General features: G+C 56.5%; 2 pseudogenes; one reads left to right on the top strand and one right to left on the bottom strand.

The window, feature by feature from the left end:
• Positions 1-31276: 31276 nt before the first annotated feature.
• On the top strand, positions 31277-52668 carry LOC133759287 (uncharacterized; annotated as a pseudogene).
• A 1408-nt stretch (positions 52669-54076) lies between these two features.
• On the bottom strand, positions 54077-54163 carry LOC133761234 (small nucleolar RNA U3; annotated as a pseudogene).
• Positions 54164-70501: the final 16338 nt, after the last annotated feature.

The raw sequence follows: 70501 nt of genomic DNA, 5'->3' as shown, positions 1-70501 counted from the left end.
TGCCAAGTGGCCACCCATCTGCCCCGACTGTGATCCTCCAGGCCCCAGGGGCCCCGGATCAGTAGAGTCAGCACCAAGCTGCTGATGGCGTGCCCATCCAGGTGCTGCAGTGCCAGAGCTGGGCAGGGACTGGTGTCTCTAGCCGTCCTGGGCAGGACCAGCTCACTAAACTCTGCCCCCAGAGCTGGGGGGGGGGGGTTCTGTCCAGATGAGAAGTGGGGCACGAGGAGGCATAGCCACTGAAAGGTCCTGTGGCCCCTCGGGTCCACCCACCCTCACTGGAGCCTGTCTCCAAGCCCTCGGCTGTCCATTATCTTGTCCCTTGTCCCCGAACGCCCCTACCCCCACACCGCCATCCTTTAACACTCTGGATTTAATAAATTCATATGGGTGTTTAACTTAAGTTCAGCCCCTCCCCTCCAGTGCTTTGTGCTGGGCAGGAGCCCTGCAGTGGGCCGGGCCCCTGTGCCAAGCCGGGCCCTTCTCTACTTCCACCACTTCCAGCCCTCCAGGGCCCTTTCGTCCCAGTCCCTAGTTCACAGATGCCCCCGAGCTGCTTGCCGTGAGCTTCCGGCTCGCGCTCAGCCGGGGTCCAGTTCAGAGCAGTGCATGTGCCCACCGCATGGCCCAGCCCTGCACTCCAGCAGGGCTGGGAGCATGGTGGGCAGCCAGGTCTGCAGCACCTGTGAGGTGTGGGCACCCCTGGACTGGGACCTGGCCCCCTGGGGCACATGTGCCTGGCCACGCCACTACCACCACCCCACCCCACCCCTGCTTCACAGCTGAGTGCCCTGGCCTGCACTCTGAGAGCAGGGGCCCTGCAGCCATGGAAGGAGGCTTTTGGGCTGAGGCCCCCCAGGCTCCTGTAGGGTCCCAGTGGAGCCAGGCAGGGAGCCCACAGGCTGGTGGAGGGGCAGAGCGGCCGCCTCCCTCCTGCTGGCCCCCTCGCAGGTGCTGTGTCGCCCCCGGCCCCTGAGTGCCCTCAGAGATCGCTGCCCTGGGCTCTTGGGCCACTGCACCTCACCAGCTGCATTGCCCCGGCTCCTCCCCCACAGCCCTGGGCCCAAGCTTTCCAAGCTTTTTGTTTGTTTAGTTTTAATCTCATCTGCTTGAAAGGCAGAGTGACAGAAGGATCTCCTTCCACCTATGGCTCACGCCCCAGATGCCTGCAACGGCCAGGGCTGGGCCAGGCCAAAGCCAGGAGCCAGGAGCTCCATCCAAGTCTCCATGGGGGCGGCAGGGGCCCAAGCGCTCGAGCCATCTGTGCCATCCCCAGGAGTGCATCCGCAGGAAATCACGCTGGAAGTGGCGCATCTGGGACTCCAGCGCGCTCCGGTGCGGGGTGTGGGCCTCGCAGGCAGCCCCTTCCCTCAGCACCCAGGAGTTTGGCAAGGCCCCTGGTTTGCCCCGCACCTCTGCCAGGCCTCTCCCCATCTCCTGCTGGCACTGGCCATCTGTCCAGCTGCTGGAGGGCACTTTGTAAAGCTTGGGCACAGCCTGGCCAGCCCCTGCTCTGACCCCACCATGGCCCCTGGGATCCTCATGAGAGCTCTGGCTTCTAACCCTTGAGCGACCTTAGGGGAGGGGAGTGGGGCTTCTTAACCACACCCACCCAGCCTTGGCATTTTTCACCTCCAAATGCTCCCTGCACCTCGAACTCGCCCCAGGCTCACCACTCCACACCCGCGCACACTCCAGGTTGCAGTTCCAGTGCCGCCTCTTACAGGAAGCCTTCCCTGACCTTCAAGCTGAGTCAGGTACTCCTGTGTGAGCTCCCCCACTGAGGGTCATTGCTGTGTGTGGGTCAGCCTGCACAGGACAGACCTGTGAGGATGTGGCCGAGCTGCCTCCAGGGCCAGGTGCACGGGGCTCTGGCAGGCGAGTGGAAGACGCCTCCCCAGACCTGCGGAAGCACAGGCCCTGGCAGTGGAGACGCCATGTGGACTTGGTGCTCTTGGGCTGTGGGTTCTGTGTCCACAGCCCAGCAGAAATCCTGAGCGCTGAGCATGTCAACCTGTTCTCTCCAGGGGCCCGACATGTGCGTGGGCCAGAGGGGACCTGTGGGGGCGCCTGGGTCTGTCATCATGGGAGCCCCCTTCGTGGCTCCTTACCAAGAGCCAGGCTGTAGACTAAGCACATTAATGGTTTGCTTTCTCCAGCACACTTGACGTTACTCTGTGTGGGGTTAAAAACAACTCATAGCCAACATTGTCTGCTGCTGGTGCTGTGGTGTAGCGGGCTAAGCCTCCATCTGCGGCTCCGGCATCCCATGTGGGTGCCAGTTCAAGTCCCGGCTGCTCCACTTCCCATCCACTTTCTGCTATGGCCTGGGAAAGCAGTAGAAGTTGGCCCAAGTCCTTGGGCCCCTGCACCCACGTGGGAGACCGGAAGAAGCTCCTGGCTCCTGGCTTCAGATCAGCACAGCTACAACCATTGCAGACATCTGGAGAGTGAACCAGCAGATGGAAGACCTCTCTCTCTCTCTCTCTTTTTTTTTTTATTTTTTATTTTTGGCAGGCAGAGTGGACAGTGAGAGAGAGACAGAGAAAAAGGTCTTCCTTTTGCCATTGGTTCACCCTCCAATGGCCGCTGCGGTAGGCGCGCTGCGGCTGGCGCACCGCGCTGATCCGATGGCAGGAGCCAGGTACTTATCCTGGTCTCCCATGGGGTGCAGGGCCCAAGGACTTGGGCCATCCTCCACTGCACTCCCAGGCCACAGCAGAGGGCTGGCCTGGAAGAGGGGCAACCGGGACAGGATGGGTGCTCCGACCGGGACTAGAACCCAGTGTGCCGGCGCCGCAAGGCGGAGGATTAGCCTAGTGAGCCGCAGCGCCGGCCTCTCTCTCTCTCTCTGCCTCTGCCTCTGCCTCTCTGTAACTTTGCCTTTCAAATAAATAAATATTTAAAAAAATATACTGTCTCATGTGTAAAAAAGACATTTCAAAATGTATATCCAGTTATAAGGGAGACGACAGAACCAGCGAGCTACCTGCTGGTTCACTCCCCAGATGCCTGCAACAGCCAGGGCGGGGCCCCAGCCAGGAGACTAAAACCCAGTGCCCGTCTCCCCTGTACTTGAGCCATTGCCGCTCCTCCCAGGGCGCACCTTAGCAGGAGCCTGGAATCCAAAGCAGAGCCAGGACTGGACCCCAGGCCCTCCAGTGTGCAATGGGGGTGTCCCAGTGTCCCCATAAAAACAAAAAAAGAAAAGGTCTTACAGGAGCACAGCCACGCTGGTCATTGTGCCCCGGCTTTGGCTGTTCCTGGGCAGCAGAGTGAGAGCACCCGGCCGGCCAGGGCCTGAGCCTGGCGTGGCCACTGTCCGGGCCTTTGCAGGCAGTGGCCGCTCTGTACCTCTCTCCGGGGCTCAGTCCACTGCCGGGGCCAGGCCCGGCCTGGGGAGTGCTGTGCCCAGGGTCCAGGGCAGGCGGCGGCTCACACGGGGCTCGGTCAGCCTAGGCTGGGTCACTCTGCCTGGACAACGCAGTGAAGAGCTGGAACTCCCAAACACCGCCCACGGGCCACGCGGGATGCGGGCGCTTGCCCTATGTGCGGGCCCCTGGGAGCCCCCGTGCTCAGAGGCTGGGCGCACGGTTCCCAGATGTCACTGATGTCTCTGTGCTCCCGGGGGCGCGTCCACGGCCGTCCACAGCGGTCCAGGCACTGGAGACCACCAGGGGCGGGGCGCAAGTCCCAGAGCCCTTGCCTACGCTGGGACCACCATGGACAGCGGCTGCGAAGCCCCGGGCCCGAGAAGCGCCAGGCTCCCGTCTCACACGGAGACCCGGCTCGCGGCCTCAGTGGTCTCTGTGGGTGACGCCGCCTCAGGCCCCTCCACAGCGCCCAGCGTCCCCTTCCCGGCCGGCCCCGCCCCCGGGTCACGTGTCGCGCGGGGGTTTTCCCCGTTCCCCCGCCGTGATGTCACCGCGGCGAGCGGGCCAATGGGCGCCCAGGCCGGCGGCGCCAAGGAATTCTACCGCCCCGCCCCCGCCCACCACCTGCCGGCCCCGCCCCTGGCCTCGCCCGCCGGCCCCGCCCCGCGCCCCCTCAGCCCCGGGCGCCGCGCGTCCTGCCCCGCCTGCGGCCCCAGCCCCTGCGCCGCTCGTCCGGACCACGATCGCCGCGGGACTGCTCGCGTGAGCTCTTGGGTCTGGGCCGGGCTCTGAGCCGCGCGTCCCCGCTGGCCGGGCCATGCCGAGTCCCCCGGTCGCCAGACAGCCCGCTGCGCCGGAGCCGGGGGACCTGGGTAAGCGGAGCCCGGGCTGGGAGAGGGCTGGGGGGCTCCGGGCTCCCGCGGGACGCTGGGGGCGGTGCGGAGACGCTGCGCTCAGGGGAGAAATACGCAGAATAGGGAGAAGGGTCCGGCCCCAGGTGCGGGCGAGGCGTCCCAGCGGGGAGTGAGAAGGGGGCGGGGCCGTCCCCTGACGCAGACGAGGGGCGGGGCTCCGGTCCGCGAGGGGGAGGGACCTGACCCGCGGGGGCGGGACCTGCGCGAGAGGACTGGACTGGGCCCAGCGCAAAGGAAGCTCGGCGCAGTGGGAGGGCCGAGTGAGCAGGGCCGGCCGCAGGGAACGCCCCGCTGTGAGGGTGGGGCCTGCCGCCGGGAACGACCCGCTGTGAGGGTGGGGCCTGCCGCCGGGAACGCCCCGCGGGTGGGGGCGAGGCCTGTCCCTGAAGCAGAGAAGGAGGCGGGGCTCCGCTGGGCGAGCGTGAAGGGGCGGGGCCTGCCCCCGAGGACGGGACAGGAGTGGGGCCAAGAAGGAAGCGGGGCTCAGTCAGAGGGACGAGGGGGCGGGGCCTGGGCCAGACGAGTCGGGGCGGGGCCTGAAGCCGAGAACGCCCCGCGGTGAGGCCCGCCTCCCTGACTAAGGGCCTTGTGTGACCCTGGGAGCAGGAAGGGGCCGGGGACCCTGTAATGAGGGTAGGGGGCTTCCAGGCCCGACCTTAGCGGGGCGATGGAGGGGGCCTGAACACGAGGGAGGCCGGGGTGCGTGACAGGAGCTGAGGAGCGGGCTCCGGCCGCGAGTCAGGGAAGAAGACGGGCGGGGGGTGGGGGTTGTGCCCGAAGAGCAGGGCGGGCCTTGATACCGAGGGGCGGGTCTTGGGCCTGAGAGGCGGGGCTTAGACCGGGGTAGGGCGGGGCTTGGAGCCGAGGGGCGGGGCGTGGGATGCTCGGGTCCCGGGGCCGCGTGGCATCTTCCCCTGAGCCCAGCCTCCTCTCTGCAGGGTCCGCTGACCTCTCCTCGCTCGCGCTCACCGTCTCCAGGACCACAGCAGCGCTCCACGGTCCCCGCGCGCCCAGGATGTCGGGTGTGCGAGTGGGGCTGGGGGAGGCCGGGCGGCTCCGTTTAGCGGGGATTCTCGCCTGAGGGGCGGTGGAGGTGGGCCCCGAGGGTCCCCCGACAGGAAAACCAGTCGCCTGCTCCAGCAGTCTCTCTTGGGCCGGCGCAGTGTCTCACTTGGTTAATCCTCTGCCTGAGGCGCCAGCATCCCACATGGACACCAGTTCTAGTCCCGGTTCCCCCTCTTCCAGGCCAGCTCTCTGCTGTGGCCCGGGAGTGCAGTGGAGGATGGCCCAAGTGCTTGGGTCCCTGCACCTCATGGGAGACCAGGAGGAAGCACCTGGCTCCTGGCTTCGATCAGCGCAGTGTAGGCCGTAGTGGATATTTTGAGGGGTGAACCAATGGAAGGAAGACCGTTCTCTCTCTCTCTCTCTCTCTGTCTATAACTCTACCTGTTAAAAAAAAAGAAAAGAAAAATAAGTCTCAAAAAATAGGCAGAAAGCAGATCATGGAGGATCTCATATGCATACTTTGCAGTTTAATACTTTTGGGCTAGTCAATGGGAAATTGGGAGAGGTTTTCAACAAAGAAGAAATGAAAATATCGTTTACAAATAACATTATGTGATTGGTATGGAAGATGGATTGGGAGGCAGAGACGTGAATTAGAAGCCTACAGCAATGGTGCAAGGTGACTGAGCTAAAGCATTGAAGTGGGAATAAACATGACAGTCTTTGGGAGGTTTCTGAGACAAATATTATTCTTTGGCTTCATGTGAACATAAAAGGAAATGAAAGACTTGATTTCTATGTTTGGTGACCATATTTACAATGGTATCATATTTCAAAACAGTAAGTAAAAGAGGAAAAACAAAATTTTGAAGCAAGTGAAGTGATTCAGGACATCAAGGTATGTGTCAAATGTGCCGCTGATTGCATGAGATGAACAGTTTGGCAGTCAGCTTCGGTAAATCAAGGAAGAGGTTCTGGGTGGAGATAAGAGACTTGAGGTCAAGGAATTATAGATGGTAATTAATGCCAGAGGAGTGGGTGATTCATGCAGACAAAAACAAGTGGAATTCAAAAGAAATCAAGAACTGTAAGCAAAAGGAGTTTGAAAAGTACATTCAATAATTTGAAGCGCAGTCAATAACTAATAAAACATATTTCTGGCTATTGCAAAATCAACATAAGTTTATTGAGGAAATTGATAAGGGAGACTGTGATTGGACAGAGTTCTCCATCCTGAGATGCTGTGAGGAGTGATGAGAGTTGTCTGTGGTAGTGTCAGGCTAGGTTGGAAAGGAAGGCCAACAAGGTTGGAGGTCAAAGGAAAGGAGAATTTGTAGAAAATGTAGAATTGGTGGGACTTGAGTTTACAATGAGATTAAAAGAGGAGATGGTGGAAAGAGTAAAATATTGTGGAACTTAATGCTTTATAGAATGTTTCTTATAACATATTTCATTCTTATGAAAAGAAATGGAATTGGTATAGTCCCAAACTTACATGTTCATTTTATTTTTGTTAAAATAGCTTATGCAATCCAATTCAAAGAAAAAGAAAATGATTTTAATAAATGATGGTCTTGTGTGAAGAAAATGAACCCTAGGAGCAAAAAATGCTGAAAATAGGAAAAGAGCTTCAGTAATTCAGGAGAAAACTTGGAGTTTGCATTTTATTTATTATCTTTGCATTTTTATCTTTGCATTTATTGCTCAGTTTGCTCAGCCGCCCCCCTCCAACACCTTGGAAGTCCAGGGGGCTTGCAGGGAGCTGGATCCAAGCCTGGCTCACCCAGAGCAGGTGGGACCCCAGGAGGGACTGGCCAGCATCCCCGGCCAACATGGGCCAGTGCCAGGACACGCACTGACTGCCCTCATCTCTGTTCCCTGTCGCGTCCTTGGCAGCCTGGGCCCTCAACATCACTGCCTCACCGAAACCTCCCCACAACCTCATATACCCAGAAGGCCATGGGAGAGCCACGCGGCAACCCCTGGAATGTCAGTGTGTGAGGGCACCAATGGGGAGCTGCTGACCATGGGGCAGTGGACAGACACTGGCGGGCGACTGTGTGAGTGCATTGGACATCTGCAGTGGGCAGTAGGTGCTGAGGGGTGGGTGCTGTGGGTGGGCAACGGCCATGAGCAGATCACAGTACAGAGGGTGGATTTTTGATGCAGGCAGCAGCACGGACACACATAGGGTAACTGCACCAGGAGAAGGACGCCAGAGTGCGGAGAAGCCTGAGTGCCCCGTGCAGCTCTCAAGAAATCAAAACCCATCCCCAGGGCTGGTGCTGTGGCGTAGCCTGGAAAGCCGCCATCTGCAGTGCCGGCATCCCAGATGGGCACCGGTTCAAGTCCCGGCTGCTTCACTTCTGATCCAGCTCTCTGCTACGGCCTGGGAAAGCAGTGGAAGATGGCCCAAATCCTTGGGCCCCTGCACCCACGTGGGAGACCTGGAAGAGGCTCCTGGCTCCTGGTTTTGGTTCGGCACAGCTCTGGCCACTGCGGCCATTTGGGAAATGAACCAGCGCATTCTCCATTCTCTCTCTGCCTCTGCTTCTCTGCACTCTGCCTTTCCAATAAAAATAAACAAATCCTTCAAAAAACCCCCAGGGACAGGGCGCGGCTCTTCCTCCTGGGATCTGGGGGTGGGTGGGGGGAGGCATTGCAGCCCAGTGGGAAAGAGCATCCTGCGACCAGGATGGCGAGACGCCGTCATCTGCCTGGGGTGGGTGGGTGTCACATGGTGTAGACAGCCATCAAAGCCCGTTCAGCTGAACTTTACCTGGGTGTGTTTTCTATTTATGGTAAAACACAGGAAAGTTGCCATTTCGGTCATTTTAACCATGCAGTGCATCCACCACCACCGGGTCCAGAATTTCTCCCCATCCCACAGGGACCCCAGCCCCCGGCTCCACCACCCCCTGCCCTCCAGGACAGCGACTCCTGCCAGGCACCACTGGTCCTGCCCGCTCAGCAGCGTCCTCTGGGTGCATCGGTGCCGTGTCACCAGCCGGAGCCGCCTCGCCCACCTCCTGCACCTCTGCTTCCTCAAGTTCACGGGAGATGGAATCGAAACATAAACCTGTCCTGGTGCAAACAGATTGAAAAAGTCCACAGAAACTGCGTGGATTTCTGGGGAAATATTTTAAAACCCCAGTGATGGGCCAGCACTCTGGTGCAGTGGGTGAGGCCCCCACCTGTGGCTCCAGTATCCCATAAGGGTGCCGGATCAAGTCCTGGCTGCTCCACTTCCAATCCAGCTCCCTGTTAATGCACCTGGGAAAGCAATGGGAGATGGCCCAAGTCCTTGGGCCCCTGCACCCACTTGGGAGACCTGAACGAAGCTCCTGGCTCCTGGCTTCATCTTGGCCCAGCTCTGGCCGTTGCAGTCATCTGGGAGGTGAACCAGTGGATGGAAGACCTCTGTGTGTGTCTGTCTCTCCCCCTCTAACTTTTTCAAATAAATAAATAAATAACATGCTCAGAACACTTACGTCAGCCTACAGTTGGGCAAAATCATCTAGCACAAAACCTATTATTTTAAAAACCGTGAAAATGTCTCTACAACCCAAAGCAATGCACAGAGCCAGTGACTTCCTCAGCAAATCCCAACGAAATGGGAAAAACCCCATGCTTCACATGGAGCCGCAGAACATTTCAAGGAGCCAGTGCAGCCCTGAGGAGAGAGAAGCTGCAGGCGCCTCCTGACTGCAGGGAGCCAGAGGGGCTGGTGCCTGCAGGGGAGCAGCCCCGGAGCAGCGAGCAGAAGTGACTGGGTGGGGAGCAGACCAGACGTCCACTCGCATGGACGCTGGACCCTGGCCTCCCAGCACACAGGAACCGCCTCCAGGTGAACCCAAGGGAGACGGGAGCTCCAGGACACAGGACCCCAAAACACAGGCAACAAACAGAAAAAACTGGACAATGGGGTCGGGAGGAAGAGCGTGAGGGGCCAGACACAGACCAAGAGGAAGAGCGTGAGGGGCCAGACACGGACCAGGAGGAAGAGCATGAAGGGCCGGACACGGACCGGGAGGAAAGCTGGCAGACGCCTGTGCAGTCAGGGACCCGCGACAAACAGGGCTCAAAGCACGACCAAGAAAACAAACTGTCTAAAAGCAGGCCAAAGACCCACGGAGACATGTCTCAAAAGCCACACCAGTGCACACTAGATACTTTATTATTTTAAGATTTATTTATCTATTTGAGAGGCAGAGTTACACAGACAGAATATTCCATCCACTGGTTCACTCCCCAGATGGCTGCAATGGCTGGAGCTGCACTGATCCGAAGCCAGGAGCCAGGAGCTTCTTCCAGGTCTCTCATGGAGGTGCAGTGACCCAAGCACTGGGCCATCTTCTACTGCCTTCCCAGGCCACAGCAGGGAGCTGGATCAGAAGTGGAGCAGGAGAAGATTAGAACCGACACCCATATGGAATGCTAGTGTGGTAGGCAGAGCCTTTACCTGCTATGTCACAGCTCATGCCCCAATAGATTCTAAAAATGCTCACTGTCACTTATCAAGGAAATGCAAATCAAAACCACATGAGCTGCCCCTCACTCCTGTTAGATTGGCTGTGATCAAAAAGATGAAAGCCAGAGCTGGGGAGGGTGTGGAGGGAAGGGAACCCCTCAGACTGCTGTGCGTGTGAGCCATGCGTGAGCCAGGTGTGAACCAAGCATGAACCAGGCATGAGCCACATGTGAGCCACATGTGAACCAGGCATGAGGCACCCTTGAGCTATGTGTGAGCCACATGTGAACCAGGCACGAGCCACTCTTTAGTTATGTGTGTCAGGTGTGAACCAGGCATGAGCCATGTGTGACCCAGGTGTGAACCAGGCATGAGCCATGTGTGAACCACGCATGAGCCAGGCATTAGCCATGTATGAACCACACATGAGCCATGCATGAACCACACATGAGCCAGGTGGCCATAGTGGGAAGCCATGTGGAGCTCCTCAGAAAACTCAAAACTGGGGCTGACAGAGGGATTAAAGCCCCCACCTGAAATGCCAGACACCCATACAGGCACCAGTTCGAGTCCCAGCTGCTCCACTTCTGATCCAGCTCCCGCCTAATGCACCTGAGAAAGCAGCAGAGGACGGCCCAAGTGCTTGGGCCCCTGTATCCTTGAGGGAGACTCAGAATTCTGGGCTCAGCCTGGCCATTTTGGTCATTTGGGGAGTGAATCAGTCGATAGATGATTTTTCTCTCTGTTTGTAACTCTTCCTTTCAAATAAATATTTATTTTTAAAGATTTTTTTTAACATCCTGGGAGCCTGCAGCGTGGTCTTGTGTGACAGGTGTCCGTGAGGTTGATGAGTGAAGGGTGGAAGAGGAGGAGCTTGGGTGGGTCGCCCAGCTGGGCCCCAGATGCAGCCCCAGGCAAGAAAGAGGGCGGCTGCGCTGAGAAGCCCCGAGAGCCAGGCACAGGGGACGGGTGGCCCCAGGTGCGGGGGACCTCAGGAAGGAAGCCAGGCACAAAAGGACAGGTTCCGTGCTCCATCACTGCAGAGCCCAGACCCCGGAGGGTGGGAACGTCCTGAAATCCCAGGGCCTGACTGCAGTGCAACCCTGCAGCTGCCCCAAGACTCCCTGACTGCACATGCAGAGCCCTGACTGTATCTCAAAAAAGCCTGTCTATGAAGGCCTGGAAAGCAGGTGCAGACAGATAAAACCTGAGAGGAGGCGGTGTGCACACACATGTGCATATACACACATACGTGTGCACACACATGAGCTCACACATGTGAATGCACACAGAGAAACTCAGGAGATGGTGCACAGAAGGGGCAGCCAGCTGAGTGAGAGCCCAGGAACCTGACCGCACATGCACACACACAGACATGCACACACGTGTGTGCACACACACACTGGGACCTGACCACACAGCCTGAATGACAACATCTCCCAGGGGCACACAGGTCAGAGAGAAAGGACTCAGAATAAATCACAGATGTGTGTCCTCACTTTTTAAGTAAAGATCAATAGATATGTGATATTATGTGATTCTAATGCGATTCTGTGTGATATTATGTGATTCTAATACATATATGCACACAACAAGGTAGCAGAGACGCAGGGAATTACAGGAGGGAAATCAGGAAGGAGACAGAGAGCAATGGCCTGAAAGAAAGAATAATGGGTGATGGAAAATTCAAATCCAAGAGTGAGAGTGACTACATTCAATGTAAAAGAAATGCGATTCCAGCAGAAAGATGAAGATCGCCGGCCGCAGCACTTTAAACACCAATTACATGTTGCTTACAGTCAGCTTCAATTTTAAAGATGTGCAAAGCTGAAAGAGGAACCCTCGGCCCCCTGTGACCCTGGGCAAGAGGGAGCCGGCAGCCGAGCCTGTGCCCAAGGAACACGCACATATATCAGCTAAGCCACAATGCCAGTCTCCCGCCAGCCTGGCTGTCACATCTGGCCTGGCAGTGGCCCTGCGTGAAGGGGGTGTGCGAGCCCAGGGCGGGATGCAGCAGAGACATGGGAGGGGCTGGGCTCACCCCTCTGTAAAATCCCCCCGGAACCTCAGTGACTCGGGAGCCTAGCACCAGTCTTCCCGAGAGGCGGTCATGACCCCTGCCCTGCTGCCTTGAGCCCTGGCTGCCAGCACACCCACAGCGTGACACCCTGGCGGGGACAGAGGGGGGAATTTATGCATTTACGTGTTATCATTTTGTTGAAAAGGCAGAGAGAAAACCAAAGATGGACACAGAGAGAGATCTTCCATCTGCAGGGTCACTCACCAAATGCCTACGACAGCAATGCCAGGACCCCAGGACTCCCCCAGGGCTCCCCCATGGGCCAAGCACAATGCTAGGACCCTAGGACTTCCCCCAGGGTGCCCCCATGGGCCGGGCACTTGAGTACTCGAGCCATCGCCTGCTGCCTCCCAGGGAGCTGAGACCCGGAGCAGAGCTCAGACTGTCACGTGTTACACACGAGCACATGGATACAGGCACCCCTGCTGTGTCCGCACTGCTGCACTGCACGCCTGCCTCCGGGGTCCCTGTCTTCTCACCTGCCTCATGGCCTCACGACCTCCCACCCCCACCACACACAGGCGAGGGTTTCCATGGGCAAACTTGCAGGGGTGAGGACAGGACACCCGCCCACCGCACAGATCCCGACCCAAGGTTGCACACTTTCTCCACTAACGTTTAAAGGCCAAGTCAGGGCTGGGGCCAAACCCAGGGAGGCTCCAAGGCCTGGGAGGAGGCCCCCAGGTTCACACAGCGCAGTCAGCAGAAGACTGGGGGCCTCCCAGCTGGGCTGACCCCAGGTCCCTCCCTCCAGTGGGAAAGAGCTCAGGGGTGGAGACGCCCAGGACAGCAACACAGACGTGCGAGTCGTGCACAGAAAGGAGCCAGAAACGGAAATTGGCCCCGACAAAAAAACTGGACCCTGAGCAGAAACACCCAACAGAGAACCCCGTCTACCGCGGGAAACAGAAACCCAGCCAGGCAAAGCCCCTCACCAAGGCCAGGCCCTCTTTATACCCTGCAGAGGCACGGGGTTATGGTGGGGGCGGGGCCAATAGACTATTCAGAAGGGAGGGTGTTAGAGGCGGGGCCCCAGTATGGGTCAGGTGCATGATGGGAGGTGGGTCATTTTATTACAATGAATGACATTACAATGACCTGAAGGTCGTGGTGGGGGTCGTCCTGGGGGCAGCCATGTTGGACATTTCCAGCCCAAGCCGGTTGCCAGTTGGCAGAAAGGAGTGGGGCTTGCTGGCGCCTGCCCAGGGCTAGGGGTGTGGATGGTGCACAGAACTGGAAGCCTCAGGCAAGCAGGCCAGGCCATGCTCCAGCCCAACCACAGCCAGCCAGCGTCCAGTGGCAGCACAGCCACGGCCAAAACCCGCCCGCTGCCTGCAGCTGTGGATCCCGCTCTTGCCCGGTCAGCAAGGAGCTGTCCAGTAGGGTGTGGCTGGAGCCACCAGACCTCAGCTCCTGTCAGATCCTCAGGCTGCCGCTGCACAGCCCATGTAGCCGAGCTGCAGGGCCCAGGGAGGCGGGGCCAGCTCCCCAGGGCTGGGAGAGGGACAAGGTGCCTGCTCCCCCAGCTCTGCACTAAGCCCCGGGAGTTTAGGGGTGGGGGAGGCAGCAGGGCAGGGGGGAGGGGTGTTTTCCTGGAAAGGAAGGCGGGGACCTGTCTTTAGTCTCAGATGGCTGAGGGTGCAGATGACAGGGCTCCAGGGACCCACGGATAAAGTATTCGAAGGGACATGGCCACAGGGTACAAAGTCAATATATTAGAACCAACCACGTTTCTACGGTCTGGTGCTGGGGTCACCCCACAAGAAGCAGAGCAGACCCCCACCATCTAGAGCCTGGTGGACGCCCGCGCTGGCGCTGCAGCCCCAGGGCCGGGAGGGATGAAGCCCTCTGGGGATGGCCGGGCTCACTCCAGAGCTCCCAGGAAAATAGAAGGGGCTGACTCAGCTGTTCTCTGATCTTTAATGTTTACTGATTCATTTGAGAGGCAGAGAGACCAAGGGCTGGCATCCGCTGGTTCACTACCCAAATGCCTGGGGCTGGACTGGGGCCAAAGCCAGGATCTGGGAACTTAACCCAGGTCTCCCGTGTGGGTGGCGGCCCCCATCCTCCCTCCCATGGTGCCCATCAGCAGGAGCCACGGCCAGGCACCCAGATGTGGGGCACAGACCCCTGCTCAGGCCACTGAGCTTTACCCTTTGAAAGACACAGAGGCCCCATAGCTCCTGGCTGTGTTTGATGATTTTGGGGCAGACAAGGTCCTGGGGGTGGGGAGAAGGATCTGGGCCCGGAGTGCTGGTGCATGATGGGATTTTGTGGGGCTCAAGCTGATGGTCAGCTCCCCGCCTGTGGGTGTTTGGGGACCAAGCAGATTCTGAGGACCCTGGTCCTTCCAGGGACCCCGGCCAGGGGCCAGCACAGACCAGAGGCCATGGGCGTTTGGTGTGAAGGGCCCAGAGCGGCAGAAGTGCAGGGCATGGGGTAGAGGAGGGGTCACCTCGCCAGATGTGGGATCACCCATGGGCCTCTCTATTGGTGCTTTAAACCCCCGGGAGCCACTGAGAGGCCTGGGGCAGGCAGAGCCCCCTCAGTGGGCACAGACGACCTGACAGGTTCTGGGGTGTGGGAGCACCGGCTCGGGTTCCTAGCAATGCCTCAGGGCTGCATCCCGGCATGCCTTCTGCCCTCCACCCACGCCCACCAGCCAGACAAGCAACCCAGGACACAGCCTTGGAACCCGGACACCAAATCCACCAGCTCGGAATTGAGCTCCCCTGGGCCTTGTGCCCCAACCACCTGGCCGAGCTCTAGAAGCTTCTGGAAGGCAGAGTATCTGGCTCAGGCTGGGGCTCAGAGCACTCACCCTCCTCGCCTGCTGCCCTCCTCCAGGAACTGCTGGGCCCATCTGGTTCACCCAGGTCCCGCTTGGACCCCTCACCTGGCCCTGAGGCTTCCTGGCACCCAGGCCCTACCAAGCTCCAGCCCTGTGAGGCCCTCAAAGCCTCTAACCCCTGAGGGTGTGGGCAGCTGCAGCCCCCACTCCGCTCTTTCCCCCAGGCCCACTGCCAGCCTGCAGACCCCTTAGGGTCTCAGCCCTCCCACTCCCACTCTGCACCCACACATGCACCCCAAACACCCCCTGTGCCCACAGCAGCCAGCGTCTGGGGCAGGACAGCCAAACCAGACCAGTGCAAACCCCGGCCCATCATATATGGCTGTCCTCCCCCTCAGAGGGGTCCTGACTTGCGGTCTCTGCCCAGTTGAGCCACAGTGCAGTGGAGGAGGAGGGGCGGGGCTGTGGCTGCAAAGGAGCTGCCTGGAAACCCTGCCCCCCACCAGAGGCAGAAGGGCCATGCCCCACCCCAGGGGAGCCCCCCCTGCAGCTCCTAGCCTGGTGGAGAGACAGTCGCTGAGGGACCATCCCCCGCACATGCCTGCTACCTCCGCTGCTGGCTCTATTAGGGAGAGTATGTTTTATTAATATTAGGCATTACAATTTACTACTGTGATTACAGGGAAAAATGGGACTTCAATTCTAGAGCCTGTGAACAGGAGGGACATTTGTCATGGTCTTGCCGGACGCCTGCCCGTTCATCATGCTGCCTGCAGGCTGCCCCCGTGGTGCTCCCACTGGGACTTCCCAGGGGGGGAGGGTGGGGCACACAGGTGAGGAGGGGGCACCGAGATTCCCAGAAAGGGGCTCCCGACTCAGCGCCCCACACCCATGTCTGGCTGAGACAAAGGCTGCCCCCATGTGCTGAGACCCCCGGACAACCTCGGGCCCCTCCCAAGTCCTTCACGGAGTGACCACCATAGGGTGGCCCTGGGTGGGGCTGCTGAAGGAGTGTTCAGGGAGGGCAGGGGTCACATGGCCACCTGGCACAGCCCCTGGAGCCCAGGATGCATGGCCAGGCTGCAGCTCGCACCTGCTGCCCACAGGCCTGGACCCTTCCACTGGCATGGCTGCCCCCCATGATGAGGAAAGCTCTCTCCCACCTTCTCTGCTCCTCCCACCCGCCACTGGCAGCCCTGGGCCACGGGGCGCCCTCCTGCACACAGCGCTGAAGGAGCTGCATCTCCAGCAGGAAGATGGCCCTGTGAGATGCCGCCCGGGCCAGCCTGGGCACCTGTGAGAAACAGGGTCTCCGCTGGTGCCCTGGGCTCCAGCCTGGCAAAGCTCCCTTCTCCCAGTGCTGGGCAGATGGTGGGCTTGAGGTAGGCACCTGGAGAAGTCTCCCAGGAGGCCCCAGGCACAACACATGTGCCCACATCTTGCGGGACACAGGCGAACCCCTAGCAGAAGACACCGCCAGCCGCTCACACCCCACCCTGTCTGCCTGCAGCAGGAGACCCTGAGCAATCCCCACCCACCTCAGGCCGAGCCTGGACACAGCCTGAACCTCTGCTGGCCGGCAGGCAGGTGCTCAGCGTGACCCCTTTTACAGGAGAGCTGGGGCAGGGGTGAGAGGAGAGGAGGGCACCCCAGGAGGGGACCCCAGGCTGCTCCGCCCCCCCCAGCAGAGACAGAAGCCCAGAGAAACCAGGCTCTGAAGGGGATGGGGGAGGGGTGCCTGGCCCCAGGCTGGGAGCACTTGGGGAGACCCAGGGGCTGCAGGCTGCTGCGCCAGCCTGGGGGGATGGAGAGTGGGGGAGGACCCTGGGCAGAGCTGGGCAGGTCAGAGACCACAGAGCTGGACGCAGGCTCAGGGTCAGAAACAGAGCGAGATCCCCACATCCCTGCTCAATCCTGATGTCTCCAGCACCCTGGGCGGCCACTGCTGGGACAGAGGAGGTGCCTCTCTCTCGGGGACTATGTGGGTGCTGGATTTCATGTGTGTGTGTGTGTGTGTGTTTTATTTGACAGATAGAGTTAGACAGTGAGTGAGAGAGAGACAGAGAAAAGGTCTTCCTTCCATTGGTTCACGCCCCAAATGGTCGCTGATCTGAAGCCAGGAGCCAGATGCCTCCTCCCAGTCTCCCATGCAGCCGTAGGGCCCAAACACTTAAGCCACAGCAGAGAGCTGGAGTAGAAGAGGAACAACGGGGACTAGAACCCAGCACCCATATGGGATACTGGCACTACAGGTGGAGGATTAGCCAAGTGAGCCATGGTGCCGGCCCCTAGACCTCACGTCTTTTTCCAGCCATTGAAAGTCAAGGTCTTCACTAGGGTCTGACCCCGCCCTCAGCTGAGTAGGGGAGAGGGGTGGACTCACCCACTGTGAAGATGTGGTGGGGACCCCTGGACCAGGCCTGGCGCACGCCTTTATGATGTCTAAGGTTTGAAGGCGATGGAAGGAGACCGTCCATCGATGCTGGGGACACCAGGCCAACACCCGCACCCTGGGCATTTGCACCCCACAGACAACTCTGTGGACACTGGGCCCTGCGCTGCCCACACTCTGTGGTACACAGCAGGTGCTCTGTGGTGCAGGGATGGTCTTGCCGGCTGTCGGCTGTCCTCACAGGCACCTGCTCTGAGCCTGGCGATATGGACGGGTGGCCACAGCTCAGAGAGAGCCTGGTTGGGCTGAGCACAGCACCCCAGCCAAGAGAAGGGCTGCCCAGCCCCAGCAGCAGGGAGGCCAACAGCGTGGATGGGCCGTGCAGGATGCTGGCCAGAGGCAGCCGCAGGGACCTGGGACAGGGAGACCCACGGGCGCAAAACTGCTGACCAGGGTGCAGAGAGGCCCTTCAGCCACTGACCTGAGATCCTGAGCAGAAAACTTCCTGTTGTGGGGGAGATCCCAGGCCCCAGGAGGATGGAGGGCAGGGGCCTTGTTTACCACAGGCAGCCTGAGCCTGGTGGGGCCATGTGCGGGGCAGAGTGGCACCCCCAGGGCCTGAGGGGCCAAGGCCTCACAGCTGCCCCAGAGACCCCCGGAGACCCCCACAGCCCCATCTCCCTTCTTGTCACCTGAGCCCGAGGACCCTAGTGGGACCCCCACAGCCCCATCTCCCTTCTTGTCACCTGAGCCTGGGGGCCCCTGCAGGACCCCACATCCTGGTCCCCTCTTGTCACCTGAGCCTGGGGACCTTAGCAGGACCCCCACACCCTGGTCCCCTCTTGTCACCTGAGCCTGGGGGCCCCAGCAGGACCCCCACATCCTGGTCCCCTCTTGTCACCTGAGCCTGGGGGCCCCAGCAGGACCCCCACATCCTGGTCCCCTCTTGTCACCTGAGCCTGGGGGCCCCAGCAGGAACCCCATATCCCGGTCCCTTCTTGTTACCTGAGCCTGGGGCTGTTACTTAGAGCTTGAAGGACAAATAATCTGCCTAACCAAGTCCTTTCCTTGTGTTGTGTTTTTTATTTAATTTTCCAATGAATACACTCTTTTATCACCCAAAACCGTGAAAGTAAATTAAGAAGAAATGGGTTTCTTTCAATGAGGCCCAGCGTTGCTTTGAGTAACTGCCTATAATTCTATTTAATGAAAAATTAAAATCATTATTCCACTTCTCCCCCTGCCCTGTCACCAGCCCAAAGACGGCCTCCATTAGCCTGCACCGTAGATTTATTTCATTAGAAAAAACATTTTGTTTTCTCTGATCCTTTGGGAAAAGAAAAAACAAAGAAACAAACAAACAAAAAAAAAAAACAAACAAAAAACCTCCAGACACAGAATTAATCAAGTCTGTTACCTGGCGGTTCAGGAGCGTCTCGGCACCCACACAGCCCCTGCCCCTGGATCCCCACTGAGCTGCCCTGGCCGTTTCTGCCCAACTCGGGGCCAGAGCCCGCACCACCAGGTGGGGAGACCCTGTGGCAGGCACCCGGGGAAAGGGGCCAGGCTCTTCCATGGAACACCAGAGCCCTGAGCCACACGTGGCAGCTGCGGCCAGAGCTGGAGCCTCACCTGCTGCTCGTTACACAGTGCCCCGAATCGGTGCCCTGGACCCCAAGCCTGGACGCCTCACCCAGAGCCATGGGTTCTGGGCACAGGGAGCACATGGGAGAGAAGCCACTCTCTCTGCCACCTCCTCCACGATGGCAGACTACGGGAAGGGGCAGGGGCTGGGGTCCAGCCGTGACCACACACCGAGGCCTGGGTGGCCTTGGCTGTGTGCTGTGTCCACCCTGCATTGTGACTGTGCCCTGGGCATCCTGGACCCTTTGCAGGGACATCAGGCAGCAGCCCTGAGCCTCCGTGGAAGTTGGAACACAGAACACCTGGGAAGGGGGTGGGGTCCACATGGTGCGGGCGGGGTCAGGACAGTGGCCTGGTGCTCAGCCCTGGGGAACCGAAGGATCGTGGGCCCTGGACCCCTCCCCCAGGTCAGGACACGAGGGCCACCGCCCGGTGAGAACATCAGGCCAGGCACATTCTGTCTCTGCTGTGGACTCAGGGACACCCGGCCCCCCAAGCTGGCCCCCTCCCCTCAGGCCCTGGGTGTGGGCCAGAGGCTGTCAGGCACAGGGTAGGGGACAGGGTGGGGTCAGGGCTGCACAGGTGGGGGTGGTGGACTGTGACCTGCCCACCACAAGGTCCCTCTCGCTCTCTGGTTTCTCCAGGGGCAGTCAGGGCCTCCACTCAGACAGGCCTGGGTCTGGGCCCTGGGTCCACACCCCCTTCCCCCTGGGGCACAAGAGACCAGGGGCCCCGCAGGCTGGTTCAGGAGCTGGCCGCCATGGGCCAGTCTGCACCACTGCATGGCTAGCCGCTCTTGGTGAACCGGCGACCGGAAGTGCTTTGCCTCCAATTCCTCACCAACAGGAGTAGGACGGGGCCTGGGGAAAGTGGGGAGCAAGCTTTGGAATCTGCCAGAGGGCCCTGCAGTGGCCAGGCTTTGAGGGGCTTGGGGGCCCACAGCATGCAGACTGGGTGGGCTGGTGGGAAATCAGAGACTGTGCCCAGCCGGCTTCCCCGCAGGTGCAATCTGGAGCGTTCTCCACGGCAGAGCAAGGGCCCAGTGTGCGGCCTCTCCATCCCAGATGTGACCCTCAGTCAGCTCTGCTGGACGCAGCCACAGCCTCCCGGCCTCCTTCCTGGACACTGGGCAGGGCTCAGCCCACAGGAGCAAACCTGCCCACCCAGGGCGCTGGGCAGGGTCTTCCAGGGCAAAGCTGACCCAGTAGTGGGAACTTCAGAAACCCAGCCCCTGAGGTGCCTGGCCTCCAGCCCGCCCAGAAGAGGAGCCCCTCAGGCAGAGCTGTGTCCCCCAGGCTCATCTGTGGAAGCCCCGCCCCCAGCACCCCAGAATGTGGCCACAGACAGGGCATTCACGGGGACACCCCATGGGCTGGGTTCTTGGGGACAGGGGGAGATGAGGCCTCTCGGGGTGATGGCTGAGGACCCAGGGGGCCAGGACAGGGGCTGCAGGGGGAGCCAGCCCCACCCCGATCTTCACCTTGTACTTCACCTTGAACTTCAGCCTCCAGGAGTGGGAGCTGCCAAGTGCCCAGGCCTCCCGGGCTGCCCCCACTTCCACCTTGTGGCTTGAACCAAACAGGGACCCAGGCAGGCTCCATCCTAAAACCAAGGGTCAGTGCCTGTCTGAAGGCTGACCTGTGACCTGTGACCTGTGATCTGACCTCCAGCCTGCCCCTTGTCCAGAGCTCAGCCCTGGAGGCTGCAGGAGGGAGGACCCCTCACACACTCCCTGAGTTGGAATGCCCCCTACCCAGGGAAAGCCCCACAAGGACACTGGACCCAGGCTCAGTGGGGGCTGGGCCCTGTCGTCTGTCCCCCAACCTGAGCTCCCCGCTGCCCCCCCAGGGCCCCTGGGAGGAGCCTGGGCAGAGCATGGATGTAAGGCCAGGGGAGACGCGGCTCAGAGCTCATGGGTCATGGGGTGGCAGGGCTGTGCGTCCTCACATGAAACTTCCTGTTGGCACAGAAAGACTAAAAGGCCCACGGAAGGGCAACCCCAGCACCGTCCAGTATCCAGCGTCCAGCACAGGAAGAGGGTACCTCCTACCCATGCTGACATCTTTGGCAATCTCTTTATTGTTTTTTTTTTTTTTTTGAAGATTTTTTATTTATTTATTTGAAAGGCAGAGTTAGAGAGAGAGGAATCTTCCATCCTCTGGTCACACCCCCAAATGGCACTCTGGTTGGGAATGGGCAAGGCCAAAGCCAGGGGCCAGAAATTCCATCTGGTCTCTCATGGGGGTGCAGGGGCCCAAGCACGGGGCCACCTTCCGCTGCCTTCCCAGGAGCGTTTGGAAGCTGGATCGGAAACAGAGCAGCCAGGACTCAGATGGCGGCTTAACCGCTGCCCCACAGCACCGGCCCCAAGTCAGCGGCTAGAATGAAGGGCCTGGGTGGGAGACAGATCATCCAGATGCCCTGGAGGGAGCTGGGGGGATGGAGCAGGGGCCTCCAGAGACCGGGATGGCTGGGCAGGAGACCCCCTGGAGCCTGCAGGAGGCCCAGCCCTGTGGGGCTCTCAGACACAGACTCTATATGGTTTTCAGATCCCACGTCTGGGGTCAGCTCCACGGCTGCAGGAAACGGCTGCATGGTCTTCGATTCACGTTGGTGGAACGAAATTCCACCTGCGACCCTGCAGTAACTTGGGCTGTTCCTCTGGCTTTGGACACTCCCTGCCTCCAGCTCTGGGGGCCGTGCCCAGCACCTTCCAGGAACGTCCTCAGTGGCGTCTTCCTGGAGGCAGCACAGAGAGCCCACCTTGTCCCCTGGGGCCCTGGGCCCAAAGCCAACCCTGTCTCTCTGTCCCTGTCCTGCACCCACAACCCAAAGGCCCCAGGGTGCCTCCCATACTTGCACGGGGCCACCTGCTCAGGGGAGGCACTGGGCGCCTGCCTGGGCACCTGAGGCCACCGCTTTGCCTCTAAGAGCCCCAGCCAGGAGAGGTGGCTGCCAGCCTCCATCCCCACCCCTGTAGACCCCCAGCGCAGGCATGGAGGAGCAGTGACTGGATCTCCATTTGGTGCTGCAGGGGCTCAGAGCCCCCCTGCCGTCCATACCCGCCCCCACAGTCAGGAACTGGCTGCCATCAGGGTCCCCACAGTGGACGCTGTGCAGACCCAGCCTGGGACCTCGGAGCCAGAGCCCTCCTACCCACCGGTGCTGGGACTCTGCAGCCAGGCCTGGGCCAACGCAGTGACCTTCAGACCAATGGCAGGAAGGTCAGAGCTGAGTGTGGAGCATGGTCTCCTTCTGTGGGCGGCTTTGTACAATGACCGTGGGAGGGGGTGCACTCTCTCCACCTGGCCCCAGACCTCCTGCTATGGCCAGGGCAGGGCCGTCCTGGGGATCTCTGACGCCCCCTCAGCCTCCGAGGATAGGCAGGCAAGGGACATGGGTCCCTGGGGCCACAGCAGCCCTCATGGGAGGAAGACACCATCATTGGGGGACAGCCCAGCCCACCCATCCCCACCTTGCCCATGTGAGCAAACTGAGCCCCAGGCCCCAGCTTCCCTCCAGCCCTGTCCAGAGTGTCTCCATCCACAGGGTGCTGGCCTGGGGCAGCCTTGTCCAGAGCAAGGCACCTGACCCCAGGAGGTGGCATCTCAGTGGGTGGGGCCTGGACACTGCCCTCCCACTCCAGGAGCAGCCCCCGAATGAGGCCCAGAGGTGCACCTGCTACAGACCCAGGCTTCAGGTCCCCCTGTCCATGATGCTGGGCCCTGCAGTCCTGTTCTGCCCTCTCTGTCCACCCACGTTCCCTCCTCTGGCTGCAGGGGGCTCCGAGGGGTCAGCAGGTCTGTCTCAGGCCTGGATCCGGCAGGGTCAGTAGCCGCCCAGCCCCTACACCTGCAGACTCCTGGCTCAGGCCTGGGCCCCTTCCCCGAGCCTGGGCCTGGCTGTACCGCCCCCTGCTGGCTGAGCCCAGCTGGAGCATTTGGCTTTGGGTCCCACCCTGGGGCTGCCCCTCAGGGCACCAGCATCCAGCCCGGCCTGGATAAAAGGCTCTGTCACCACAGTTGCTCCCCAGTGCCAAAGACCTGGCCGGTGGTCTGGGAAGAAGCAAGAGGCTGGGCATTTTCCTGTCCCGTCAACATTTCTGCCCCCACTCCAGTGCCCCTGGGGACTGCAGCGCACAGGGGGCCAGCAGGAGCTCTAGCCAGGCTCAGCACCTGGACTGTGGCCACCTCCCCCCTGCCAGAGGCCGGGCGGCTGGACACAGAGGTCTCGGGACCCTGGCCCTGGTCCCCCACCTGAAGACAGGTCAGCTGGAGGAGCCTGGGAGGCCCCCCGACCCCCAGCAGCCTCCACGGGGGTTCTCTGGGCTTCTCTTGGCCCTGAGGCTGGGGCTGGGGCTGGGCTTGGGCAGAGGCAAGCGTGAGCCAACCAGGGCACTTCCTCAATGGGCCCATGCACCTCCACCCCTGGGGCAAGGTGAGGCCTCCACTTTCAAAAAGGAGAGCCCTATGTGGAGCCGCCCAGGGGCCCTCGACAGGAGTGGCATTGGCCCGAGCCCAGACCCATCAGAGCCTGGAGCCCTGTTCCAGGGTGGGGATGTGGGAGTGGGGTGGTAAAGTGGTGGGGGGAGGAGCCCTGGAGGGCAGCCAGGGCAGGTGCATGGGAGGGCTCCAGGAGTGGGCTCCTGTGTCCACCTTGGGGCTCAGGGGTATCCCTGACAAGCAAGGCTGCCTGCAGGGCGAGGGCTGTCCCGGGGCCTGGGCAGAGCCCTGGCTGCTCCGTGCCCTCCAGGAGGGGCAGGGGGCAGCCCCAAGGCTATGGGGGAAGCTTTGCAGTGTGGAGCTCCCTTTAAGAGGAAGAAGGGAGGGGCCTGTGCTGTGGCACTGCAGGAAAAGCCACCATCTGCAGTACTGCCACCCATGTGGGAGCCGGTTCAAGTCCCAGCTGCTCCTCTTCTGATCAGCTCTCTGCTATGGCCTGTGAAAGCAGTAGAAGATGGCCCGAGTGCTTGGGCCCTGCACCCATGTGGGAGACCTGGAGAAGCTCCTGGATCCTGACTCCTGGCTTCGGATCAACACAGCTCTGGCCATTACAGCCAATTAGGGAGTGAACCAGAGGATGGAATACCTCTCTGTCACTCTCGCTCTCGCTCGCTCTCTCTCCCTATAACTCTGACTTTCAAATAAAGTAAATTTGTTTTTAAAAAACTCACAGGAAATGTTAGGAATACGCAGGAAGTACACAGCCAGCTCTTGTATCCCTGGTTCTTTGAGAAGCTCAGGGCTTCCCAGCGAGGAGGATGTGAGGGGGTGGCTGAGGCCCGGAGCTGCGAAGGGGCGAGGCCCTGCCTGGGCACCCACCATGGGGACGCCTGCCTGCTCCAGCCTGTAGGTGGGCCCAGGCCCCCGCTGTGCCAACTGCGAGGGGCCCCGCCAAGGCTCATGGCCCACTCAGACAGAGGCGCCGCCCACCTCTGTCAGAGCCAGCACAGCAGGCCCCGGCCAGCCAGCAAGGGCCTCCATGGCAAAGTGGGAGCAGACAGGGGCCTCTGCAGGCTGCCCATGTCCCAGCATCCCGTAATACCATGCAGCTATTAGGAGCTAAGACCCTGGAGGAGCTGTGAGGATGTGGCCATGAGTCCGGTTCCTCAGGAAATCAAACTTGAGTCTGTTACACCAGGCATTGGGATCAATAATTCAATTGCTCCATCTGCTCGAAAGGCAGAGCTGCCTGGAAGCTGGGGCGGTCCCTGGCAGAGCGGTGATCCGCACTGAGCTGTGCCAAGCTGCACCGTGCCAGCCGCGCTGTGCCAAGCCTGGGTACAAGAACTGTTCCAGCTCCGGGGCAACGACTCTGGGAAAACCCCGAGAAGGTGGGACCTGAACTCCCCGGTGAGGGTGGGCTGAGCCATCACACTCCTCACCTGGACTGAGCTGGTCACCCATGCATGTGCAGAGCCCAAGGACTTGAGCCATCTTCTGCCGCTTTCCCAGGTGCATTAGCAGGGAGCGGGATCGGAAGTGGGCCATCCAGGACTCGAACCGGCACCCACAGGGGATGCTGGCATTGCAAGTGGAGACTATATGGTCTAATACCACAGCACCGGCCCCTAAATAAATAAACAAAACTTGGCCAGGCTGCAGCCCCCTGTGGGCTCCCCCACTCCTCACTGACTCCTCCCTCTGATTTGCTGACTCAGCTCCCTCCTTGCTAGCCCCACCCCTCCCCTTAAAACCCTACCCACTTGCAGATCCCACCCCTCCCCTTGCTGACCCTGCCCTTGCACCTGGAACTTGGGCTATTTCTGCCAGCCCTCTGGGCTCAGGCTGCCACTCCCTGCCTAGGGCTTTACCTCCAACTAAACACAGGTGCACAGAAGTACACAAACCAAGGCAACCCCTCAACCGTCGGCCCCAAAACTCCCAAAACTCACACTGCAGTCAAGGGCGTCTCCCAGGGGCTCTGGGGGCAGAGGGCGTTTTCCAAGAGAAGGCATCCGGAGAGGCCTGCGTGGGGCCTGGGAACACCACACGCATGGCTAGTTCAGGCCTGTGTGGCCCCAGGGACGAGGCACACATCTGACCATAGGCAACTTGTGTTCCCCCTCGAGCTGCGTCATGCACCGTCTTCCAGCAGAACCGCCCTGGCTTCAGCCGGGGGAGCCCGGCCTGCCACACCCTCCCTGGGCTGGGCCTGCTCTGCCTGCCTCACTCCTGCCCTCTGCACCCTGCTGGCACCAAACAGCGAATCCCTGGGACCCGTGTCAATGCGGCCAAAACCGACCGACCTAAGAAAGGGCGGCCCAGGGGCACTGGCCTTGGTGGGGAGAACTCGCGGGGGCTACAAGCAGAATGGGGCACTCAGAGGCTGAGGGTTCACAAGGCAGTCACCTGGGGAGGGCGGTTCCTGCTGGTGGCGGTCAGAGCTTCTCTCAGCTGAAGGGCGCACAGGTCCTACAGGAGGGAGGCAGCTGGGGAGGGCTGGTGTGTTTGCAAGTCAGGGTTTCCTGGGAAAAGGACGCCCAGAAATCCTGGGGGCTGCAGGGTCTCCTGGGAGGCCATCAAAGACTTTCCAGTTAAATCGTGGCTCACGGGTAAGGCTGCCACCTGCGATGCCAGCATCCCATATGGGTGTTGGTTTGAGAACTGGCTGCTCCAGTTCCAATGCTGCTCCCTGATGTGGCCTGGGAAAGCAGTGGAAGATGGGCCAAGTGCTTGGATCTCTGCACCCACGTGGGAGACCTGGATGAAGCTCCTGGCTTCAGCCTTGACCACTGCAGCCAACTGGAGAGTGAACCAGCAGATAGAATCTCTCTCTCTCCTCTCTCTCTCTGCAACTCTGCCTTTCAAATAAACAAACAAATCTTTAAAAAACAAAAGACCCAGCTTGGGGGGGCAGGCATGTGGCACAGCGGTGAAGCCACCACTGGGGACCCCGGCGTCCCACACGGGAGCTCCTGGGGACCCCAGAGACTCACACTGGAGCTCCTCTTCAAGTCCCGGTTGCCCCGCTGTCCATCCTGCTCCCTGCTAGTGTGCACCCTGGGAGACAGCAGGTAGCATCTGGAGGACATGGCCCCTGCACCCACGTGGGGGAAGTGGAGGGAGCTCCTGGGTCCTGGCTTCAGCCTGGCCCAGCTTCACGGGAGTGAACCAGCAGATGGAAGATCTCTCTCTCCCCATTTTAAATAAATTTTACAAATAAATAATTACAAAAAAAAACCAATAGCAGCCTGGGGTGAAACGCAGTCCAGGGAGTGGCTCCTGCCCCTGTGAGGCCCCAGGAGCTGCCCTCGGTGGACTGCTGGGCTCAGGTCTGGGAACTAGTTGTGGAGCACAGAGCTGACGGAAGCAAATGCGTTCCTGGCCACTGAGAGTGCAGACGGCAGACTGGCGCTTCCAGCCCCCACCTGCAAAGGTGGTCACTTAGGGGTGAAGAAGAACCCAGGTCCCAGCTCTCTACATGGGCCCCAACTGTCCACCCAGACCCCGGCTGTCCACCCAGGTCCCAGCTATCCACCCAGACCCCAACTGTCCATCCAGGTCCTGGCTGTCCACCCGGGCCCCAGCTCTCCACCCAGGCCAGTCTCCAAACTCTGCAGACATGGCCAGGAAGACAGTGATGAGAAAGGGGGGCCCCGGCAGCAGAGCTGGGACTGTGCCCCCGTGGGAGGCGGGCACATGGCCAGTGGGCTCCTCAGCTGGGGTGATCCCGCCCCCAGCCAGCAGCTGCTGAGGCCAGGTGGGCTGTGACCTGGTCTGCTTCGGGGCAGCCACTGGGTGGGGACAGATGCCATGTTCCTCCCAGGGTGCCGGGCTGGGACTGGCAGAGGTTGGGGTGCCGTGCGAGCATGGCGGGATGCAATGTGTCATCTCCTGTGTCCAGCTGTGGGACACAGCTTGGCCCATGGGAGGTGAGTACAGTGACATCTGCCCTGGTGAAGCCATGCAGCCAAAGCTCCTGCAGGGCCCAGCTCCGCCCTCCTCACCCCCACCCCCAAGCTTCCCAAGGACACAGCAGCAAAGGCCCAGCCACTCCAAGGGCTGAAGCCCTTAATGGGTCTCTGCGGCCAAGCCCTGGGCGGGCGGGGCTGCTTCCTCCTGGGAGGGGCCTCTCTCGCCTCTGCTGCCTCCTTGCTCCCCTCTCACCTCTGCCCCTCCTGCCCTGCTGTGGCGATGACCATGTGTCCACCAGGCCCACGTGCACACTCGAGGAAGCACCCGGTCCCAGATGTCCACCCGGAGCCATCAGCAAGGGATCGGGGTGTGGGCATCTCGGGGGCCCTCGCCCTGCCCACATCTCAGCCCAGATGGCCAAGTGCCTGGCTCTGTATACAGTGGACAGTCGGTGTGGCCATGGTGAGCAGGGTGAGTCGACACCAGCACACAGGCTAAAGGCCTGGCCCTGTGGTGAGCGGCCAAGAGCTGTAGGACAGCAACAGGTGGCGGCCTCCATGTGTGTGACAGCAGAGTGCCTCCTGTACCCAAGTAGGGGCCAGCAAGTGGCCCCAGAACCACAAATGCCCAAGGAATGAGCCGTGTCCACTCCCCCATCCCCAAGGCACAGCCACATAGCTAGGAAAGGGCACAGCACCATGGACACTGTGCTGGCCCCAGGCCTGGAGGCTCCTTGCACAGGGGCCAGGGACCCTGAGCTGTCCCTGCAACCCTGGGGCCCACACCCGCCTGTCCACCTGTCACCCAAGTGCTCTGCCGTGCTTACCCTATGGACAGGATGTGAGCAAGGATGGAGAGGCCTGGACCTTGTCCCTATCACAGTGGCCCTCACAGGACAACGTCATGCTGCCCTGGCCACAGAGAGGACATGCAGAACCTGAGTGATCAGGGAGGGCTGCCTGGAGGCAGGGGCCTGGGGCCCTGGGCTGGAGGAGAGAGGGCCCTGTGTGGACATCTGAACAGTGCCCTGCGCCTTCCTCACTGGGACAGGGACTTGCTCTGCTCCCCGCCCCGGGTGAGCCAGGCTTCTGCCTCAGGCACGTTGGCAGGGGCGGGTGGCAGAGGCCTGGCCACATCCCGCTGCCTCCCCAGAAGGCCTCCTGCCCCCTGGAGGTGTCCAGGGCTCCTCTGCCCATGGCAATGGTCCTCCTGCCCAGCCTGAGGGTAGGGGGCGAAGGGTCCCTGGCACCAAGGGGTCTGCTCTGTCTTTACATCTCGCCACACCTGTGACCCATCATGCAATGGGGCTCCTGGCCGCCGTCTGACTCATGGGTAAGCCTGCAGAGCTGGCCACAGGAAGGGATGGATGGAGCCATCAGGGTACAAACTGGCCGAGGCTGGGAGCTACAGGGTCGGCACCACCTCTACTTGGCTCAAAGGCGTTTGCTGACCTCCAGCCACTCGAGCCCAGGGAGGCTCTGAGCAGGCAAAGGCCAGTGCCGCGGGACCGTGCCAGGTGGGGTTCGTGCACCAGGTCCCGCCCTGTGCCCTCCCAGGAATCCTGGGGGAGATGCGCCGGCTGCAGCACCCATGTTCCCTGGACGTCCCCGTCACCCAGAGTCAGGGCCAGCCTCAGGGTCCCGGAATCTGCATCACTCCCGGGCTTCCAGCTGGGGCCAGAGCCACTAAGCAAGAGCCAGTGTGGCCAGCGAGGATAGTGAGGGCCTTCATGGGCAGTGTGGACAGCGAGAGCCAGCGTGGAAAGCATGGACAGTGAGAGCTTGCGTGGACAGCAAGAGCCAATGTGGGCAGCATGGGCAGTGGGGGCCACCCTGGCAGAGTGGGGCTGTAACACCATCCTCTGCATTCCCATGTCCGCTCCCCCCGTCTGTCTCTTCCGAGAGTCCCAGGCCGTGCTCTGTTGCTGGACCAGAGCACCTGGGACCCGAGCTGTGTCTATCTCTGGGATCTGGGGGCAGGGAGGCCCCAGAGCACGGGGCTGGCACCTGAAGCTACCTCTGGGACACTGGGTCCCACATGCCAGCACCTGGCTCCAGGTCTGCTGATGTGCACCCTGGCAGGTGGCAGACATGGCTCAGGCACATGGGGACCTGGGCTGCACCCCCAGCTCCCAGCTTCAGGACACTTAGGGAGGAAACTGGGGGCTCTGGCGTCCCCCTGTGTCTCTCAAATAAATAGATAAAAAATTTTAAAATGAAAGCAAGGAGCTGGCACTAGGGCGTAGCCAGTAAAGCCTCTACCTGCAGGACCAGAATCCCATATGGGCACCGATTCAAGTCCCAGCTGCTCCACTTTTAATCCAGCTCTCTGCTATGGCCTCGGAAAGCAATGGAGGATGACCCAAGTCCTTAGGCCCCTGCACCTGCATGGGAGACCTGGAAGAGGCTCCTGGCTCCTGGCAAGTAAGACTACAGGGGCACCACCTGCTGAGACCGGACAGGTGGACCAGCTCAGGTCTCACAGAGACAGGTGGGGGTCCCGGGTCCTCTGACCTCTGACTCCCATCTCCCCCAGCCCCTTGTGCCTCCTCTTGGCTATAGACACTCAGCCCATCTCTTGCCCCCCACTCACACCACAGCTCACCCATCTCTTGCCCCCCACTCACTCCACAGCTCACCCAGTACCTGCCCCCCACTCACTCCACAGCTCACCCAGCACCTGAGCCCTACTCACACCACAGCTCACTACACAGGGCCTGCGACTCAGGGGGCCGGGTCTCCCCTGTTCCTGGCATCACAGGTCCTAGAGAGACCTCCTCACTGCTCTCCTGCCTTCATCTGCTCCCTCGCCCTCTCAGTCACCCACCTTCCACACCTGCCCAGCCCCGCCCTCCTGGGAAAGCCAGTCCTGAACAGGTGAGGGAAGCAGGCCCTGGGGACGGAGAGGAACTGGGGCTGTTTCAGACAGAGGCATCAGCCCAGGGCGGTGGCTGAGCCAGGACCCGCCACACGGCACAGGAGGTGCAAAGGCCCTGGAGCAGGAGCGGACTCATCGGGGAACGGGGAGGGAGGCCCGTATGGCTGGGCTAACCAACGAAGGTGCTGAGAGATGGACGGGAGAGGGGCAGGCAGGAGGCCCCAGGATGGGAGCTGGCCTCGGGAGGACCGGCGGGCTGCTCAGAGTGCAGCAGCCTCGAAGGCAGTGGGGCTTAGAAGTGACCACATGCGGGCTGTGCTTGGACCCCAGCAGGCTGCGGAGAAGAGCAGACAGGGGGCCCAGCAGCCAAGACCCCCGGCCCCCATCAGAGTGCCTGGGCTGTGGTCATGACTCTAGCTCCCTCTAATGCGCACCTGGGAGACAGCAGGTGTCGGCTCCAGTACTGGTCTCCTGACACCTCGTGGGAGACCCCAGGGGAGTCCCTGGCCCCGAACTCAGTCTGACCCAGGCAGTGCCATGGCAGAATCCTGGGAGGGAGCCCATAGGTGGAGATCTCTCTGTGGATCTCTCTCTCTCTCTCTCTCTCTCTCTCTCTCTCTCTCAATCTCTCTATGTGTATCTCAAATAAATAAAGGAAAATAGAAATGTTGGGCTGGCGCCACGGCTCACTTGGGCTAATCCTCTGCCTGCGGTGCTGGCACCCCAGGTTCTAGTCCTGGTTGGGGCACCAGTTCTGTCCCAGTTGCTCCTCTTCCAGTCCAGCTCTCTGCTGTGGCCTGGGAAGGCAGTGGAGGATGGCCCAAGTGCTTAGGCCCTGCACCCGCATGGGAGACCAGGAGAGGCACCTGGCTCCTGGTTTCGGATCAGCGCAGTGCACTGGCCATGGTGGCATTTGGGGGATGAACCCATGGAAGGAAAACCTTTCTCTCTGTCTCTCTCTCACTAACTCTGCCTGTGGGAAAAAAAAATAGAAATGTTTAGGATGCTGCAGAGGTCATGGCCATGCCTTCCTCACTAGGTCCCGTCCACCACAGCCAGGTGGCCAGGTCCCCACCGCACCTGCGCACTGCCCCCTGCACACGCCAGTGTGGCTCCTCCCCTTCAGAGATCAGCCTGGCCACCCCACCCCTGCCCACATCACTGGCCTTGAACCGGACAGCTGGAACTGGCCTGCTCAGCACCTGAGAGCTGATTCCCAAAGCAGGGTGGCCGGGCAGGCACCTGCAGCCCAGACACATGCGGCTCCCTCTCAGGCTCCTTGGCCCCTGGACCGGGAGTCTGGAGTGCCGCAGAGGCCTGGGTCCCAGCTGTGGGCACTGGGCACTGGCAAAGCTCCCCTACCTGGGGCCGATGGCCACAACCACCCAGCCCAAATGCTCCCCTGACCTGTCCTCAGGCCACGGCTCAGCCAAGGGTCTGGGGACCCCCAGCAGCCTCATCCCAGCCAGGCAGGACAGAAACCCTGCAAGCCTGCTCCTCCCCACACTGGAGCCTGCCCATGCCTCCCCCCATGCAGAGGACCGCCCCAGAAAAAAACCACCCCTGCTGCTGAGATCCAACTCCCCGGAAGCAGCAGGTGGGTGGGGGCCACTCCCCCTCTGCATTATTGATCAGGGATTGGGCAGAGCCAGGAACAAGAGGGAGCTCTGCACCAGAGGCCCCCGCCCCGCCCGCCCGCTGGCTGCCAGCCCCCAGGGAGCCTCTGAGTTGTCTGCCTGCAGCCCCAGCTGTCCACAGCCAGAACCAGAGGTGGAAACTTCATCAACTGATGGCCAAGTCCCCGGTTCCTGGTCCCCGGCCCCCGGGTCTCCCCGGGTCTCCTGGACACAGCCCCAGGTAAATTCCCCCAGGGCCTGAGAAATTCTCCTGGCTGAGTGCTGAGCCTTGGGGGTGTCCTTGGCTCTGGCAGCCATGAGGTCTCCCACGCAGGTATGGGACACGGTGGCCCTAGGCAGTGTAGGCAGAGGCAAGCCTGAGAGGGACCCTTGTTGGGGTACAGGGTGCACTATGGGGCGCTCCCCCTTCTCAGGTTCCCTGAGACCTCAGTCTGCTCCCCACCCTGCCCTGATGCACCTGCTAAGGAGGGGGAGTGCAGGAGGTAGCCCGCAGGGAGCAGGGCCACAGCCGAGGGGAGCTCCAGCCTGGGGCTCGGGGCCTGGCTCTGACCACAGCTCGGGGGCTGGGGGCTGCAGTCCCTCCAGCCCTCAGTGCCCTGGCCTAGGTTGGACAATTCCCCACCAAGTCACCTCTCCAGTGGCGGCAGCTCACGGCAGCAGGAGGGGCCCAGGTGGGGATCTGGGGCCTGGGAGCAGGCCAGATGTCCAGGTGGGCTGGGTGGGCGAGGACAGCCTTGGACCACTCCCCAAGGGAGATACGCACTGCTTCTCTGCAGCTCCGGGACTCTCAGGGCACCCAGCCTCTGGGCAGGACCCCAGGAGAGGGGCTGCCCTCTCCACGTTGGCTCTGGGGAGCAGAGGAGCGCGGGACATGCCCCGGGGGACTCCCTGCTCTGGACACGCTGCCCGCACAGCTGCCCAGCCTGCGCACAGCACAGCCAGAATGCTCCGGGCCTCGGGCCACCAGCTGTGTGGTGACTGAGCTCCTGCCACACCCCTGCTGTGTAGGTGCAGAGCTCTTCCCAGGGAGGGGGTGAGGAGGGGCCCAGGGCGGGGACCCTGCCCGCCACCCGCAGAGGGACCACAGCTCCTGCTCAGCCCTCAGGAGGCAGCCTGGCCCTCACACAGCACTTTTGCTGTGGGCTCGGCTGAGCACAGGGTGTCCCTACGGGGGGCAGGTGGCAGCTGCAGCCCCTCCCTCTCACTGAGGCCCCCCCAGGTGCCCCACCCCCACCTGTTCTGCTCCCTCTGCCCCTGCAGCATGGGGCGTGGGCAGAAGCATCTTCAGTGGAGCCTAATACTCCCCATGGAGGGTGGCTCCTCCCCCAAGGCTTTGCACCAGGTGTGAGCGGCCATGCTGCCTGGCCCCTTGGCTTGGCCAGCCCAGTGCTGAGACTCAGGTCCCATCTGGGGGATGTCCCTCTGCCCCTAAGGGAGCAAAGCAGCCCAAGTCTGCTCTCAAAGCAACTGCTCAGGGCCTGGACCCTGGCTCCTGGGTCTCCCTGCCCAGCTCCAGCCACAGGTCTCCATCTGTAGCAGAATCAGAGACCAGAGCCCAAGTGAGAGATGGCACAGAGCAGGTGTGTGGGACTCACTTGCCCCAGGTGTGCTGCTCTCAGGCGGGGGCTGTGATTGTGGCCCAGAACCCCCCTCCATCCTCAGTCACTGGGTACCCGTGTACCCGAGGGCACCATGTGCCAGGGCAGAGCCACAGGGGACCAGCCCGACAGGGCTGACGTGACAGCAGCTGCCACACAGGCCCCTGCCCCAGCCCCGGGATGGTCCCACTCCATTAGGGCACCCATAATGCAGATGATCAAACTAGTGGGAAATCCCCAGAGGCTGTCACCACTGAGCGAGTGTCAGAGTCAGACAGAGAGCCGCCTCTGCTGACCACATACTACGCACCTTGCCAGCTGTGTGCCCTGCTGGCCATGCCCCTGCCAGCCACGTCACCCTGTACCCTCAGACCACAGCCCGTTGGCACCTCTGCCCCACTGCCAGGGGCACAGAGCCCTCCCCCGAGGGGGCAGCTAAGGAGGACATCACAGGGCAGCACCCTCTCCCAGTGCCTGCACCCCCTCCCCCAGTGATCTCACCACTGAGCTCCATGAGCCCCAGAGGAGCCAGCATCAGGATATTCCCTGGGCACATGGACATCGCCTTCTCAGGGATGGGTGGATCCCCCCACACCAGTGCCCCCCCCCAGGGACACACAGATTCCCTGCCCCAGTGCCCCCCAGGGACACACAGCTCCCCTCACCACCTGTGCCCCCCCCAGCAACATACAGAATCCCTCCACCACCCCCAGTGTCCCCCAGGGTCACACAGGTAGCCCCACTCCCCATGTCCCCTCAGGGACATACAGATCTCCCCACCCACCAGCGACATACAGAATCCCCTCACCATCCCCAGTGCCACCCAGGGACACACAGCTCCCCCCACTGCCCATACCCCCCAGGGACACACAGCTCCCCCCCATTCCCCACCCCAGGCCTCAGGGCAGCTGTCTGCAGGGCTCAGCTCCTCACACCCCAGCCACCTGCAGCCACCAAACACCACCCTTCCTGTGCCTGGACAGTGGTCAGCTCTGCTCACTGAGCTCCCTGAGCACCTCGAGGTGGGTCAGGCAGGGCTCCTGCCCCTGGGTTCTGCACAGTGCGCTGGAGGCGGGAGGACGCCAGGGCAGCTGATTGCATGGGAAGGTGGTGAAGGAGCAACCTGTGGGGTGGGGGCCAGCGGGAAGAGGGGCCCCGAGCAGCCAGGGCAGGGCTCCGAGAGTTAGATGCAGAGCCCCGTGCATGGGGCCCAGGGGCTCCCTGAAGCCCCTCCCTCACCTTTGAGTCTGGGAGGCTCCAGGCAGGCTACCCCTGGAGGGGTAGCGCCATCCTGGCATCCAGCAGCCCCCACAGCCCCTGAGCCCCACCATGAACTCAGGGTTCTCTGCCTGGAGGCTGTGGATGTGTGGCCAGGGCAGCAGCCTGGGCTTGTCTGTGGACAGGGGGTGCTGTGGAGCAGCCAGGCAGGTGTTGAGGGTCTCCCAGGAGACTGGGGTCCACACAGGTGCCTGTGAAGGGTGGGGCATCTCAGCATGAGTCCAGCCAGGCCAGGGGGAGGTGCAGGGGCAGCTGGGCAGGACACCTCCCCTCAGTCCCAGGCTCTCAGGGCACAGCCAGCTCAGCCTCCAAGCTACAGGCGAGTGTGTGTGTGTGTGTGTGCACACGTGCATGTGTGTATGTCCATGTGTGCCTTGTGCTTGTGTGTGCTTGCCAGTTGCAGCTCGCACAGAAAGCGCCGTGAGTGGTTTTCAGGACAGAAGGTGGGGTGGGGGCAGGGAGGGGCAGGGCTGGGCCACAGCCCCCTTTCAGAACTGAGTCTGCCCTGGCCAGCCCCACCCAGCAGTGGGCAGTGGGCTGTGAGAGCCTGTGTAGTTCCTGCCTGTGTGGGCAGTGGCAGGGGTGCCCTGGTGACCTGGCCCGGGGTCCTGACCCCTCAGGTCACCAACTGCTCCCCAGGGGCACTCAGGGCTCAAGTGTTCTCAGGGCACCAGAGCGGAGGAGGGAGCTGAGGTCCTAGAGGCAGCTGTGGGCTGGGGGGGGGGCATTGGGAGAACCCAGGGCTGGCCATGGAGTGGGCACTGCAAACAGCCCCCAGGCTGGGCCCCACTATCCCCCAGCAGGGCCTGCATTGACCCTGGGGTCCCAGTGGGAGGGGCGGGAGGCAGCCCTAAGCACTGCCTGGTGAACTAACCACACTACTCCACCCCAGGTACCGCGAGGACCAGACACAAGCCCACCGGGGGCTGCGGCTGTGATGGCCCAGGAGCTCGGGGCCAGACTCTTCCAGGAGGGGGACCGGCACCTGGCCCTGGGGGAGCCCCCACTGGCCATGGCTTTCTCAATGGGGCCTTCAGCTTCTACACCCCCTCGGCTGTGTGCAGTGGGAGGAGTGCCTTGGCAGGGGCCTGGGTGGGTGGGGGGCGCCCGTGCTGGACACCCTGGAGGCCTGGTGCCAAGGGGACAGCTGGATCCCCATGGTGCACTGAGACGGCATGGTCGTGGTCTCCCTGACGGCCACCCTGGCCTCCGCCTTCCTCGGCACCCTCTGCTGAAGACCACCCAGCCGCGATGCTGCACGGGCTGGCCGGGCTGCTGGCCCGCAGGCACCATGAGGAGGTGGCTCAGCGCTGTAGTGAGCTGTTGGATTCCTGCTCCCAGCCCATGCTGGAGCTGGAGCCACACCCTGGCCTGGGTGCTATCGAGGGAGCAGGACGTCGACAGTGTGGCCACTACCTGCGGGCCTCTGCCGCCAGTGCCTGCTGCACCATGGCCTTCGTCCATGCCCACCAGTGGCCCTACCTCCCCATGCTGCTCCACGCCCTGCAGAACCACATCTCTGAGCTGCCAGGGGCTGGGGACAGGGACTGCTGGTGGCTCCTGGCAGCCCTGGAGCCCGAGGACACCCCGAGCACCACCTGTCACCCGAGATGCTGCTGCAAGGCAGCAGGTATGCGGACCGCCTGGAGATGTACAGCCAAGCCCTTCAGTCAGCCACCGCGGGCAGCTGGCAAGGTAGGAGAGTTGGTCAGCCCCTCAGGCAGGGCTGGGGATGCCACCATGATGCGGCAGACCCACCTCTGCCCTCACAGAGCACCCAGGAAAAAAATTACCAAAACCGCATCTTTGAGAACCTGCAGGGCTGCAGCTCCAGTTGGGGCGGGTTCTCCGAGCGGCTGTCCTGTGAGTCCCCCCAGCTGCAGGAGCAGAACCTGTGGGGGCAGCCGAGGGGGCAGCAGGAGGGATGGGGCGGCCTCAGGGTGGGGGATCAAGGACCCGGATCCTACATGCCGAGCGGGGAGCAGCCATCAGGGGTCTTAGCCTGTGGAGCAGCTAAGCCTCTCTCCATGGCCTCTGGCTGCTGTCCAGAGAATGTTCCAGAAGAGTGGGAATGCAGAGACCCTGGGCCCCGTGAGAGAGAGTAGGGGTCAGAGCAGGAGGGAGTGAACAGCGAGGGTCTGAGGCTTCCCTGGGTCGGCAGCACTGTTGGATTCAGCCCTGGAAGGAGGGGCGTGAGTCAGCCCTGGATGCTGCACTGGGTGGGGTGATGTCAGGGTTCCTGGCCCCCCCCAGGCTGAGATGCTGCTGCCCCTGGGCCTTGGTGGCTCCCCTTCTGGGGGCAGGCACCGTGTGCAGGGGACACAGCCTGCCCTATGGTTCCATGCGCCCCTGAAGCCACGTCCATGCTGGCTCCCAGGTGTGCATGGGACAGCGGCTACACCTGCCTCCAACAGTTGCTATGCAGAGTCAGCGAAAATGCATCCCAGAGCCTTAAAGCCATGTCACCACGAAGTGCCAGAAGACACTGTGAGCCAATTGAGGAACATGCGCTTAGGTGGCTGCCGTGGAGCCTGGTGCCAAGGGCAGCTTGGTCCACAAGCCGGGCAGCAGAGACAGAGAAAGGTGGAGGGAGATGCAGGGCCAGAGGCCTGGAGGGGTCAGCAGCCAGCTACCTCTCACTGAGGGCTTAGCCCAGCTTAGGGGTCCTGGGGGCGTCCTCACTGCCCCAGCCACCGCAGGTGTACAGGGCCACCAAGGGCACACGGAGCAATCATGGTGGGCTGGGGTGTGTCCCCTGCAGTGTCCATAATCAAACCCCCGTGGTGCTCCCCAAAGGAGGAGCCAGGGAGAGAGACAGGGGAAGGAGGAGGCGGAGGAACTGGGGGGAGCAGCTGGGGGAAGGAGCAGCTCAGGGAGGAGTACCTGGGGGAGAGGAGTACCTGGGGGAGGAGTACCTGGGGGGAGGAGTACCTGGGGGAGGAGAAGCTGGGGGGGAGCAGGGACCTGCAGGGGTGGGCAGCAGACAACGGGGAGCCAAGTGTGCCGGGACTGTGCCGGGACTCTGCCAGGCTGGGCCATGTCCACCTTGGCTCTGAGGTGGGCAGGGCACCGTGGTCGGCAGGACCTGGGTCACTCGGGGGTGAGCAGCCACCCGCAGGAGCCGGCTCACCCTGAGAGGGCAGCAAGCACGGCTGCCTATGGCACTTGTGTTCCAGGCTCCAGGTCACTGTCAGAAGTGCTGGGAACACTGAGCAAACCCAACCAGACCAGACCAGACCAGACTGGAACCCGTGTGAGGGTCAGAAGCCCCCTGGAGCACAGTTCTGCAGTCCGGGAGGTCACAGCAGGCACCAGGGGTGGCACCAGGGGCAGCACCATGGGCCTGGCAGCCGTGGCCCCAAGGGGGGCTCTGAAACTTCGATCTCACAAAGGGACAAAAGCTGTCTGGACACACCCCAATGTCATGGACCCCACCGGACAGGGCAGGGCCTGGGGACCTCCACGTACCACTGCCCTGAGTGGGGTGGGCACTGGCATGCATTGTGGAGGCCACAGCAAAGGCTGTTCCCCTGCCCCTGGTGGCGCGCAGCCACACTGGGCACAGGACAAATGGCAGCAGGTCACAGGCCAAGGGCAACTCTGATGCCAGTCTCGCGGTGAGCGTGCGGGAAACACAGCTCCAGCACCTGCCTGCCTTCCATTCAGGGATGTTCACCAGGAAGTGCAGAGAAGGGAGAGGTGGGCCCCGGGCAGAAGCTGCCTGGCCATGTGACCATGTTAGGCGCTCCACTAATCCAGCACAGCAGACATGACATCGTGTGGTTCTGAAGCCCCCTCCTAGGAGCCAGAGCAACTCCCTATTTGAAAGGCAGAATTCGAGAGAGAGAGAGAGAGAGAGAGAGAGAGCGCATCCATCCACTGGTTCATTCCCCTAGTGGCTGCAATGATGCTGGCTGGGCCAGGCTGGAGCCAGGAGCCAGGAGCTCCAACCGAGTCTCCCACAGGGTGCAGGGGCCCAAGCACTTGGGCCATCGTCCACTGCTTTACCCAGGCCATCAGCAGGGAGCTGGATCGGAAGTGGAGCAGCCGGGAATTGAACCAGTGCTCATATTGGACAGCAGCATTACTGGCGGTGGCTTCACCCCTGGCACCAGGACGCCGGTCCTGAAGGGGGCCACCTTAGACTGTGGCTCAGCCCAGCTACCCACAGGACCCAGGCTCAGCCCCAGTGGCCACAGGAGCATAGGGAACATCGGTGGTGCCTGTTGGAAGCCACTGGGCACCCCGGTGCCTGGGCGGAGGGGGCCAGGACTGAGCTGACCCCAACTGTAACCCTGGCCAAGCCTCAGGGTCTTTCACAAGCTTCAGTGGAAACTGAGCTAAAGTGATGTCAGGCTCAGGATGTCACCTTTCCCCAAGAATGCAACTCTCTGGGCCAGCACTGTGGCGCAGCAGGTTAAAGCCCTGGCCTGAGGCACCGGCATCCCATATGGGTGCCGGTTCTAATCCCCGCTGCTCCACTTCCCATCCAGCTCTCTGCTATGGCCTGGGAAAGCAGTAGAAGATGGCCCAAGTCCTTGGGCCCCGGCACCCGTGTGGGAGACCTGGAAGAAGCTCCTGGCTCCTGGCTTCGGATCACCTCAGCTCTTGCCATTGCAGCCATCTGGAGAGTGAACCAGCGATGAAAGATCTCTCTCTCTCTGTCTCTCCCTCTCTCTGTAACTTCTTCAAAAAAATAAAATAAATCTTTAAAAAAAAAAGAGAATGCAACTTGCTACATTGTTAACAGTGAAGAAGATTCGTGGCTGCAAGAGATTCAGAAAAGGGGTTTGCAATGCTTCACACAGGAACCCTAATCAGCCAGGAAAGAGAGGATTACAAAACTGCTCCGGCTGGCGTCCTGGACAATGGTAGTCGTGAAGCCAGCCAGGTCCACTCAAGAACGTGGTGCCGCCAGCTCCGGCTCATTCACCAGACAGCAGAGTAGGGTGAAGAGAGAGCAGGAGACACCAAGCAGGACCACAAGGGAGGCCGCGATGAATGCCCTCCCCCCCGCCCCCTGCTGGCACTGGGAGTGGCTGGGCAGGGACTGAGAAAGCACAGGGGAGCTGCAGACTGGCCAACAGGACTCCCGAAGCCACTGATGCCCGCCGACACAGCCCTCAAAGACACTGTGGTTTTCAAGTGTCCACCTGCCCTAGGCCCACAGGGTCACACAACTTTACGAAGTGAAGCAAAGGCTTTTACTAAGGGGTGATGGAGAGGGGCAGGCACTGTGGCACAGCGGGTGAAGCCATCAACCTGCATCTCACATGAGCACCGATTCTAGGCCTGGCTGCTTCACTTCCTTTTTTAATGGTTTTTTTTTTTTTTTTTTTTTTTTTTTTTTTTTTTTTTTGACAGGCAGAGTGGATAGTGAGGGAGAGAGACTGAGAGAAAGGCCTTCCTTTTTGCCGTTGGTTCACCCTCCAATGGCTGCTGTGGCCGGCGCATCTCGCTGATCCGAAGCCAGGAGCCAGGTGCTTCTCCTGGTCTCCCATGCGGGTGCAGGGCCCAAGCACTTGGGCCATCCTCCACTGCCTTCCCGGGCCACAGCAGAGAGCTGGCCTGGAAGAGGGGCCCCAGCTGGGACCAGAACCCAGTGTGCCGGTGCCGCAAGGCAGAGGATTAGCCTGTTAAGCCACGGCGCCAGCCTGCTTCACTTCTGATCCAGCTCTCTGCTATGGCCTGGGAAAGCAATGGAGGATGGCCCAAGTCCTTGAGCCCCTGCACCCATGTGGGAGACCCGGAGGAAGCTCCTGGCTCCTGGCTTCAGCCTGGCCCAGCCCCAGCTCTTGCAGCCATCTGAGGAGTGAACCAGTGGATGGAAGACCTCTCCCTCTCGCTTTAGCTCTTTTCCTCTCTCTAATTCTGCCTTTTAAATAAATAAAATAAAATTTTTTTTAGAAAAAAAAAAAGATACTTAAGACTGCCCAAAGGGTGAACGCTCAACGCCCTCCTTAGACAAATCTGTGTTAGAATACAGGGCGAGGGGCAATGAAGAAGGAAGTGCGGGGAGCCCTCTGGCAGTCACTAACAGACGTGGGGCTATGACCTCGGGCTTGGACAGAAAAGCAAGAACGCAGGCCAGAGATGCAGAAACGGGCCCATAGTACACACACTGATGTCAGCCTGCCGACCCCCAGCCGTGCTCCCCGCTGCCGACATTCCCGGTGGATTCTAGAACAGCTCCATGGCACCGCATTTCACTTTTGCTGCATTTTATTCCAAAGGCAGAGAGGCAGAGACTGACAGGGAGAGATCTTCCACCCGCTGGTTCCCTCCCAACACACGATGCCCGGGCTGGGCCAGGCTGGAGCCAGGAGCCAGGAACTCCCTCGAGGTCTCCCATGTGGACGCCAGGAACCCAGCCATCACCTTCTGCCCATCAGGACCCCTGTGCAGGAAGCTGGGAGGGAAGCAGAGTGGGTAGGATTCAAGCCAGGCCCTCAGCGTGTCCCCAGCACCAGCTTCACCTCTGTGCCGAACACCTGCCCTACCTCGCAGTTCCTGAAAGAAAATTCCAGAACCCCATCGAGACCTCTGGGTCCAGAAGAGCTTTACAAAGGTGCAAAGAACAATGGCAAGCTGGATATTTTATGAATTAAGAGTCTTAAACTTCTTTTTTCTATAAGTGTAAAAACAAAGGGGCAATCGATCTAAAAACACAGAACAATATTCGCCAAATACACACCAGGCAAAGAGGAGCCCGGCGGGCATCTGCAGTACCCTGCGCCCCAGTAAGGAGACGTCCAGGGTGAGAGATGGTGAGAGCGCTTCCCAAGACAGTGCACAGATGGTGAGCAGCACCCGGGGAAAGCAGCCAGCTCCGAGCCACAAGGCGCACACACAGTAAAATAATGAGAATCCATTCTCTCTCTCCTCGCCAGATTGGAAAAGAAATAATTTTAATAAACAAGACCCACTGGTAATCAGGAAAATGAAAATTAAAACAACAATGGGGCAGCATTTACAGCCCCTCGGATTATTAGCGTTTTATTTTTTATTTTTATTTATTTATTTATTTTTTTAACAGGCAAAGTGGACAGTGAGAGAGAGTCAGAGAGAACGGTCTTCCTTTTGCCATTGGTTCACCCTCCAATGGTCACCCCAGCTGGTGCACTGATCCGAAGCCAGGAGCCAGGTGCTTCTCCTGGTCTCCCATGCGAGTGCAGGGCCCAAGGACTTGGGCCATCCTCCACTGCACTCCCGGGCTATATCAGAGAGCTGGCCTGGAAGAGGGTCAACCGGGACAGAATCCGGCGCCCCGACCGGGACTAGAACCTGGTGTGCAGGCAGAGGATTAGCCTGTTGAGCTGAGGCACCAGCCTTATCAGTGTTTTTAATCTAACAAGGGAAGGACTGACGTCTGTGAATGGGGGAACCACTCGGCCTGGCCACGCGTCCCACAGATGATGCATGGGAGCCTGGACAGACAGATGGCCGAGCCCTGGATGGCAGTGACTGCGAGCACTGGATGGTGAGCACAGGCACTGGACGGTGGGCACAGGTGCTGGATGGGAAACATGGGTGCTGGTTGGTGAGTATGGGTACTGGACAGTGGGCATGGGCACTGGACGGTGGGCACAGGCGCTGGACGGTGGCCGCATGTAGGCAGGAACAGTTTGCCCTTGGCAGCCAAGGCCATGGGAGGTGAAGCTGGTGTCCCAGCAGTGCTCTGTCCCAGGGACCCACTGATCTATAGGTATGGCATGATGGAAAACCGTCACTTCAGTGGGCATGGCACGATGGAAAGCTGTCACTTCAGTGGCTGGAGACATCACAGGACAGAGGTTAGGGCCATGAAGTCAGAAGGAAGACACTGAAGAGGAGGCTGCTGAGGGCTCGAGACCCAGAATCTGGGCGTCACGGCTGACCATGCAACGGCATGCATGACTGACCACGCAACGGCATGTACAGCTGACCACGCAAAAGCATGCATGGCTGACCATGCAACGGCACGCACAGCATGTATGGGGCAGCTCAGGGCCTGGAGATGCAGTGCTGGGAAGGGCAGCTCAGAGCAAGGAGGAAGGGGTGTGTGTGAGGCATGGGCCCAACTCAACTCCTCGCTGGAACCCAAGCAGCCACTCGGAGAAACACAGCTGAACACAGAGTCTACAAAGCAGGAACAGAAAACAAAAATCACCAGGCGTGCATGGAAACAGGCACTGAACACTGAGCCCCAGCCAGGAGGAAACGAGACAACGGGTGCTGAGGTCATCCAGACGCCGAAGCTCTGCACGCACATACCTCAGAGGAAGCGTTCCAGCACATTACAGCACATTACAGCACATTCCAATACATTCCAGTACATTCCAGTACATTCCAGCACATTCCAGTACATTCCAGTACATTCAGGACCTCAGTCACCATGACCGAGCTGATGCACTCTCAGCAGACATTGCACAGAGAGCCAGGGAAATTCTAGATCTGAAACACATCGGAGGCGGCAGAAGAGTTGGTGGACGTGAGGACAGAGTGGGAATCGAGGTGCAGCCCCTGGGCCACACCAGGTGTGTGACCTGTGACCTGTGACCCCGGGCCACACCAGGAAGCCCCAGGTGTGTGACTTGTGACCTGTGACCTCGGGTCACACCAGGATGCCCCAGGTGTGTGACCTATGACCTGCGACCCCAGGCCATACGAGGCTGCCCCAGGTGTGTGACCTGTGACCTGTGACCCCAGGCCACACCAGGCTGCCTCAGGTGTATGACCTGTGACCTGTGATCCCTGGGCCACAGCAGGAAGGCCCAGGTGGGGGACCAGACTCTCAAAAGGACAGGGGTAAGGAACTCCCCACACCCCAGATCCCCCGGGTCTCCTTGGACGCCGCTTCCTGGGATCCACGAACACTTGTACAGCTTGGGGCCAACCTTGCTCTGTGCAACAGTGAACAACAAGAGGGGCTCACGGCTGCCCGCACGAGGCCAGGGCCTCTTGGTGGTGGTGGTGGTCTCAGGGTTGATCTCACACTGGACTCTGGTCAACGTGACACGGGGACAGCGGCAGCCGGGTGCACGTGTGTGCGCGTACCGGGCCCCCTGCCTGCCATGGGGTCTGGGCATAGAGGATTGCTGCTGCTGCTTCTGCTGGGTTTGAAGGAAGCGCTGAGACCCTGCAGGACCTGGGAGGAACGCCGGGCACAGGGTTGGACAACAGGGCTGGGCCGGGAGCTCTCCTGGGCGCTGAGGGCCCCCCCACCCCGTGGAGTACAGCTGGGGGAGACAGAACCTTGGGCTCCTCCTGGCCCTGGGCCTGCTGTGCTGCCTTCCCCCTCACACAGCCCCGTGCACACACGTGGCGGGGATGTTCGCGGCCCACCAGGCCTGGCCTGACCCACTGGGTCCTCACAGGTCCATGTGTGCTGACCACTGGCACTTCTGGGCCTCAGTGGAAGAGGCCACAGGCAAGAGGACCCAGGAAAGGGCCCAGGGCTCAGCAGCGGCACCGCTGCCTCCTCCTCCCCCCTGGCCTGACAGGGACATCCAGTCCAGAGAGGCACAGACACATGGGGTCTCCAGGTAGCCCCCAGCAGGCAGGAAACCCAAGGCCCCTCCCGGCGCAGTCAGAGCCAGGGCTGGTCCCCCAGCAGAGACCCCAGTGCTCCAATTCCCTCAGTGACCGCCAGGGGGCGAGAAAGCTCCAGCTCCAGCTCCCCTTGGGCTCTGGGGGGAGGCGGACACAGTGGTGCTGGGGGCAGCGCCACCCACCCCAAGCTGGTCATGGGGTCTGCTTCCCACCCTGCTCTGTCCCTGAGGGGCTTCAAGACCCCCGTGTCCTCGCGGCCTGAAGTCCTGGACTGCTGGGCACTAGAGTGAAAGTACCGCAAGGGGTCCAAAGCCCCCAGGCAGGGCGGGAGGCCTCGGGCGCCACCTCCCAGGGGGTCCCCAAAGCCGGTCTATCCCCTAGGTGAGCGCCTGGCCACCCTGCTGGTCACGCGCACCGCCACCGCCTTCTTCCTGGACGGCCGCGCGGAGGACATGCTGCGGGATCTGCACGACGCCTTCCACGAGAGCCCCTCCGCCGCTCCGGCAGTTCCAGGCCGTGCTGTCCTTCCTGCACCAGGAGCGCGTCCGGGCCCAGGCCCAGGAGGCCGCAGACCTGGGCTTCTCCGCTTCCAGGAGGCCATGCGGAGCCGCCCCGAGCTCCGCGAAGACGCGGATCGCGAGCTGCAGGCACCGGTGACCTGCGCGCTCCGAATCCTGCTCCACGTGGCACTGGCCGAGTCCCAGCCTGCGCTGGGCACCCGCCTGGCCGAGTGCCTGCTGCTGGCCAGGGGCGTGGCGGGCGTCCGGGCTCTGTGCTAGCACCTGCTGCAGCCCGCTGGCCCTGGGGACGCCGCCTAGGACCACGCTGGGGAGCGCGCACCACTGCTGGCGCTGTGCTACTGCGTGGCTTTTGCCCGCTGCAAGGCAGGGACGCTCAGGGCGCCCGGGAGGACTTCCAGGTGGTGGTGGAGAGGGGGCGCCGCACCTTGGCGGCTGCGTGTGCGCTGTGCGGCCGCGGGCTGCCGCAGGTGCTGGCCAGCAGCGCCTTCCTGGGCACTTTGGACTATGTCACCGCGTGCGGGCTTCGGCCAGAGGAAGCGCTGTTGGCCACCAAGGCCTTCGTGCTCTGGAACCAGCGCGGGCTGCTGCTGATCCTGCTGTGGGAGGAGGGCCGGCGGATGCTGCAGCGCCTGCTCCCGCCCCGCGCCAAGCTGTAGAAGCCAGGCTGCAGGACCCGACAGCAGCGCGGCCCAGAGTGGTGAGTACCTCAGCGCGGGCCGGGGCTGCTGTTCCTGTCTGGTCCTGCAGGGCGGCGGCGATGTTTCTTCCTGTTCTGGGCGAGCTCCCGGACCACAGGGGACACCTTGGGCTCTGGGTTGGACACAACCCTCCGCCAGACACCGAGAGACAACAGCACCCATCACCCCCGGTTCCATTTCCTTCTGGTCTTTTCTCTGTGCCCCTGCCATACCGGTCACAGCGCTGAGCTTGGCTGCGCCAGGTGTGTATCAGGCGTGCACCTGCTCCCACCCGATGGCCCCAGATGTTTTGCTCTTAGTTCCAAGGCCTCTAGGTGGCATCTCCCCTCCCCTCACCATGGAGACGGCCCTGGGGGTGCTGGGTTGGGGAGCAGGTCCCCTGCATGGTCCCTGACTTCGGAAGCCCCTCCCCCCATTTGATAGACTTCAGGACCCAACGGGTGAACCTCCAGCTGCTGCCATTTGTTTTCCTCAATTGGGGGAAGGGTGGGGGAGGTGCTTTAGCAGGCAGGGGGCAGCGGTGACATCAGCACACACACTGGTCCTGCAGTCCCCTGCTGGATCCTCTGGGGAGGAGAAACCCTCAGGACCAGGGACTCCCTCTGTTCTCTCTGGGAAGTGTCACCGTCATCCAGTCTGCCCCTGACCCGCGCCCCTGAGCCCACAGGGCCTAATGGCTTGCGCCTGCTTCTGCAGAACGGAGAACTGAGGCAGAGTCTGCTCAGGGTCAGCCCTGCTGCTGACCCTCTGCCCGCCCCCAGGCCTGCTGTCTGAAGAATGCCCACCCACGGGGTAGCAGGAGGCTGGAGCCAGAGGCTGGGGCCCAGGGTTGGCCACCAGGAAGGGCAGCCAGGGTCCTGGGGTCGGCGTGGCCCATGAGGGTTCCTCTGGGAGCCCAGCATCTTCGTGGCCCGACCTGAAGGGCTGCCCAGGCCAGGTGCACGGGGACGCCTGCGCCCCCCCACCTGCGTGGGTGAGAGGCATGTGGCAGGCCCAGCCTGAGCCACTTTCCTGCAGGGATGTGCGCAGTGTGTACCAGCTGGCCTCGCTGCTAATGGAGCTGGACATGGAGGACGAGGCAGTGCACCTGCTGGCCGCTGATGCCCTGTACTGCTTGGGCCACCTGGATGATGCTCACGGGGCCCTGCGGGCAGACCTGGCACAGGGACCACCTACAGCCATGGTACTGGTGCGGCTGGCACCGCTGCAGCTGCGCAGGGGCTTCACTTTCGAGGCCACCAGGTGAGGAGCCTGGGCAGGGGCTCCGACTTCCAACCCTGTCTTCTGAGCTCCGCCTCACAGGCTGTCCAGGACACAGCCTGGGCAGGTGTCCCCCGGCGGTCAAGGAAGGCTCCCGGCCCTCAGGGCCCTGCCTGCCTGGCCCTGCGACCCCTCTGCTCCCTGGTGAGACCCACCCACACCTGGGTGCACGCTCCAGGGGCCTCGCTCTTGGAACGGGTGCAGCAGGTTTATGTGCAGAGGGGGGGACTTCAGGCTGGGGAGGACCGGCCAAGGGTCCTGTCCGCCCTTCTGTCACCCCTGCCCTCCCCAGCATCACCCTAGCCCTGGGGGCAACTGTGTCCTGGAACAGGAGCTGCTGGCCAAGGCACTGGAGAATGCATGAGCGGCCAGCAGGTGGTGGTAGGGGGTCTCCTTGGGGACTGCCTCGGGAGGTGGGGTTCTGTCCTCCCCAAGCCTTCCTGCTCTGCTCCTGGCTCTGAACTTGAGGATCTGGAAGCCCCTCCCTACACTCTGGCTGGCAAGGTGTTCACCTGTGTGTGGGAGCCTGGTGACCCTGAGACCCCCACCCCAGCCTCGTGGGGGCATAGCGGAGCCACCCCCTGCACTTTCTGGGCTCCAATCCAGGGGCGAGTTGGGAGCACCCCCAGAGTCTCGGGAGCATGGGGAGGACCAAGCAGCTGTGCCTGAGGGGCGCCAGTGACCGGCTCCCCCTGCAGCTGGTGAAGAGGCTCGTCCAGGCCAGGGACACCGCCTTCCTCCAGCCCACCTTGGACGTCTTCTGCCCCGAGGACCTGCAGCTGCTCCAGGGCCACTGCCACACTCGGGCCCTGGCCATCCTGCGGGCATGGCCAGGTGCAGCCAACAGTAGGGCCCACACCAGGGATGCCATCACCTATCTCTCTCTGGCCATCTTCACTGCAAGTAGGGGCCAGGCCCCTGCCCAAGAGGCCCGTCCCATGGCAGGTGCATGAGGGGGTGGGGGAGGGGGGTCTTTGCCGAGCTGCAGGTCAGGGATGTGAGGTCCGAGGTCAGGGCTGGTCTCAGGTGTGTGCGCCCCGGGAGCATCTTGGGTGGGGGCACCTTGCACACAGGCCCTGGCCATGCAGGTGAAATTGCAATGCCTGAGATGCATCTGCAGCAGCCGGGCACCAGCCAGGCATCCATCCCAGCCCCCTCAGCCCCGCGGGCAGTCATGCTCCTTCCCCAACTCAATCCCCTCCCCCAACCAAGTCCACCTAGGGACAGTGACCGAGCGGTGGGCACCTGTCCTCCCCTCCTGGCTGAGCTCTGGGCACAGGGCACAGCCCTGGGAGGTGGGACCTGTCCCAGGGCATGGGGGGTGGGAAGTGTGGGCCAGGGGCCTGCCTGCCAGCAGTCCATGGTGGGCCTTGCTGGCTCCCCCTGGCCTGACAGAGACCCCTGCAGGGGTGGGAGGGGGGACTGAGCGAGCCCTTCCTGGTGGCATTGGTGGGTAAGGGACACGGCTGGTCGCCCCCCACCCCGAGCCGAGCGCTTTGCTGGCCGTGTCCACTGCTGCACATGTGCCAGAGGGCTCCTCCCTGGCTGCCTCCCCCCACCCTCCCCCCTCCTATTGGCTGCCTTTCCCTTCTCCCCTGGAAGCAGCTACAGCGCCCCTCCTCTCAGAGCCCCCCAAGCTGGCCATTACTCCTCTGGGGGCTGTCCTGTGGCTGGCGCCCCAGCCAGCCTTGACTGTCCCTGTGTTTTGGTGCCCGGAGTCAGCACCCTCTGCCCTGTTGTGTCAGGTGCCAGGATGAGCCACAGCCACATCCTGACTGCCCCCTCCCACAGGGAGCCAGGCCAGTGAGTCCCTGCTTGCCCAAGCCAGCTGCTATGGGGTTCTAGGCCAGAAGAAAACCACCTTGTTCGACTTCAACTCCGTGCTGCAGGCCGAGCCAGGGAACATGCAGGCTCTGTGTGGGTGGGCACTCATGCACCTGGTCCTGGGCCAGCAGCAGATACTGGACCCCCGTCCCCACCTGGGGCTGAGCGAGCAGGGAGGGAGGAGACCCAGAGCCATGCTGAGGATGGGGAGGGGGCCCAGCCATGCCCAGCAGCGGGGTACCCACCAGAACCCCAACATCAGTCCCACCTGCACAACCAGGCTCCCAGGTCAGGGCCACTGCCCTTCTGTGCCTGCAGCCTCAACCTGTGCTGGGCACCTGTGCAAGCTCTCAGGGCACCGGGGTCCTCTCCAGGGAGCCACCCCCATCCAGTCCCACCACGGGGTATGGGCCAGGGGGCTCCTTTCAGCTGTCTGGTGGAGGCTGCCAGGGCAGTGTGTTGAGAGGGGCTCAGGGACGTGAACCCCAGGAGTAAGTGCTGGCATCGATCAGTCATGTCTGCTGGGGCACGGCCACGTCAGGACTTCCTGCTTTTGTGGTGAGTTTCTGTACCTCTGCAGAAACAGCTGCCATTCAACATAAGGGGCTGTGGTTCAGGCCGTCAGGTGAGAGACCCCCTCACACTGGCTAGGCCTGTGTGCTGGGAGGGCTGTTGGGTTCGTTGGTTTCTTTATGAGGTTTCTGTGTCTGCCGCTGTGCCACACATGACAGGCCCTGACCTGCAGGGATCCATGTCCTCACCCAGGCCCGCTCCCCTGGACACCCACCCCGGTGCACAAGTGGGAGGGGCCCGGTCCAATGAGGGGACTCAGCCGAGTCGCTTGTCCTCTCCACACTGGGGAACCTCTGTGAAAGGAGATGGGTGCTGGCTGGCCACGGAGTAGAGAGGAGACCTGGGGACATGGGGAAGACACGGCAGCCAGGGGCAGCACCCAAGGAATCACGGCTGTGGACCCTGAGCTTCGGGAGCCGGAACGGAACTCGGAGCCCAGAGGACATGGTCACAGTGACAGCCAGAAAGAAGGCCAGTGCTGAGAGAGGGAGGGGTGGACGCCGGGACTGACCTGCAGGAGGAGGGAATCCCACCCCAGCGGCCTGGGAGACTGGATGCAGTGAGCCCCCTCCTCGGAATGCAAGACCTGCCAGGAGGAAGCCATGGAGAGACGGAGACCCGAGAGGACCGGCGATGGACCAGGGCCCCGTCTGGAACATCAGAGACCCCCGAGCAGGAAAGGCTCTGTTCCTGGCGGATTTCCCCATGAAGCACCGTTTAGAGAGACTCGCAGAGGAGGGAGAGACCCTGACCCACGAGCCAGGCAGGCGCCCCCTTCAGAAAGCCAGTGGGAAACAGCACAAAGACCAAAGAAAGCAAAGCACATGTAGACTCCAAATAACACGCGTTTTCACAGACTGCTGAAACCCTCATGCAAGACCCCTTGTAAACGTGGGTGCACACTCAGCCAAACACCCACAGAGCAGATCCAGCCGGGCTGGAAGGGTCACCCCGAGAGCAGGAGGCAAGGTCGGCTCCACAAGGAGAACCATTCCTCATGTCAGCTCGGGCAGCGGAGACACAGGTCGTGGCCCAGGCATCCTCACCCCTGCCGGGCTGTGCAGGGCAGTACCCTGACTCCCGAACCCTCAGGGCACAGTTCCCAGTGGCCCAGGCAGGAGGATGAGCCCCAGGCCAGCAGGTGCCCTCGCTGGGAGGGGCGGGCACAGGTGATGGGAGGGTGTGCTCAGGGGTCCGTGTCCAGCCTTGTTCAGGAGCTCTGGGCAGCTCACTTCAGGACAGAGGCCAGCGAGAGATCGCCTCTGGTGCCCAGCAGAAACGGGGTAGGGGTTAGTGGAGTTCATTGTCGTGGCCAGGGTGGGGCAGGCAGGGCAGCCCCTCCAGACAGAGCCCCACCCCCGCCCACCTCCCTTCCAGGAAGCCCTGGCCGACATCCTCTCTGCCCTGAAGCTGGACCCAGCTGCTGTGGTCCCTGAGCTCCGCTCTCTGAGGCGCGACACCCAGGGCCTCCTCGCGCAGGGCCTGCATGCTATTGCTGGGCCCTGCTGAGCTGGCCCCTCCAGGAGGACGACCCCCAGGACCTTCTGGCCGCTGGGGAGGCACTGGTCCAGATGGACGGCGGGCAGCCCAGTGGGCGCCTGCTGCTGGCCGACGCCCTCATGGCGCTGGGTACGCCCGGCCTGCCCCAGCCCCTGACCTGATAGGCAGGGAAAGCGACCCTGGACAGCAGTGACTTCTGAGGCCCCAGCCATGACCGCGGACCCCACTCTGCCCCGCGGAGGCCGAGCTCCGCCCCGGGTAGCCTTGCCCCACATCGCCCTGGTGCTGTGCCAGCAGCTTCCTGAGAGCAGGGTCCCCACTTCCAGTTCTGCTGGGGGTGGTGGGGGGACAACCCCTTGCAGTGACCATGGGGGAGAGGCAGGGGCTGTGCAGCTGGTGAATCCGTGAATCTGCGTGCCTCTGCCCGCAGCCCCTCGCCCACGCCCAGGCCCACGTCCACCCACCTCCTCCACAGGCAGCTACCAGGCCGTCCGCGGCGGCCCGGGCCCAGTGGGGCCTGCCCCGACTGAAGAGGGGGAGACGTGCGGGCCGGGGTCGGGACCTGCAGGGCCTGGCCGAGCCGGACACCGCGGACCTGGACTTCCTGCTGCAGCTGCATGAGGCCTCCGAGCAGCAAAGCCTCGCCCAGGTGCGCCCGAGGGGTGTGTGTTGCGTGTGTGGTGGGCGCGAGCAGCATCACCGGCCGGGCCCGGGTCTCCGGCCGCCGGCCGCGAAGGCCACTGCCCTCTGGGCTGGCTCGCAGGGAGCGTAAGCCTCCCGGGGGGCAGAGGGGAGACCCCTCGGAGCCCGCCCTGCACCAAGCCCGCCTTGCGCAGGGCGGCGCCACAGCTTCTCCCAGGCCTGTGCGTGCCGGGGGCTCCCGTGGCCTCAACCGACAGCGCCGGATGGTGGGCTGGGTTCCTGAGCCCGGAACCGGGGGCACGCGCTGGGGTCTCAGCTCTGAGGTGGAGCCGGGTGGGGCCCCTGAGCTCGCGGGGGGGGGGGGGGGTTAGGCGGGGCCTCTGGGGGCTGGAGACAGAGCTGGGAGGGGCCTCTGAGCTCACGGGGGCGACTTGGTGGGTCCTCTCGGCTTGGGAGGCATGCTGGGGGGGCCTCTGGGCTTGGAGGCGGAGTCTCAGAATTCTGATAAGCACCTGGGCGGGGACCCCTTGGCTCTAGGAGGAACTGGGTGGGGCCTCTGAACTCGGAGGCGGGGCTGAGGGAGCATCTCTGAGAAGCTGCGGGCTTGCCTCTCCAGTCCAGGAGGATGCTGAGCGATGTGAGCAGAACCGGAAGTAGCCGTTCCCCACTTCCGGGGGCTGGCGGCCGGTCCCCCCACTGGGTCTGCGTGCTCCTCCCGCCGCCCACCCAGCCCAGCTGTGTGGGGCCTGAGCGCGCCCTCCAGGCCGGGCCGCAGTCTGGGGCGGGGTCTTTGTACAGCCTCTCCCGGGGGTTCCTGAGCCCAGGAGGGTGACAGAGGGGGCTTCAGCTCGGCCCGGGAAAGGAAGGCGCCGCAGCACGGCCGAAGCTGGGCACTCCCCGCCGGCCGTGCTGTGCTGAAGGGTGCGGTGGGGCCGGGACTGGCGGGAGCGCGGAGGCCTGGTCAGCAGCCTGCTTGTCCCTCGGTTGGTTCGCTGCCCTCCCGGCTTTGGGTCGCGGAGGCCAGTGGGCCGTGGTCCTGGGGGCGGGGACAGCCTGCAGAGGACCAGTGGGAGGGGCTGCAGAGCCAGCTGGGTCACAGGGAGCGCGGGGAGGGGGCCCCAGAGGTGGGCGGCGCTGGGTGTGGGCTGGGCTGACCCAGGCTCTCTCCCTCCCTCCCTCCTCTGGGAAGCCATTGCCCTCCTGGACACGGGGCGGCCGCGGCAGGTGCTGGGCTTCTGCTCCCTGGCCCTGCTGGCCGGTGGTGGGGGCGCCTGCCACTTGCGCCTGAGTGCCACCTGCCTGGCCCAGTTGCGGGAATGCAACCAAGCCCTCAGGTACCCGGACCAACTGCTCCAGGAGGGTGCAGGGGATGGGGACCTCCCATGGCGGGCGGAGGACCTCTGCTCCAGGGGCCGCCTGCTGCTGAGCCTGGGGCACGAGATGGGGTCCGCAGCAGCCTTCAGCCAGGCCCTCACGCTGGCACCTGCCCCTGCCCAGAGCAGCCTGTGAGGGCAACCGGGCCGGACCCCCACCGTCCGCCTGTTCCTGCACCACGGGCAATGCTGCCTGGAGCAGCATAGCCACGCGGAGGCCTGGACAGCAGCCCAGAGCGGCCTCCTGGTGGACCCCGGCCTCCGTGGCCTGAGGCGGCTGAAGGCCAGAGCCCAGAGAGGGGTGGACTCGGGCTGCCGACTGCACTGACCCAGCCAAGCCACCCGTCATCTTCAGCCTCGGGGAATCGCCCAGGTGGCACCCCAGAACGGGAGGTGCCCAGCGCCAGGGTGGGTCCCAGTGGGATGACCAGCCTCCATCTTTTTGACCCTGGGAGTAAAGGGACAGCTTCCTGGGAGGGTCGTCCCAAGGCTGGGGACCCTGGCACACACCTAGAGCTGGGAGGCTGAAGCAGCAGCCCAGGTCTCCTGGCTGCACAGGACGAGGCCACGCCCTCACGCTGTGCCTGGAAGCCCCTCCTTGGGCCCGAAGCTGCCTCCCACCTTGGCCCTGGCCTGAGTCTCAGGGCTGCTGCTGACTGCTTTCCTGGAAGTCACTCTCGGGGCTGCTCCCCGTCTCGGGCCGTGGGTGACCCAGTGAGCCTGCAAATCCTGAGCGAACCCTGCTTGGTACTTCCCTGGAGCCAGAGACAGCGGGGGACTAACCGTCCAGGCAGGCTCTTGCTTCCTGCCTAGGAGCACGGAGACCCCTCCCAGGAGGGCCAGGGAACCCAGCCGTGCCCTGTCTCTGCCCATGCTGCAGCATGCATGAGAGGTGCTGGCAGGCCGGACCCCAAACCCTGTCCCGGGCCGCCTGCCCCAGTCTCTGCCTGCTCCTCCTTTGGGCATGAGGCACAGCGCCCCCACCCCTCACCTCCTGGTAGGCACCTGTCCCACCCCAAGCAGAAGAAGTGGCCCTGGGGGTCAGCAGCCTCACCCTCGTCCCCTTTGGGCCCTCCTGGCACCTGCTGGGCTCTGCCCACAAGGACAGGGGCTACAGGGTCAGTGCCTCCCACCGTGAGGATGAGGGGACTGGGAGTCCATGGTGGGTGGGGGTTCTACCGCCTCTCTCCTCTCTGCCTCCCCACTCAGAAGCTCCCAGGAGGCCTTGGTGAAGTTTCCTAGGGCACCGTTTTCACCAAGTTTTTCCTCCAGTGTCCACTGTCATCCTTCTATGTCCACCGTGTGCTCATGGGCTCCACAAAGATGGCCTAACTGTGCTAGGAGCCAGGGATGGGGCCGGGTTCCAGTCAGTGCCCAGGCAGTGAGGTGAGGGCAGGTGCCGAGGGGCCGGGCAGTGGTGCCTCTGCCCTTGTCCTCCCCACCTTGGTGCCCTGCCCTGTCCATCCCTGGGAGGCCATCAGAGCTTAGCTGCTGGGGTGCAGACACCCAACCTCCCCGGCCCCTCCCACCACAGGGGGCAACAGTACCCTTGGCTCATCTCCCAGGGGAGGCACCGGGATACCACCAAGTGTCAGGTTGAAGCCCTCACCCCCCAGGGGGTGGGACTGGGAGGTGATAAGTGATGGGACTCACAGGGCAGAGGATATGGCTGCGCCCTCCTCAGAGCCTGCTGGACATTTGGCCTTGAACCCCAGCCTCCAGACTGAAAGAAAAAATCTGTTTATTAAAAAGAAACAGATGATATTTTGATGGTATCTTATTTAGTAGCAAACTATAGAAATGATCCCTGAAAGTATAGTCTTGATGGTATCTTATTTAGATTAATTTATGAAGTTAAAAATTTTTGGTTTGTTTTATTTTGTTTAAAGAATACAATTTCAGGCTGGTGCCGTGGCTCACTAGGCTAATCCTCCGCCTGTGGTGCCAGCACACCGGGGTCTAGTCCCAGCCAGGGCACTGGATTCTGTCCTGGTTGCTCCTCTTCCAGTTCAGCTCTCTGCTGTGGCCTGGGAGGGAAGTGGAGGATGGCCCAAGTCCTTCGGCCCTGCACCCACATGGGAGACCAGGAGAAGCACCTGGCTCCTGGCTTCGGATCAGCATGGTGTGCCAGCTGCAGCGGCCACTGGGGGGTGAAAAAACAGAAAAGGAAGACCTTTCTCTGTGTCTCTCTCTTACTGTCCACTCTGCCTGTCAAAAAAAGGAGAATGCAACTTCATGCATTTAATAGATTTAGATTTGAGAACATAGTGATTCTTCCCCCCACCTCCCTCCCACACTTGTTCATGCCTTTCTTCCTCCTCCCTTTCCTTTCCCCTCCTTATTTTTTACAGAGATCAATTTTCAGCTAATTTTTATACTCATAAGATTAACCCCACACTAGGAAGAGAGTTAACTGATTAGCATGAAGAAAAAAGGAGAAAAGAACCAAACAAGAACATTATTCCTCTATAGTCAAGGTAAGGGCTGTTCAAAATCATTGCATCTCAAAGTGTCAGTTTAACTCCTATAGATTAAACTTTTTAAAAACATTAATTTATTTTTTTGAAAGGCAGAGTTACAGAGAGGCAAAGGCAGAGAGGTATAGAGAGAGAGAGAGAGAGAGAGAGAGAGAGAGAGAGAGAGGTCTTCCACCCAATGGTTGACTCCCCAGATGGTCCCATTGGCCAGAGCTGTGTTATCCAAAGCCAGGAGCCAGGAGCTTCCTCCAGATCTCCCACACAGGTCCAGGGGCTCAACTACTTGCACAATCTTCTATGCTTTCCCAGGCCATAGCAGAGAGACAGATGAGAAGTGGAGCAGTTGAGACTCAAACTGGCACCCATTTAGGATGATGGCATTGCAGGCCTTGGCTTTACTGCTACACCACAATGCCAGCCTCCTTATAGATTACATTTTAATTACTCTACTATTTACTACAGATCAGAAAGACCATATGATATTTGTCTTTCTGTGAGTGGCTTATTTCACTAAGTATGATGGGTTTCATTTGCATCCACTTTCTTTTTTTTTCTTTTTTCTTTAACTTTCATTTAGTAAATATAAATTTCCAAAGTACAGTTAATGGATTACAATGGCTTTTTACCCCCCATAACTTCCCTCCCACCTGCAATCCTACATCTCCCACTCCCTCTCCCATTCCATTCACATCAAGATTAATTTTCAATTATCTTTACATACAGAATATCGATTTAGTATATATTAAGTAAAGAATTCATCAGTTTGCACCCACACAGAACATAAAGTGTAAAATACTGTTTCAGTAGTAGCTATAGCATTAAATCACATTGAACAACACATTAAGCACAGAGATCCTACATGAGGAGTAAGTGCACAGTGAATCCTGTTGTTGAATTAGCAAATTGACACTCTTATTTATGGCGTCAGTATTCTCCCTAGGCTCTAGTCAAGAGTTGCCAAGGCACTGGAAGCCTTTTGATTTTGCCGACTTCAAACTCATTTAGACAAGGTCATAGTCAAAGTAGTTAGTCAAAATAGTTCACTCCTCCCTTCAGAGAAAGGTACTTCCTTCTTTTGATGGCCCGTTCTTTCCACTGGGATATCTCACTTGCAGAGATCTTTCATTTAGGTTTTGTTGTTGTTTTCTTGTTTTTTTTTTTTTGTCTTTTTTTTTTGTTTGTTTTTGTTTTTGTTTTTTTTTTTTGGCCAGGGTGTCTTGGCTTTCCATGCCTAAAATACTCTCATGGGCTCTTAAGCCAGATCTGAATGCCTTAAGGGCTGATTCTGAGGCCAGAGTGCTGTTTAGGACATCTGCCATTCTATGAGTCTGCTGTGTATCCCACTTCCCATGTTGGATCGTTCTCTCCCTTTTTTAATTCTATCAGTTAGTATTTGCAGACACTAGTCTTGTTTATGTGATCCCTTTGACTCTTAGACCTATCAGTGTGATCAATTCTGAACTGAAAATGGCATTGGTGCATGCCACCTTGATGGGATTGAATTGGAATCCCTGGCACATTTCTAATCCATCATTTGGGGCAAGTCAGCTTGAGCATGTCCCAAATTGTACATCTCCTCCGTCTCTTATTCCCACTCTTATATTTAACCAAGATCACTTTTTAGTTCAATTTAAACACCTAAGAATAATTGTGTGTTAATTACAGAGTTCAAACAATAGTATTAAGTAGAACAAAAAATACTAAAATGACAAAGTATTAAATTGTACAACAGTCAGGACAAGGGCTGATCAAGTCACTGTTTCTCATAGTGTCCACTTCACTTCAACAGGTTTCTTTTTCGTGCTCAGATAGTTGTCACTGATCAGGGAGAACATAAGATATTTGTCCCTTTGGGACTGGATTATTTCACTCAGCAGGATGTGTTCCAGATCCCTCCATTTTGCTGCAAATGACAGGATTTCATTTTTTTTCTGCTGTTTAGTTATTCTATAGAGTACATGTCCCATAATTTCTTTATCCAGTCTACTGTTGTGCATCCACTTTCTTGCAGAGAAAGGATTTCATTTTTTACTGCTGTATAGTATTCCATAATAGTGTATATATACCATAATTTCTTTATCCAGTCTTCAGTTTATGTGTATTTGCATTGATCCCATATCTTAGCTATTGTACGTTGAACTGAAATGACCATGGAGATACAGATCACTCATTCATATATTGGTTTTATTTCCTTTGGATAAATTCTCAGGTGTGGGATGGCTGGGTCATATTCAGCTATGAATATGGTAGGTCTATATTCAGCTTTCTGAGCTATCTCCATATTGTCTTCCACAGTGGCTGTACCAGTTTACATTTCTACCAACAGTGGGTTAAGATACCCTTCTCCCCTCACACTTGCTAGCATTTTGTTTGTTGATTTCTGTATGAGAACCATTCTAACTTGGGTGAGGTTAAACCTCATTGTTGTTTTGATTTGCATTTAAACATTTAATCATTTAATACAGTTTATTTGCATTTCTCTGATAGTTAGAGATCCTAAGTATTTTTTCCTTGTGTCTCTTGGCTATTTGAATTTCCACTCTTGAAAAATGTCTGTTCAGGTCCTTTGCCCTGCCCATTTCTAGACCAGGTTGTTTGTTTTGTGGTTGTTGAGTTTCTTGAGTTCTTTATAGATTATGTAAGTTAATGCTTTGGTATAGTTTGCAAATATTTTCTCCCTTTCTATTGGTTGTCTCTTCACTTTGCTCAGTGTGTCTTTTGCAGTATAGGAGCTCTTCAGTTTTACATAATCCTACTTGTTAATTTTGGCTTTGTGCTTCTGGGGTCTTTTCCAAAAAGTTTTTCCCTATGCCAATGTCTTGTAGGGTTTCAATGTTCTCTGGTAATTTGATGGTATCACGTCATAGATTTAGGTCTTTGATCCACTTCGAGTGGATTTTTGTGTTAAGTGTAAGGTAGAGGTATTGTTTCATACTCTTGAATGTAGAGATCCAGTTTTCTCAGCACCATTTCTTGAAGAGACTTTCTTGGGCCCAGGGGTTGATATTTGCTCCTTTGTCAAAAATAAGTTGGTTGTGGATTCATGGATTAATTTCTGGATTTTCTATTCTGCTCCATTGGTCTACAAATCTGTTTTTGTGCCAGTACTGGGCTGCTTTGATTATAACTGCCCTGTAGTATATCTTGAGGTCTTGATTTGTGATGTCTCTAGCTTTATTTTTATTGTTTAAAACTTCTTTAACTATCCAGAGTCTCTTGTGTATCCTATATGAATTTTAGCATCATTTTGTTCCATATCTTAGAAGAATGTTGTTGGCATTTTGATTGGGATTGCATTGAATCTGTAAATCGCTTTCGGTAATACGTACATTTTGAAGATGTTGATTCCTCCAAACCAGGAACAATGAAGATTTTTCTACTTTTTTGTGTCATCTTCTATTTCTGTCTTTAATGTTTTGAAATTTTCACCATAGAGGCTTTCAATGTGAAAGGTATTTAAATATTTTTTAGTTATTGTGAATGGAATTGATCCTAAAAGTTTTTTCTCAGATATGGCATTGTCTGTGTATATAAAGGCTGTGATTTTGTTGTGTTGATTTTGCATGCTGCTACTTTACCAAACACTTTTATGAGTTCTAATAGTCTCTTCATATAGTATTTTGGGTTCCCTGTTTATAGAATCATATATGCAGCAAATAGGAACAGTTTGATTTATTCTTTCCCCATTTGTATCCTTTTGATTTCTTTTTCTTGTCTGATGATTCTGGCTAAAACTTCCAGGACTATATTAAATATCAAAAGTCAGAGTGGGCATCCTTGAATAGCTTGAGAAGAATCGGAATTAGTTCTTCTATAAATGTCTGATAGAATTCAACAGGGAAGCCATCGAGACCTGGGATTTTTTTCTTGGGAGGATCTTTATTACTGATTCAGTTTCTGTCTTGCTTATTGGCTTGTTTAGGTATTCTTTTCTTTATTTTTTTAACTTTTATTTAATGAATGTAAATTTCCAGTGTACAGCTTATGGATTACAATGGCTTCCCCCTCCCATAACTTCCCTCCCACCTGCAACCCTCCCCTCTCCTGCTCCCTCTCCCCTTCCATTCACAAAGATTCATTTTCAATTTTCTTTATATACAGAAGATCAATTTAGTATAAAGATTTCAACAGTTTGCACCCACATAGAAACACAAAGTGAAACATACTATTTGAGTACTAGTTATAGCATTAGATCAAAATGTACAGCACATTAAGGACAGAGATCCCACATGAAGAGCAAGTGCACAACAACTCCTGTTGTTGACCCAACAAATTGAAACTCCAGTTTCTGGTGCCAGTAACCACCCTAGGCTCTCGTCATGAGTTGCCAAGGCTATGGAAGCCTTCCAAGTTTGCCGACTCTGATCATATTTAGACAAGGTCATAAAGGACAGGGTGAGGATAGTAACCAATGATCCTAAGAGTGGCATTTACCAGGTTTGAACAATTATACAGCATTAAGAGGGGAAGAGAACCATCAGTACACACAGGTTGGGAGCAGAGCCATTGGTGGTAGAGTAGAGGTTATGATTACAAAGGAATGAGGCCCAAGTGCACTAGACAGGGTCTAGAACAAAGGACAGAGTCATTATTAGAGGAGCTAAGAAAGGTGTTGTCTAAGCTACAATTCAGTTTTCTGATTGAGAGGCAAATAGAATCTGACAGAAGGGGCTTGGTAATAATCTGGTGGGCTTTAGGCCTTGTAAGTTAAGAGGCCCAGACCTATCTATCTCTTCACATGGGGTATATCCTATGGGAGGTATGAACCTCCTAGGGGAAGGCACTCTGTTGACTTTCATTACTTGGCTGGGCTGGGAGGAGAGCTGGCCAGGTAAAGGCAGGTGGCATCTCTAACAAGAAATTTACAGTTCTGCCTGCAATGTTGCTGACCCTATTTGACCATACCCTCAGCTGCAGTGGTCACTTTGGAAGTTGGGCTGAGTGAAGGGCTTTTCAGCTTAGAGCCAATAAGATCTGTGGCTCTGACCTGGGCATCCTTCAACTCCAGGGCAGGTCCATTTCCAGTGATCCAACTCTTGGCAGAGCTGCCAGGGCTCTTCACAAGCTGACTTCTGCTGAAGCCCAGGCTTACCACATTGAAAGCCACTGCAGTGGACTGGCCTGTTGGGTCTCCTTGAGGGCAGATCACTGTACAGATCAGCCATTAATAGGCCTGCCACCCATTGCTTCTGATGCTTAGCTTTCTTTTCCTCCTGGTTTGTGTTAAAGCAGACCAGAGGATGCAAGTCAAGGGAGTGCCCAAGTCACATCTCTAATCTTCGGTGGCCTGAACTACAAGTCTATAGTCACAGGCATGTTCTGTAGTAGTTTTTCTAAGGTAGACAATGCCCATGAGGAAAATTATATTCTCACTTTAAAACTTTCTTTCCCTTTGGTCTGAAAGAGAGGTTTTTTCTACTTACTGTATACTTCGCTGATGGCAAATAAATCTAGCTATGACATTATTGTTTAAGTTCTTATTTTGGCTATGCTATTACAGAAAAATGTTTGCCATCTCTTTTATAAGGTCTAAAGATTAAATTGTGCGTCCTACAGATTCCTTCATAATAGAATTAGTTTCCTACCTTGAGGAGAACAAAGAAATGAAAGAACAAGTTGGGCTTAGAATAGACAAATGAGGGAGCAAGTCCTAGATAGCTTGTTGACAATAGCAATATTACATGAATACTTAGCAGTTTCAACCATTAGATAACAACTTAAGAACACATTTGCCAGAAGGTCCAATGCCTTCTATAAATTTTAAGAATCATGTATTTGGAAACACCTCTTAAATATATAACGTGGTGTAGTTTGTTTAACCAGTAAACTTAAGCACAACCATATAAAATGTTTTTAGTTTCTTTCTACCAACAAGTTTAAAACCTATGATACACAGATTCAGGTCACACAAATTAAAATGTATCTTTGATTTTAGCAGCTTAAGTTTATGGACAATCTTATCTATAAGCCAATTAAAATAAAACTCAATAAAATTTTCCCATGTGGACATATAATATGTACACACATATAATAGCATAATAGACCAATATAGCAATTTTAATAATAGCTTTTAAAATCTTTAACTCTTTTTGTAAATTGCCAATTGATTTGAATTGCTTTTTGTTTTGAGTAACCTCAGTTAACCATACTTTCTCTCAGTTGGTACTGTTAATACATTATTGGCTTCATCTGTTTACAGAGCCATCCCAAAGTACTGAATACAATAGAAGTGGCTGGAAAAAGTCCATAGGAACCTATAGGAGGACAGCTAAACACAGAACCAACAACGCTTTAGTTTTATGAGCAGCACATCATATATAACTGTGGATGACAAAAGACTTTAAGTCGCCATGTTTAAAATTATAAACTCATCAACCAACAAGAGGCACTTGCTTACTTCACAGTATTTTTGAAAGCACCTGTAGGATTTTACAAGTATTTAACCCTTTAGGCCTCTGGGACTTTCTCATTAATATAACTATCATGTCTAGTAACACAAGATCATTAGACTTTTTAATTCTTAAACATTTGTATTAATAGCATTTTCCATTATAGAAACTTAAAGTTTGGTACCACATCACATCTTGACAGTACTTCTAATATAATCCAAATAGCCCGATTAGTTGGTGTCTCTATAAGATGAGAGACATAGGTCCTTTGATTTTTTCAGTTGGGCCCAAACTGGAAAAACCAAAGTCCAGGATTTACTGGAAATTTTAGAGTCCAGATTGTTTGAAACTTTGATTTTTTGAATGCCTGTCAAGAATACAAGAAGGCTCAAAATCCAAAATATCTGGTTGAAATAAGATTCCTTAAAATCATGACATAACATAGACCAATTTGATCATTGTTACAAGGTGATTATTCAAATCTTTGAAAATAAGCACATATTTAAATAACCCATAGCTCTTAATCAAAATTCAGCTGTTTTTGAACAATTAGAATTTAACAGACATCAAGAGAACATAATAGATTACTTTAACACATTGCTTTAACAGAGCATCAGAGTTTAATTCTATGTCAAAGAGAAATTGAGCTTCCTGTGATCTTTTGCTGTGAGGTTTCCTTCCTTTACCTTCTTTCATATCGGTGACCATGTTTCTGTGTTTCTGTGTGTAACACATCTTTAAGCATCTTTTGCAGGGCAGGACGAGTGGCAACAAATTCTTTCAATTTCTGTTTGCTATGAAAAGTCTTAATTTCATCTTCATTCACAAATGAGAGCTTTGCAGGATATAGTATTCTGGGCTGGCATTTTTTCTCTCTTAGTACCTGGGCTATGTCTCGCCATTCCCTTCTAGCTTGTAGGGTTTCTGATGAGGAATCTGCTGTGAGTCTAATTGGAGATCCTCTGAGAGTAATCTGACATTTCTCTCTTGCACATCTTAGAATCTTTTCTTTATGTTTCACTGTGGTGAGTTTGATTACAATGTGTCGTGGTGAGGATCTCTTTTGGTCATGTTTATTAGGGGTTCTATAAGCTTCCTGTAATAAGATGCCTCTTTCCTTCTCCAAACCTGGGAAATTTTCTGCTAGTATCTCACTAAAAAGGCTTTTAAATCCTTTCTCCCTCTCCATGCCTTCAGGAACTCCTAGGACCCGAATGCTCGGTTTATTAATAGTATCCTGTATATTCCCGACAATATTTTTTAGATTTCTAGTTTCCTCTTCTTTTCTTTGGTTTGCCTGTTTCCTTTCCTGTTCTCTGTCTTCTAATTCCGATATTCTCTTTTCTGCTTCACCCATTCTGTTTTTAAGGCTCTCTAATGTGTTTGTCATTTGATCTATTGAATTCTTCATTTCATTATGATTTCTCGTCACTATCACCGTTTCTTGTTCCACTAGTTGTTTCATTTTGATTCCTCCTTAATATTTCATTTTCATGAGAGAAATTTTCTATCTTGTCCATTAAGGATTTCTGCAGTTCAAGAATTTGTTTTTGAGAACTTCTTAATGTTCTTATCAATTTTTGAGATCCACTTCTTGCATTTCTTCAATCTCATCATCTTCATAATCTTGAATTGGGGTGTCTTTTTCATTTGGGGGCATCATAGTGTCTTCCTTGTTCTTGTTACCTCGGTTTTTGCGTTTGTTGTTTGGCATTTGGAGATATTTGGTTTCTTCACTGTGGTGTTTTTTCTTGTTACACTATGGCTCTATATTAAGTGGACTGTCTGCTTTCGTTGGAGCCTTAGAGGCTTGAGATGAGTGTGGCCTGAGAGCTCTGTTTGGTTCCTCAGGGTTGAGGGTGCGTCAAACATGACACTCCCAGGTTAGGCGTGGTAAATCTCTTTTTTTTTTTTTTTGATTCGAAAGGGAAGTAATTCCACACAGCTGAATGTAATTGGAGGTAGTTAGCAGGCAAATGATATACCCACAGGAACCAGAGATCAGGAGCTCTTTCCCAAGGACCACACAGGGAATCTCTGCTGCCATCGGTGTGGGCTCCAATTCTCCTGCAGTCTCCCATTGGGTTGCCAAGTTAGATCCTAATTGCCTGTTATTTCACCCCTCCCCTCAGAGTCAGGTTTTTCTGCTAGGCTCAAGGCCGGTGCAGACATGAGGTCACCCTGCTTATGACATATGTCCAAAATGGCGCCTGCTCTGTCTTGCTCGCCTTTGAGAGGTAAGCGGAGAGAGAGAAACTCGTGTCCGTATCGGTCACTTTTTTTTTTCTCTCTTTCTTCTAGTTATCCTGGTGAACTTTTCCCCACGGAGTTTCAAGCCTCGTTCCCTCTAGTCTCCTCTTTCCGCTTGCCCGCTGGTGTCTCGGGCTATTGATGTTCGGCTCACCTCGTGTTCCAGCGCTGTTGTGTTGAGTCTGCCGCTGGTGTCCCGAACTTGGGCTCCCATGCTCTCCATGCAGGTCCACTGTGAATCACTAGTTCTGGAAGAGTTTCTTCTGCTGTTTCTTCCCCTACTCTTCCTTGACCCTGCAGTATCTCCACTGTTATTAACCTGTGTCTTCGCGAACTATCAGTGTGCTCCGTTCCTATTCCGCCATCTTGCCTCTCTCCTGTTTAGGTATTCTATGTATCCATGACTCAATTTAGATAGGAGTATGTGTTCTTTTTGTTTTTGTGGTATGTGTTTCATTTTTCTTCTCTGATTTTGTCAATTTGGGTCTTTTTGTTATTTTGTTTAGTTGGGCCAAAGGTGTGTCAATTTTGTTTATTTTTTCAAAAAACAGCTCTTCATTTCATTGATCTTTTGTATTGCTCTTGGTTTCAATTTCGTTTATTCTTCCTTAATTTTAATTATTTCTTTCATCCTGCTAATTTAGAGTTTGGTTTGTTGTTTTTCTAGGTCCTTGATATGCCCTGACAGCTCATTTATTTGATGACTTTCCAGTTTCTTGATGTGGGCACTAATTGCTATGAACTTCCCTCTTAACACTGCTTTGCTGTATTCCATAAGGTTTTTTTTTTCCTTTAGTATCTCTAAGTATTCACAACACAGGGTATTTACTTTTTACCCTGCTGGGTTATAGATTACACAAATAGCATTGAAAAATAATGGAGGAAAAAGAAATTTGGGGAAATCAAATAACCTTTCTCTGAAGCCCAAGGTTGATCAGGAAGTCTGGCTCTGGGTGGTAAGAGGACAAAATGAGGACCCAATAGGATATGGCTCCAAATGCTGCTTCCTGAAACACTCAGCTCATTGAATTAGCAAGAAACAGAAGGATGTCTTCTAAATGTAGCCTAGAGCAGTGATTGCCACTGTACCACCAGCTGTGGTGTTTCATTTATTCACTTATATTATTTTTATACATAAAATTAAGCTACAATATCGAAGAAGCAAAATGATACAAACTCAAGGAGTGTTAATTGCCATTGCATAAGTGGAAGAGCAGAAGCAAATATTTGAGATAAATTTGAAAAGCCCATGGCAAAGTTAACAACCAAAAAGTGCTTCACACCTCTTGACTTCCAACCCTCTCTCCCAAGTTCTGGCTCCTGGGCATACCCACTATAAAAATTCTAGTGCCCTCATCAGATACAATCCCCTTTGCTGGGCTTTAGTCAGTTCACATATTCTGGCACAGCAGAGCAAAACGGAAAAGGGATCATCTCTTCTGGGTTCTCTTGGCCCATCATTGCCTCCTAAACCTGGTTACAAGCTCAAGCCACACACAACTCTGAGCTGTTTTTTTTTTTTTCAGTTCCCAGCATGCTGGGGTAAACACCTCAAGATGGAGCCTAGGGATTAGTGGGAGAAGCTCTGAACCAGAGATGCAAGGCAGATTACCACCTGTGTCTTCATCAAATAAGCACAGAGGTGATAGGTCACAGAAAGTCAACTGCATTCAGTCTTGTGACCCAAGTCCTTTCTTTTCTGACACCCTTGGACCCAGATGCCCAGCAGTTTCTAGGGTGTTCAGAGAAGGCATGTCAGTGCAATGATGAACAGCTCAGATCTACTCCCGGGTCCATCATTTACCTATGGCTCCCCTTACACTATCTTCCTAAAGAAAATAGAGATGAGAATACATATATTCGCCTGAAGTAGGAAGTGGTAGGGTAATCTCCCCTACCATCCAAGCTGGGAGATATGAAATTTATTAGGTCCTAATGAGGTGAAGCAAGGTTAAGAAATAGTTTCCTCCCTCCCATTCAAATCAAGATTCATTTTCAATAATTTTTACATACAGAATATCGATTTAGTATATATTAAGTAAAGAATTCATCAGTTTGCACCCACACAGAACATAAAGTGTAAAACACTGTTTCAGTAGTAGCTATAGCATTAAATCACATTGAACAACACATTAAGCACAGAGATCCTACATGAGGACTAAGTGCACAGTGACTCCTGTTGTTGAATTAGCAAATTGACACTCTTATTTATGGCGTCAGTATTCTCCCTAGGCTCTAGTCAAGAGTTGCCAAGGCACTGGAAGCCTTTTGAGTTTGCCGACTTCAAACTCATTTAGACAAGGTCATAGTCAAAGTAGTTAGTCAAAATAGTTCACTCCTCCCTTCAGAGAAAGGTACCTCCTTCTTTGATGGCCCATTCTTTCCACTGGGATATCTCACTTGCAGAGATCTTTCATTTAGGTTTTGTTGTTGTTTTCTTGTTTTTTTTTTTTGTCGTTTTTGTTTTTTTTTTTTTTGTTTTGTTTTTTTTTTTTTTTTTGGCCAGGGTGTCTTGGCTTTCCATGCCTAAAATACTCTCATGGGCTCTTAAGCCAGATCTGAATGCCTTAAGGGCTGACTCTGAGGTCAGAGTGCTGTTTAGGACATCTGCCATTCTATGAGTCTGCTGTGTATCCCACTTCCCATGTTGGATCGTTCTCTCCCTTTTTTAATTCTATCAGTTAGTATTTGCAGACACTAGTCTTGTTTATGTGATCCCTTTGACTCTTAGACCTATCAGTGTGATCAATTCTGAACTGAAATTGATCACTTGGACTAGTGAGATGGCATTGGTGCATGCCACCTTGATCGGATTGAATTGGAATCCCTGGCACATTTCTAATCCATCATTTGGGGCAAGTCAGCTTGAGCATGTCCCAAATTGTACATCTCCTCTGTCTCTTATTCCCACTCTTATATTTAACCAAGATCACTTTTTAGTTCAATTTAAACACCTAAGAATAATTGTGTGTTAATTACAGAGTTCAAACAATAGTATTAAGTAGAACAAAAAATACTAAAATGACAAAGTATTAAATTGTACATCAACAGTCAGGACAAGGGCTGATCAAGTCACTGTTTCTCATAGTGTCCACTTCACTTCAACAGGTTTCTTTTTCGTGCTCAGATAGTTGTCACTGATCAGGGAGAACATAAGATATTTGTCCCTTTGGGACTGGATTATTTCACTCAGCAGGATGTGTTCCAGATCCCTCCATTTTGCTGCAAATGACAGGATTTCATTTTTTTCTGCTGTTTAGTTATTCTATAGAGTACATGTCCCATAATTTCTTTATCCAGTTTACTGTTGATGTGCATTTGGGTTGATTCCAAGTCTTAGCTATTGTGAATTGAGCTGCAATAAACATTGCAGTACAGACAGTTCTTTTATTTGTCAATTTAATTTCCTTTGGGTAAATTCCAAGAAGTGGGATGGCTGGGTTGTATGGTAGGATTATATTCAAGTTTCTGAGGAATCTCCAAACTGACTTCCATACTGTCTTAACCAGTTTGCATTCTCACCAACAGTAGGTTAGTGTTCCTTTTCCCCCACATCCTCGCCAGTATCTGTTGTTGATAGATTTCTGCATGTGAGCCATTCTCACCGGGGTGAGGTGAAACTTCAATGTGGTTTTGATTTGCATTTCCCTGATTGCTAGTGATCATGAACATTTTTTCATGTGTCTGTTGGCCATTTGGATTTCCTCTTTTGAAAAATGTCTATTGAGGTCCTTGGCCCATCTCTTGAGTGGGTTGTTTTGTTGTTGTGGAGTATCTTGATTTCTTTGTAGATTCTGGTTATCAACCCTTTATCAGTTGTATAGTTTGCAAATATTTTTTCCCATTCTGTCAGTTGCCTCTTCACTTTCCTGACTGTTTCTTTTGTAGTACAGAAACTTCTCAATTTGATTCAATCCCAAATGTTAATTTTGGTTTTGACTGCCTGTGCTTCCAGGGTCTTTTCCAAGAAGTCTTTGCTGGTACCTATATCTTTCAGGGTTTCTCCGATGTTCTCTAATAATTTGATAGTGTCGGGTCATAGATTTAGGTCTTTAATCCATGTTGAGTGGATTTTTGTTTAAGGTGAAAGGTAGGGGTCTTGCTTGTTTAACATGTGATGGACTGAGGAAACAGATGAATAAACCCATTGACTTAAAACTTCATAGGTGATCAACAAATGATAGTTACAATTCCAATGGTAAATACCTTGAATATACTATCTTTGGTGTGTTAAAACATATGATTCCTATTCTCAAGAGAATATTTTTTGTTGATCCAATAAACAAACATAGTAAAAACAGTGTTGGGGCTAAGATCTCTGTTTATTACTTAAAGGTTAGTTTTTGGATGATATTTAAAGAACATAGATCTTAGTAAAAAAAAAATAGGGATGGAATGGGGCCGGCGCTGTGGCACAGCAGGTTAACACCCTGGCCTGAAGCATCAGCATCGCATATGGGCGCTAGTTCAAGTCATGGCTGCTCCATTTCTGATCCAGCTCTCTGCTATGGCCTGAGAAAGCAGTAGAAGATGACCCAAGTCCTTGGGTCCCTGCACCTGCATGAGAGACCCAGAGGCCCAGCTCTGGCCGTTGTGGCCAACTGGGGAGTGAACCATCAGGTGGATGACCTCTCTCTCTCTCTGCCTCTCTTCTCTCTGTGTAACTCTGACTTTCAAATAAACAACAACAAAAAAATTTTAAAAATATATTTTTTTAAAAAATGAATAGGAATAGGAGAGGGAGGAGGAAGAAGGGTAGGAGTCCAGGTGAGATGGTGGGTAGGGTGGGAAGAATCACTATATTCCTAAAGATGTATTTATGAAATGCATGAAGTTTGTATAACTTAAATAAAAGGTTTTTTGTTAAAAAAATAGTTTCCTAGGAAACTATGTTCCACTGTGACAAGAATCCTGGTTTTCCTAAACTAATGAAAATTACCTCTTAAGCATCTCTCTCCAAGATGGCTACATTGGGGGGGGGGAATTGTTTCTTAATAATTGGATCCATGCCAACCCACGTTTAGATTTCAACTTCACCAAAGTTGCCTTTGTCTACTCTAACCCATGCAGTTCATTTGGGCAGGAAATTCAGGAGGCAAGTCTTCACAAACAGGTTTGCTTCCAGTACACTGTAGCACTATACTTGGGAAATTTGAAAACACAACATTGCAGATAGCACAATCCTTCTGTAAATTCTCAAATTATTCAACTTTAGATTCAAACAGAGCATGCCACTTAGCAGTTATTCAAATATTATAAAGTAATAGATATTTGGGGGAATACAGGTCATCCATCCATTCTTACATAACATCACTAACTTAAATTTTCTGATCATCTAAGAACACACAGTAACAAATGCATGCACAAATTTAGAGAACTCATATATGCATTGAAAACTGTAATGTCCATTTTTGCTATTTAAAAATAAAAATTCTAACAATGTTTTCAATTCCTCACAAAAACTTTTGTCATTTTACTTTTCTTTGTAACAAATTGCTTGAGTCAGTTAAAAAGCTATTGTTTACCGATTTTCACTATCATTTACTTACATAAAGCTAGTCAAAATATCCATTCCAAAAGAGCCATTTAGAGATTTTTTTCATATAATTTGAGATTAAAAACAAACAGTAAAAATCCAGGTGTCGTTAAGTACTAAAGGAAGACAAGTGCTTGAAGGTCTTTGAACAGCTGGCCAATTCATAAATTTTAACTCAGATATAAAAATAGGTTTTAAAATATGATGTGTTTATAATTAAAAATAACACACACAGGAAGAAAACGGGTATTGAAGCCAAGGAGATTTCATGAACAATGAAGAGATTATATTTGACAAGGGCAGTAACCCTCCCGATCACATCTTTCACTTTCATTTGCTAAAAATATACAGGCCAGGGAAAGAGAGATCCTTATTTTGATCCTTAGGGTTGTTTAAGCTTCCCAGTGTTGCCTAACATATTAAGACATATGGTAAAACTTTCCCTAAATTCCGACGATTTATAGATCCCCCACAGCCGATGTGAACTATCCCCTAGTGCTGGTAAAATATCCTGAGATATTTAAATCCATTTTTAAATGTGTTTATTCTAAGGAATTGTTTTCCCAAATGATCTATCTCAGTTTCATTTTTTAGCATTAATATAAATACATTCATACATTAGTCTCTTCTCAACAGAAGGAAGTGTTTTAAACCCAGTATAGATTTTTGACAGCAACATTTTTTGGCTTAAAGAGAGCAGTCACAATCACTTGGGAAATTACATTTACATGTGTATGTATGAAGTACAAGCAGTCAAGCTGTATCTCTTACTATTGCTACTTCCTTAATATAGATTTTGTTAAAAATGCTGACTGGAAAAATCTCTACATCATTTTGTTCACTGTAAGGTCAATGTACATCATTAAATAGTGATTGAAGATATTCGAAAAAGTGACTGTCATTTATCATAAATATTTGATACATATGTTCACAATATTAATATATGCACATGCCTTCATTCCACTATCATATGACAAATATTTACATTGGATTATAACATAATTGACACACAAATCTGTCATGGCCCATTTGTAGATATTACTCAGCATCACTATTTTTACTCCATTTTCAAAATTAGTTTCTGCCTGGTGTAACCACAATGTTAAGAAACTCAAAGTGTAGTACCTCAAACAGTAACTTACTTGAATAAAAATTTAATTGAACAGCAAATCATTTTTCATTCTGGTGAGCATAAATCATAGGAACATTTCTTAGGTTATTCGGTAAGAGAAAAACCAAAGACTGGAAAGAATTTAAATAGCTGTGATGGAAGTGTAACTTATTTAACGTCAACTAGGATGCAACCAATTATGAAATTTCATGTTGTCATGTAAAAACACACTGACAGTTTCTGTTTCAAAAGGTCCATTTTTCAAAGAGCTTCTTTTTATATAGACACTACCCAGGAGTTTATATTAGATGGAGGGGGCAAAGAACAAAAAATGCAGGAAGATTTCTATTCGCTCAAGCCTAAGGCTAATCTGTTGCATGTGCAGTTTCTATACTAGG

Source organism: Lepus europaeus, chromosome 5, assembly GCF_033115175.1.
Source record: "Lepus europaeus isolate LE1 chromosome 5, mLepTim1.pri, whole genome shotgun sequence".
Taxonomy (NCBI): Eukaryota; Metazoa; Chordata; class Mammalia; order Lagomorpha; family Leporidae; genus Lepus; species Lepus europaeus.
The sequence above is the reverse complement of the archived record's forward strand: the minus strand, read 5'-3'. Positions and strand labels throughout refer to the sequence as shown.